General features: G+C 42.0%; 2 long non-coding RNA genes across 2 annotated transcripts; both read left to right on the top strand.

The window, feature by feature from the left end:
* Positions 1-230: 230 nt before the first annotated feature.
* Positions 231-7375, top strand: LOC117244214. Its single transcript, XR_004496840.1, has 3 exons — positions 231-806; positions 5077-5183; positions 6524-7375. It is a non-coding gene; the product is annotated as an uncharacterized LOC117244214 (long non-coding RNA).
* An 11410-nt stretch (positions 7376-18785) lies between these two features.
* Positions 18786-60537, top strand: LOC117244217. The gene is made up of 3 exons (XR_004496848.1): positions 18786-18860; positions 59867-59987; positions 60221-60537. It is a non-coding gene; the product is annotated as an uncharacterized LOC117244217 (long non-coding RNA).
* Positions 60538-72089: the final 11552 nt, after the last annotated feature.

The raw sequence follows: 72089 nt of genomic DNA on the forward strand, positions 1-72089 counted from the left end.
TTTTTTTTTTTTTTTGTAATGGACAGGTTTTAAAAAGAGCATTTAATCTTTTATGGTGTGGGGACAAAAATACTGATCAGTGTCTCTCCAGCAATTCTTAAATTTACTTTGAACAAACCTGAGCAATGATTGTGGCTTGACTTTCTTTCTAAGAGGTTTACAAACTCCTCATGGATGGAGAGAAAAATAAGGTCTGCATTTGTTTTGCTCTCTGGCAGATATAAGAGAGAGAGAGATACCTTTCTTTAGAATATTTACCAGACTTTCACTCCTATTGATTCATTTTGCATCAAGAATTATATGTCTGTGAGAGAGCACATGGAGAATTTATTATATGAACATGGGCTTTTTTATTGTTCAAAGCTTCCTCTAGAAAAGAGGGCCATTAACCTTGACTGCTCCTCCTTTTATAAATATCCTGTTTATAAATATAAATAGTCTGTTCACCAAAATTGCATTGCTTCCTGGAAGCTTGGTGAGGCATTGAACCCTAAAACAGTTTAACACGATCAAAACATGGCAAGAAGCAGAAACTTGGAGGATTTTAGTCATGTCTGATTGTCACTTGTAACGCCACAGTCATTGCTTTTGGCCGGGCTGGCAACACCTTGGAAGATGCCGAGGCAATTTCTGGCAGAGGAGTGCTGCTGAGGATCAGCCTGTCTGTTGGGTTCAATTTCAATAGGTCAGCAGAACAGATAATTTGGTTTTTTTTCTTTTCCTTCAACTTGAGTTTCCTACAGGCGTTTCAGCTTGAACGTGTAATGGGGTGTACTGTTGGAAAATGTGGTGCATGGCAGTTTTGGGTGAGTCTCACACTTTCCTTCAGGTGGTGGAGCCTTATGGGTTTAAAACTTCTTAAATCAAAACCATTAGTAATGTTTCCCAACTTCCCTTACATCCAAATCACAGGGGTGCTTTTCTGTGTTGCTGATTTTTAGAGAAAAGCCTTAAAAACTCATTTAAAGTGTTGTGCATGTAAAACGCCGTCTGATCATTTTTCACTGGCATGAATGGCTGCAAAAAAGTAGAGAAGCTTGTGCTGTTGGTCCATCTGGAGTGTTTTGCTTTTTTTACGTAGCCTTTTATTAACATTTGTCTGGAGCTTTGTATCTGCTTGGTAATGGCAGATAATTTATATAATGAGGAGTCTGCTGGACATCAGAGTGACGGGTCAGGGTGGGTTCTGCTGACAAATGAAGTGGACAACTCCCAGGAGAGCAGCCAGAGGAGATGGATGCCTAGGGGTGTTTCAGGGAGTACATGTAATGAGCTGATGAATATGGCTAATGTTTCTTTTGGAGAATATAGAAATGATGATGAGTAAGTGCTGAAAAGCAAAGCCCATGCACACGTCTTTAAAAACAGAGTACACAGTTTATACTCTTGCTTCATTGTAACTTTGTTTTGAGAGGCAAAACTTCATCCTTTGAAGGTTTCAGTCATCTCAAAACAATGCTGTGTCTCTGAGTGACATTTTATCCCTAGAAGAGGCCAACTGATGTTCTACTAAGCAGCACTCAGAAAGCTTAAGAGATGATTAGATTAGAAATCAGATCTCACCCACGCATGGAGGATCGCTTTCTGTTTAACGTTTCATTGTGATTTTGTCATTTGTGGGTACAAGAAGAGGCTGTAGATGTTTATTTCTTGTGAAGATTTCGCACATCCTGCAATGGTTTATTATAGCTGGCCTATCTGTATTTTCTGAGCAAATTAGAAAGGGCTGGAAAAATCATAAACCACCAAAACATTTGCTAGGGTAGGAGATGGAAATCTATAGCCTCTGAAAATGGAAAATTAAAAATTTCAGAGAGTGGAAAGCGTTTGTCACTTGAGATGGAGGACATAATTCAATTTCACATTGAGTTGATAAGAACTGCTTACTTGAGACACCTACTGGATCTTGTCTTTCCCCTCTGCTCCTAACTACTTCTGCTTTCATTAACTGGCTGGCTGCAATGGACTGGAGCTCCATTAGCTTTATATGGAAGAAGCTGAGGGTTTTCCTGTGTTAACAGGAAACATGGTCTTTTATTTATTTCAGTGCTAATCTTAGCACAGGTATGAAAAAGCATAGAAATTATGTGGATTTACCACAGATATTAATTTATGAGAAAAGTTTGCTTCTGTGGTTTTTTTTTAAGGCTCAACATTGGATGCAATTTCTTTTGCCTGACTTGTCCAAACATCTTTGGCTCAAGTTTCCAGACATTATTTTTTTAGAGAGTCAATGTGGAGGAGAGGAATCGTGGTTCTTGCATTGGACAGACCTTTGTGCTGCAGCTTCTAGATGTGGTGTGGGATAGTTTTAGTCTGAGGTAGGCTGTGACACTCAGACATATCTGCTCCATGGCCCTTATATAACCTTAGGTGTCCTGGTGGTAGCAATGATATGTTCAGAATTAATATTCTTCAGACAAAAGTGATCTGAAAACTTGTTGGTTCACTGCAAAGTAGGGGGATAGCCCATAGATTTGACATGCTCAGGAGCATGTTCAGTTCCTTCCACTGCCTTGGTCATAATTTTGGCTCTCCCTGCTGGATGCCTTGGCTCCCAGAGGTGGAGGCAGAAGCTCAGCCATCACTGGCCTCTAACTCCCACCTCTAAACAAAAATGTGTTGCAGAACAAATATTTTCCTCCTCTTCTTTATGACCCATTTCAACTCCATAGTAACCATGTTCCTCTGCCAAATACACTCAAATCTATAAAAATTTCTGGGAAATGGCATCATCTGCTACTCTAAGCGTGTCCTAGGGGGGCTTAACCAGTAATTAGGGTTTGTTTTTCAGACAAGCTCAATGAATGCAGTGTTGTACTGTGTGTGGCAGTCTCTGAACCGCCCCCAAAATGTTTGCCAAATTTTCCTCTGTGCAGGGCTGTCTCTTGACAGGATTACCAACCTGGGTCTCATATTCTCTGGTCTGGGTCTGTGTCTGATTGGCTTGAAGAGCAGCAGGCTGAAGTGGCTGTTCAATAAGTGCTAGGCACTTGTCAGCTTTTGCTGTGCTGAGTCTCAGTAAGCACTACATGTCCACCCCCATCCCCATGCCTTTTCTTCTCCCTAAAACAACAGGGCACCACACAATGTTCATACAGCTGGGAGGTTTCGTTCTCAAAAACAGCAGTGGGAACCCGAGTACTGCCCACACAGCAGAGCTGGCCTCTGCCACACTGGGAACCTGCTGCTGGCCCATGCTGCTGCACAGGCACACGCCTGCCATGGGCCTGCAACGGCGTTGTGACGTGCTGCTCCACTTCCAGAGTGGTGAAAGCTGGCTTCCTAGAGCTCTGTGTTTAGTGGTTTGCTGTGTTGGGGCTGGCACAGAGCAGGTTCCAGCTGAGGTGGCTCCTGCACCAGGGAGATGCTGGTCAGTGGTTTAGGGAGTAAGTCCTGTGAGGAGTGGCTGAGGGAGCTGGGGGTGTTTAGCCTGGAGAAAAGAAGGCTCGGGGAAGACCTTACTGGTCTCTACAGTCACCTGAAAGGAGGCTGTGGCCAGGTGGGGGGTCAGTCTAGTGACAGGATGAGAGGACAAGCTGCCATAGCTTCAAGCTATGCCACAAGAGTTTTGCGTTGGACATCAGGAAGAATTTCTTCATGGAAAGAGTTGTCAAACACTGGAATGTGGTGCCTAGGGAGGTGGTGGAGTTATCATCTTTGGAGGTGTTAAAGAAATGACTGGGTTGCCATGTGGGTTTCAGAGAGGGGAGATGTGCTAACCTCGTGGGTTGGCTCCTGCTCTGTGCTGCAGAAAGTGCCAGCATCCTACATCATGGCTACCTGTGTGTCAGGTGGATAGAGGGGGATGCAGCTTCTGGTGACCAGCTAGATAAATATACTGGCCTTGGGCAAACCCAAACCTTGCTCTGCCACTTCACAAAGTGCCCCAAAGCTGTTAAGTGGTCAAGCCTTTGAAGTTTCCTTGTTGCCCAGCCCTCAGTGTGCTTGTTTGATCATGTCGCTTTGTGTATATATAAAATTGTGTTTAGCCTGAAAGTGTTTCAAAAACAAACTACCTTCTGTTGGACAGAAAAGATGGCACTGAAAAGTCATCAGGGAGCCAGCCATGGTGTCCCCATGTACTGCTGGGAAGAGTCAGGGACACAGAAGAGGCCAGGCTTAGAGGGAGAAGTGGTTGCTCCAGACAGTTTGAGTTTTGCTTGCCTGTGTGTTCAACAAGCTGTCCTTCATTCAGACAAATGCCTGAATCTGTGTGTGGTTGCAAGCATTTATTTCCATAGTCATTATGCTGTTATTTATTGATCATTATTCATACTTTTCCTTTCAGAATGCCTCAGTCAGAGAGGCAGAAGTAATGCTGGCATTAAAAATCAATTTTAATAATTTGTAAACAGTTGAACAAAAGTGTTTTCAAACAACAGTAGGGCTCCAAGCAATTTCCACATCACTGTGGCAGAATAAACTGAATGACTGACACATTCTTGGAAATCAGCACTGCCCCACAAATGAACTACAGACAGCAAAATATTTGCAAAATAGCCCCTTTCAGTCTTTTCCATAATTAATTTCAAAAGTGTCTAGTGCATTGCTTTATACAACTGAACTGTGAGTTGAACTCCATTAGAACTTTTAAAGGATTTTCTTACTGATGCCAGTGGTTTGGGAGCCTGTCATGTTAATTTAGTAAAAGAACCAGAAGGTGTATTTCGTGTGCCTTGGTCACTCAGCATGGGTGTCTGGGGCTCATGCAATGGGGCCTTTACCAGCACACCAGCTGCAGTTTAACCATGTTAACCATATCAGTACTCTGACAGAAGTTACCTTCACCATAGGCTCTGCAGCACCATGTGGATTTTGCAGCTGGATGCAGTTCAGTAAAATGCTTTCAGCAAGGAAATGAAACTTTGCCTCTTTATTTCCTTGTTTTCAGAAAATATCCACAGGGCTATTCTCATTTCTTCTGTTAGGAAAGTTTTTGATAAAAAATACCTTTTGTTGTACCCCAGGTACATGAGCATGTTGCTGAGGGAGACAACTCACATGCTTTAATTCAAAGATTTTGCTTTTTTTTTTTTTGAATGACCAAGGCTGCATGCAATGTTATGTTAACAGGCTTTTCCCTGATGTGATGCCACTGGAAATCCTGCCTACCACCTTGTTCCAGCTACCAAAGCATCACCAGGGCTCAGAGCGCTGTCACCAGTTGTGGTCCATCTGTGGTGGGTATGAAACGTGTAAATTTTATGTGTCAAGAGTTACAAGTCATTTCACAGCATCATCTGATTGCAAACCTTTCTTGTCTTTTCCCTCTGGAAGGTGGTTGTCCTGGTTGTTGGGATGTATTACAAAGGCCCCCTTGTCCAGCATTCCCTTAATTAATGGAATTAGGACTGGTGTGGGGTGAAACACAACAGGATTGAACAAGGATAGTAGTTTGCTCTAAATGCATTTGTTTTTCTTACAAACCTGAAAAGGTTGAGGGAGCTGGGATCGCTAGCATTTCCTATTGGATTTGATTCCTTTGATGTACACAGAGTAGGACTAATCTAGCCAAGGATCAGACAAAGGGTCTTTCCCTAGTGGAACAATAACCCCATTAATTAACACCGCTGATGCTGAGGTTGTGGGCTCATCTAACCTCCTGTGAGATACCCAGTTCTATGAATAATCTCATTGTGGTTCTTTTCCCCCACCTCATTATCTTTTAACAGAGGATAATGACATAGGTCGCAGATACTTTTGTACAGGATTGCCAGTATGCACCATGAAGTTTGTATAGTGGTTGATTTGGTTTTTTAAGATTTGAATAATTCACATCTGTTTTATTTTCCTCATATGAGAGCTCAAGTGGGTATTGGCTGCAGCACAGCAAGAAAAATATTTGGGTATTACTTAGGAAAATGAATGACATTGCAAAACTCCAGAAATTATAGCTAGAATTAAATATTTTCCTTTTTCACGCTTCTGTCCCCTTTTAGAAAGAAACTCTGTGTTCTTTTTGTATTGTGGAGAACTGATGAACGAACTCCTCAGCATAAAACCACAAACGTTTTCCATGAAGAGGAGTAAAATCAGATGGTTTTAGGGAAAGCAGCTGAAAAAGCCTCTCAGACCAACTTTTTCCTTCCTTCTGATGAGAATCCAGGCCATAAGCCAAAAGTACTATTTGTTCTCAGGCTAAATATAAGTCCCAAGAGGGAAAGTGCTTTTGGACCTTATAACCACACACTCCTCTTGGGTAGCCTGCAGCATTTCTGCTTGGGGCTGAGGGCAGGAGATGTGCTGCCCTGGGCACTGTGGTGCCTCCATCATTGCAGGAGGAGCAGGCATGCTGGAAAGGCTGAGCCATGCTCTGTGCTTTCCTTGTTCCTCTCAGCAGAGAGAAAAGGGCAAATGTAGCAAAAAGGATGGATTTATCAATTTAGGATAAACAAGGTGCTGTGGGCTGAATCCCACTGGCTTGTAAAGAAAGAAGAAACAGAGGGGAAACGAGGATCTATTATAAATGTGCGTTTATTTAATTTGTCCCTACCTGTGCTAACTTTGTCCTTTTTCCTAGGGAAACATGGGAAGGAGTGAGAGAATGGAGCATGAGGTCCTGTCTGGGGATATAATGGCTGGAGCACTTGCTGCTGCCCCTGGCACTTCCTTGGCATCTACCTGGGGAGCTGAGAGAAGAGGATTGATTCAGCTATGGCCACATCTCTTTAGAGAGGGAAAACCAGGCTGGGAAATGGGGTTTGAAAGGAGACCAGGGCTGGCAGAGGGAGCTGTGCCTCTGGAGCTGAGAAGCTTGAGCCACCACTCCCAGCAGCTCATGTGGGCATCGCCTCCAGTGCCCAGCCTTGCCAGCCTTGAAGTCCCTTTTTGTCCCTGCTCTGCAATTAGTGCTCAGCATTGGCGCTGCTTTGGGTCCTGCTCTCCTGTCACAACAGCTGCTATTGTGAAGGGACATGAGGAAGAAAGAGGCTTGGGTTTGATGATCAGTGAGAAAATGCCATAACAACCACAGATTTTTTCGACTCAGAGACAATGATAAACTTTATTCCCAGGTTCTTTTCTGAATAGAGTCAGGGAAGTGTTGGTACATTTATACCGGCATTCTTCAGTGAATTATTTTTATAGGTTTGGTTACCTGTGGTCCAGAAGGATTAACTAATTACATGGTTACAGTAAGAAGAATGTCACATCTTCCTTTGCAAGAACCATGAAAAGAAGCTGGCTTCTGAAACTGGAGACATTAATGATGTCTCCTTATAAATATGTTTTTGGGAACAGGGAGAGAGGGAAAAATCACAGAGGGAAAAGGAGCATTTGAGTTAAGTGACACTACTGGCTCCAACCCATCTGGCTAGAAATTGGTCATGAGGGAGTTCAGGCTTGAAATTAATAAAATCATTCAAAGATTAAAGTTCTGGAGCAGTCTCTCAAGCAGTGTAATGGGGGCAAGGACCTAGATCCTTTCAAAAATGGAATGTACCAAATTATTGAAGTGACTGTGCAGCAGAGGAAGAAACTTCTTCATAATTACCAGGACATGTCCCAGATAACCCTGAAATAGCATGTCCAAAGGGATTGGAAAGGTGATTAGGTCACCATTCACATTTTCCTTATTACTAAAGCCATGTTTGGGTGTGACAGGGATGTAGGATCCATGGAGGAAGCCCTTTCTTCTCCCCATGACAGATGGGTAGATAGTGGCAGGACATATGGTGAAGTAAGAAACAGTTCAGTGCTCTGATGGAGGGATGGCACACCCCGTTTGTGTCCTCAGGTTTAATCTCTGGATTTAGAGCTGAACAGGAATTTTCCTACAAACCATGTGAGCAGTGCTTCCTTCCTGCACTCAGCCCATGGGGTAAGGCATGGTCCAGTTCCAAGGTCAGTGTGGGACCTCACTGTGGTAGCTTCCTTCTCCCATCAGCAGAGAGAAGCATGCATTTTGGGGGGGTTAATTCATCTGACCTATATTTACTTTGGGCTGAGACAAAGACTGCTCCAAACATGCATATCCCTTCTTGTTGCCCACACTGGGAATTGAGATGGGTAGTTACATGCCAGAGGAATCCTTTTGTCCTGAGGACAGGGTATGGCAAGGAGAAAAAAGGAGTTTTTCTCAGAACAGCTGCTCTGATGAGTTCCCAGGGAAACAAGCATTTGTTTAAGATGTGAGGAATTAAGTTCTTCGAATCATGGGTTTCCTTGGCTATTCAGAACTTTAATCAGCTCTCACCTCATCAGTCCCTCTCTTTGATGGATGTCAGAGAGAGCTTTACCACCAAGCTTTATGGAAGGAGAACTGAGCTCTAACATGAAAGTAGTTTGTTGTGTGTGTGTCTGCATGTGGTTAGCACAGCAAAACAAGACTACAAGGCCTGCAGCTTTTCTGAGATACGCTCATTTACATCAAGATGTGCTACCCAATTACTACAGGGTCCTTTTATGGCACTTTCTTTTTTAGATTGTGGTGGATCTTACACATGTGAGCGTTTGTGTGTGTGTACGTGATGTGCATGTACAAGCCTTTGCTGTGGTATGGGAAGAGGAAATGTATTGTTTGCCTGTTTAAAGAGGAGAATCTTGTTTTTTTTTTCTCATAGGAAATAATCATGCACCCCAAGGTGTGTGCTGCCTGGGAATATATGTGAGTGTATTTCTTGTAAGTAGGTATGATTGAAGTGTTTATATTTCACTTTCAAGAAGTAAACTACTCTGAATATAATATCAGCTATACAACACCTGCATGACTGCGTTATCATTCGAACTGATGTGGAAACTATTTTTAAAATCATCTTCGCTTTCTGGTGCAATAACTTTCTTTCTGATGTATCTGAGAGATACAAGACTCTGTTTTCACACTGGTGAAGCTGAAAGTAACTGAAGTGGAAACAAGGAGATTATTTATATCTCAATTACAGTACTGAGACAGAATTATGAGTTAAGGCAATCTGGAAGCCTCCAGAGGATATTTCATTGCCTCTTTGTGTTAGCCTCCTTTCTCTTCTGGAATAGCAGTAAGCTGTGTTTGGTGGAAGCTGGCAGGAAGTGGCCTCAGCCAACCATTAGGTTAGATGTGAATTTGTGAATCAGAGGCACAGACTGGAATTTTGCTCACTTCTGTTTGGAGACAAGGCAGTAAATGTAGAATAAACTCCTGAATGACACTGTATGGGCCCATATGGCCAGTTGTGGGTGATTGTGCATCTGTCCAGCTGTGTCCTTTACCAGAAAGCATTTTTTAATTTTAGCATGTTTCCTCTTTTCTGTGCAAAACAGCCTGCTAAGGTAGGAAGGAGTAACCTGCCTTTATAATCTATCAGCATCTGTGAATGAACTCTATCCTGAAGCTGCTGAGGTGCCAGTTGTTTCTCCAGAGAAATTACTCTCTTGGCTTTGCTAGCTGACAGCTCCATCCACAATGTCTGCATGCTTTTCAACTGGATCATTGTGGGTCAGCCTGATGAAAGGTGGGTCAAGGGGAGAAAAGCAAAGTTTTCACCCCAGTTCTACCGGTACATTACAACAAAAGCACAGCCTTGATTTATAGCCACAGTCACCACTGGTTACAACTGTTGTTAGCAGAAGAATTACATTCAGCCCCTGCAATTTGAAGTTAGAACCAGAACCATTTCTTCACCTGATTTTTGCTTGGAAGTAAGGTGGAAAACCATGCATGTCTCCAAGGAGCAGCTCTTTGTGTGAGCATGGCTGACCCATCCCACCTGGAGCACACATCAACAGTTCTCAAACTGTGTGGTTTTCACCTGCCAGGAAGCTTCACTTTCAGCCACCCTGAGCAGCAGTGGCAATGTCACACCTTGCCCAGGCTGTGGATGTTCTTCTGCCTGGGGTGAGCTTCTCATATCAGCTTGCCTTCAAAAACCCCCTCCCTCTTCCTTGAATTAGGATTCAGGATGAGAAAACTTGCCCCTTTCCTCCAGACTGATCTTTTCTAAGAAATTATTCTTTTTGTTATCTCAGTCTGTCTGGCCTTTCTCATAGTTGGTTTGGCCTGTGTTCCACCACTGTCATTCTGACAATAAAATGCAGCTATCAGGTTTAAGTTGCTTTATGCCTTTGCTGGAGTTTTACACTGCCAATCTGGAAGTTAAATCGCAAAGCAAACATTGCAGAGAAGGTTATAATAACACTCTGGGGATTTCAGTTTGACACAGACCTACTTCTGCTGCTCATCACAGGATCATCTAATCTCCCAACGTCCACCTCTAATCACATCAAATGGATTTCACTGTTTTGATTGCTTTTGAAACAACACAGCTGTTGTGTAACAATCTGGGTGTGTGTGAACTGACACTTCTTGAGCACTTGAAGCAGGGAGCAGAAAAAGAGAAGGTATCAAAAACTAGCTTGGTGAAGCCTTCTCTGGTTTAACCAGCAGGGAACAATGAGATACATTGTGAGTGCTGGAAAGCTCAGGGAAATCATGTTTAGCAAAATATTGCCACTGTCACTTCATGACCCATTAGCTCCTGTCCCACTGGTTCAAGAGGGCATAAAAGCCAAAGGTGTGCTCCCACCTGGGATATTTTTGGGCTGCTAGTCACCCATGTGGTGAGGGTGGGAGCAGGTTTGGTCCATGTGTGGGCTGCTCCTGAGGGCTGGGCTAAAGGCTGCTGCAGGAGATGGGACTGCAGCGAGCCCTCCCCTGCGCAGGCTGATTTACCCAAGTCAGCCTGCCTGCCTGGGTGCCCACTGTGATGTGAAGGGGAAATGAGAGAGCAGCCACCCTCTGCTGCCCTCAGAGGGAACCTCGGCACTAATCTGGTCAGGTTGTGACCTGCTGGCTCTCAATTTCACCTAATTCCAACTCCTGTAAAATGTTCAGCCTTTTTTTTTGCTTCCCACTGCTAACAGATGAAATAAGTTTCTATTTACAGCTGTTTTCATGGACTTGCCAAGGGTTTTCTACCTTTGTGGCAAACACAGACCGACCACGAGTATAAAAGTTATCCTTTTTTTGCTGTGGCTTATCACCTTTTTTTGGTAGAGACACTGTGCAATGCACTTTTTGCACTAAAGCATACATGGGTTGAGGTATTAATCAGCTCATCCTGTTGTCTCTGCTATCTGACAGAATGTTTTGGCTTGGAATAAACCTTAATGATCATCTAATTCCAGCCCCACTGCCATGGGCAGGGACAACTTCCACTAGGAGCAGGTTGCTCAAACCCCTATCCAGCCTGGCTTTGAACACTTCCAGGAATGGGGTATCCACAACCCCTCTGGGCAACCAGTTCTAGTGTCCCACCACCTACACAGAAAATAATGTCTTCCTGATATCTAATCTTAATCTACCCTCTTTTGGTTTGAAGCCATTCCCCCTTGTCCTACCATTAAATGAACCTTTAAAAGTCCCTTTCCAACTCTCTTCTAGGCCCCCTCAGGTACTGAAAGTTTGCATTAAAGTCACTCTGGAGTTCTCTCTTCTTCATGGTAAACAACCCCAGCTTTCTCAGCCTTTCAATCCCTATTCCCACCCTTTGCATGCCAGGTAAATGGCAATCTAGTTCAGTCAGAAAGATCTGCTTTTAAACCCAAATCCAGGTTTACCAGGAATTCATCTGGGGCACGTTGGTAGCAGGGGGTTAGGAACTGACTCCATGGATTTATGTATTGGCAGGGTGGAGGAGGCATGCTCTGCTCCCAGCTCAGCTGCAGCTGGAGCAGTGTGTCTCCTGCTCTTCTATCAGCCCTGACAGCTGGCCTGCAGCAAACCCTGCATGACATATGCTGAGGTAAGAGAGAGGAAAAGCTTGGATCAAAGCTGTGTTTGAATGTTCTGGTAGGCTTTGATTGTATCTGGTTGTCTGACAAGTCACTTTTACACTCCTTGGGTATGTTTCAGAGGGAAAAGGGAGAGCTGTGCTTTGTCACAGGCGTGTTCAGTGGTAACCCTGCCAGTGGTGTGAAAGGTGGTGAGATGAGACAATGTGCTTTGTTAAGGAAAACCCACCTGGCCATATGCCACTCCTTGAGGCACCACACTCCCAGTTACTGTGCCATTGGGGAGGATTGGACCCAGCCTTCCCAAAGCCACATGTGCCCTGTGTCCTGGCACAGCACCTCTGTTGGTGCTCCCACGCTGCTCTGCATGAGCCTTGCCCTCCAAACCTGTCCCATTTGGGGCTAACATCACCACCTGCTCCCAGAGAGGGTGAACAATGGCCACGTGCTGGCAAGTAGCAGCCCTGGTGCAATTTGGAAACCCTGCTGTCTAAGAGCCATGTATAACTTCAGGCACTTCCCTCCCAGCCTTCCAGCTTGCAGGGGTATCACCTCCTAACAGAGCAGCAGGTGCTTACTTCAACACCTGGTGGCCACTGGAATGTGTGACCTGGGGCTTTCACAGTGGGGGCAGTGGGTATTTTCCAGATGATGGTATCACTTTTCTTCCTCAGCCTGGCACTGTGATGAGGCAGAGGAGCTGTGGGCAGGTACTCGCACGTGCCCTCAGAGATCTGTGTCATTGCCCTGCAGGTTTTGGTGCCTCTGCAAAACTGGGTCATCTCCCAAGTCTGTGCCCAAACTGCAGCTCTGGAAACACCAACATGTGGACTTAGAACAGGCAGGCTGCCTACAGACTCCCAGTTTGGGATAGATTGCTACAGAGTCCACTTCCCCTGAGGTCTCCTAAATGGGACCTCCTGTTCCAGTTCAAGGGTCAGAGGAGCTGTTTCAATGGACAGGATCACTTTGGTTGGTTTGTTGGTTTCTGTGATACTTCCCTATGCAAAGCTGTAGTTTCCCCTTCGTCATGGTTCAGTGGGTAGCGTTTATGGTTCAACCAAGAACAAAAAGATGTTATTGCACTCAGGCATAAATAACAAAGAGCTTAACTAGGATATGATCAAGCCTGTGACTCTGAATAATGCAAGATAGAGTGTCATAGATATAGGTTAGAGCGATACACAAGGGAAACCAAAGGCTACTAAAGTATCTGACTAAATAAACAAACAGAAGGTCTCAGCCGGAATCTAGATAACATTGCTGAGTCCTAGAGTGTGCCTTTGGTTCCACATCCCTTTTTGCTTTTCTACTTTAGCTGCCAATGTGGTATGACCTAGTTCTGGGGGCAGAGGGAAGGAAGTAAGTGCTGTGCCCCCTCCCTTCACAGAGATTTAACCAGTCTGAGCCACAGGAAGATGACTGCTTCCATCTCCCACCACCTGCAGGGAACAGTGGCAGAAGGCAAGCACTCTGAGGTGCCTTCACCCCAGTGCCCCTCAGTGATTGCTTTTTCCCTAAAACTCTTCTCATCTGTCCTGTGGTAGGTGCATACACATCTTGCAAATCTGTTTCTCCTGGTCACTTCAGGATTTTGTACAATTTGTCCCCTTTGCAAAGAATTTTGAATGGCTGTGGGTGTGCAAATATTCTTTTTGTCTCTCAGCTAGTGCCTCTGTGGGCAGCAATTGTGTACAGCACAGCACAGCTGCAGTATTTAAAAAATAAACTGGCTCTCTGAAGGTTATGTTGGCACACAGAAAATATCAGCGAGGTCCTCATATACTGCAGGATAATCTGCCTTGCCCTGTTGTAAAGATATCTCCTTGTCTGTGCATGGATGAGTGTCCTGTACCCTGGTGGTGCCTCAGCAAGTTTATGAACACCTCTCATTCACGTGAGTGGCATTCCATGAGGAAACAGGAGCAATACTGGCAATTAACATAATCAGGTCACAATATGAAATATCATGGTGCCATTAAAAATGTATAAACAGCTCACAGGCTGTAAATATTTTTCACATTGATTAATTTTAATTTGTGTTTCTGACTCATTATGCAGTGAGACTATGAAAGATAACAAGTCAATAAGATCAGGATAAGGAAAATGGAAGAATGTGCAAAACTTTCTCATAATGGATCATAGAAATAGGTCTCAGTATCCTGTGTGGTGATTAGCATTGCCACATACAATAAATATAAGAAAGTGGTCTGTGGCATGGCCATACGATTTGGCCAATCCAGGACAAACTCAGGATAGTCCACACTGTCTGCCTTTGAGGAGGGAGACCAGGAAACAGAAAGTGGGAAATGAGGGCAATAATGATCATTAAATATTAACCCAAAAGTCATTTGGCTTTAGATTACAGTATTGGTATCAAATGTGCAAGATGATTAACTTAGACTTTTGCTTTCACAAAGTCTAGGTATGCCTTTAATTTTGAAGGTGGTGGTAGATTGTCAGCATACTGCTCCACCCGCAGTGAAAACCACAGTTCAAATGGCTCTGCAATTTGAAATAAACAGAGATCTGTCTGGATGACTGGTTGATCTTTACAAAAGTTATCCAGACCTCAATGTGATGATAATGTGACACAGATATTTATAAAATAACTGTTGTTGTGTTTGCCTCTGTAACTCCTTCTTTCTCTGATGTAGCACTTATTAAAATGTCAGAAACTATTTACTACCTGCTGTGAACCTATACAGTGTTTAAAATATTGGCTTAAAATAGTGGCTTAAAATATTGTTTCTTTAAATTCACCAAAACAGGGTGGAGTTATAGTCAGTACAGCAAGGATGAATGATATTAATTGTGAATTTCTCAGCCTGTGGATCTTAACCCATGATGTGTAAAGGAAACACTGCATCACAGAGCAACTGCAAGTGGTGTTTATTCATTACGGGGTGAGGGGGTGGGCGCTGGAAAATGTGACTGAGTCATAAAATCCCAAGCTTTCCCAAAATTTGGGTGTGTTCAGAAGCAGAGTTTTGTTCCCTGTGACTGTACATGAGACAACTAATACCATCTCATTTAACTCTGGAGAGACGCTTGAAAAACATCAATATTTTGAATCCAGTTTCTCACGAGGCAAGGTGATAAAATCTTTTCATAAACCCTATCTTACGAGCACAGTCCCTCTCCCTGGGCATTGTGCCTTTTATTAATGAGGCCCAGGGAGGCAATAATTGCCCCACACCTCTCTTAGCCTAGGATTTGCCAGTGTGGGATTTGCCAGGCAGGGTAATTGAGGCTGCTGCTCACTGCTAAAGTTTATTTCCAGTTCCTGCTGCATAAAACACATCTGCTGCTCTCCATGAGTGGACAAGTTCTGGCTGGGCATGGTCTTGGACACACCTGAGGATCACCTAAATCCAGCTAAGACCAGCTGGCAGTGCTATGCTGTTCATCCCTGTGGATGGAGAGGGACTGGCAGCACCCAGGGCAGGGCTGTGGGCTGCAGGTGCTGCTGCTCCTGGGCTGCACAGAGAGCTGCTTCCCTGTGTCAGGCCAGGGGCTGGGGATAGCTGGGCCCACTGGGAGGAGGTGCTGGATGCCACCTCCCCTCTGTGCCTGGCCAAGGAGGATGCTCAGTGCTGTTGCCTCACCAAATAAGTCATTGCTCCAGAGGAGACTCAGCTAGAGGCTCGGAAAACAGCCTCCCATTTTGGCATGACTTGTGTCTGTGCTGGGACTTCTCAGCATTATGGGGAAATGAAATGAACACAAACAACACAAACTCTGAACCTTGGCCACTGCCATCCAAAATAAACAGGGTGTGGGCATAGTGATCCCACTTGGCTTTTTTCTGCATCCTGCAGTCATGTCTGGGGGGGATGAATTAACCCCACTCCTGCTAAGCTGCCCTGCTGACCCTTCCAGGCAGGAGCTGGGTGCGATGCTGCTGGCATTGCTGCTGGTGTCCCTGCCAGCCCCGGGCACAAGGAAGGGAGGTGTCCCCTGGGGTTGGGTTCCCGTGCTGCCACCTCGCTGTGCCAGGTCCTGCTGGCGCTGGCTGCACCCTGCGGGGCTGAGCTCTCCCTGCTGTCTCTGAAGAGCGGGGAAGCTGCACCCCAAATCCTGCTCTGATCCTGAGAGAGCTGTGTGGGGTCCTCTTCTCCCTCTCTTTTGTGCTACCTGCAGGTGCTGTGTCCCCTGCAAGCCCCATCTCTCCCTTCAGCCCTCCCCTGTGTCACTGGCATAGAGTTGTTCTGTGGTAAGATGGTGGTAACAGGGCCCAGCAGTCTTTTCAGGTACAAGTGTGTAACTCTCATGGTGCCTTCTTTTTTTTATTTTTTTTCATTTTTTTATTTTTTAATTAATTTTTTTTGCCAAGGTTGGTTGCCATTCTAAACATAATGGGTTTAGGAGCTTCATCATCTGTATTTCTAACCTGAGTTATTGTACTTCCACAGGTCCCAGTAATGAAAAGTTGCTGATGGCAACATCTCTGTGCATTGACAAGAAAGAGAAATGTGTTTAGGAGCCTAGAAGATTACATATAAAGACAGGGAACCCTCAGTACTCCAAATAACAAAGTTTTAATTTAGGAAAGTGTTTATTGAAGACAGTCTGGAGGGCAAAGTCCTGGGGGAAGAGGCCCATTTTGTCAGGATTTTCATAGAAGACTGGACAAATGACTAGTGAAGGTATTAAGAGTGCCAGTCTGGCATTATGTGTTGATTGATTGAATCTCATTGAATTATTTTTAAAAAATTAATAAATAAATAATGGAAAGAAATAATAAATACAACAGCTGTTAAATGGACCATGCTGTTCTTCTCTGACCTGGCTTCCAGAACGGACAAGAAGACCCAAGATGGAGTTTCTGTTTCTGTGCTTTTAATGGCTGTATCAGTGTCTGAGCTGAACTGAAGAAATCCATGGAAGAAAAACTGGAGTCCTTGTTTTTTTTGCCAGACACCTCTCTGGCTGTCTGCTTCTCTGTTCCCAGAACTTTCCTGAATTTAAGGGTTACAGGCCCAGGCTGTGTGAGGGGAGATGTGCCAGGAGCCTGGTGTTGAGGAGCTGCTGAGGGGATGAAGACCTGCCCAGCTGGCACACGGGGCAGACACAGATGTCTGGCAGTGGCCAGGGAGCCCTTGTTTTCCACACCACCAGTGAGTCACTCTGCTGGGAGCAGAGAAACAGCATGGGCAGAGGTCCTGCTTCAGCAAACTGCGTGGCTGAAGTTTTAGAACAGTGAATAGACCGTATGTGAGGAGTTCTGGAAAATGCTTGTGCATGATGGCTTGTTCCAATTAATATTGGAGCTTTTTAGTATTGGGAAAGCATGAGCAGTCTGTAGCACCAAACCCAAGATCAGAGTGGATTTAGCTGTCCTGTGTTAGGGCTAATGCTTCTATGCATACACTGATTAACACCAATTTTCATGCTGGCTGACTCATGGCTCCTAAGAAATCATGCTGTAGGAATTTTTTCAGTATTCCTTTACCCATGCCTAGGATGTCCAACCAGTAGTATGGGAGCACATCTGGACTCTCAGTACGATGCTCCTTGGGGCACTTTTCTTGCAATTGGCCAATTCTTATGGGCTAGAGAAACTAACTCTGTAATGATTTAGGCCTTGGTGTTTGGCAGGGTTATTTTACAATGGTGGGGGTGAGGGACAGCTTGTCCTGAAAAGTGGTGGATGCCCCACCCCTAGGAACATTCAAGGGCTCTGAACGTCCTGTCCAGTGGAAGGTCTCCCTGTTTTTTGCAGGGGGCTTGGATGAGATGACAAGGTGTTTTCCAAATCAAGCTCTTCTATGATTCTATATCCACTTTCTCATTCATGTTTATGTTTAACTCCGAGCTTTATCAGTGGTGAGCATGAATCCCACTGTGCTTCCATAACCCGGTATTTCTAACACCAACACACACACACACACACAAATTAGCAGCTGAGCTTCTAAAACTGATCTGAACATACATGTTTTTACAAAGTCAGGTTTCACTTGCCTTTGGTTTTGATTCTTGAAAGATACCTGCTTTGAAGCACTTCTGAGCTCTGGGAATTTAATTTTGTTTTAATGAGAGTCCAGATTGTCTTAATTGCATGATACTTGGCACTGCTAAGAAAAACAGTAGCAATCATAAGACCTTTGATATTTGCCAGAGGTGCACCAGAACCTGTGGGTTATTTTTTATGTGTCTTATTCTCCAGCCCATTTTTCAGGTGTGGCTGACTATTACTTCTTTCCAGTTAGTGGACATGAACTTTAGTCATGAGTGACTTTGTTTTCTACATCTGATATGACACACAGTACCTGGAAGTTCTGTTTATTTTTTAAAGATAAAATGAAAAACTCCTTTGTCATAGCTGACTGCCTCAGTATTTTTCAGCGTGGTGCTACGCCACATCAGTTTATTTAATGTGTGTGAGCACGTGTGTTTGTGGGTTCACATCACTGCTAGCAGATTTCTCCTTCCCTACCCACGCTAATTACTCTGTCCATTAGTTCAAAGTCTGAGAGAAGGGGGAAGGCAGAGATGATAATTAATCATGAACTGGACAGCTTGTGCTGTTTGAATTATTATTGTATGTGTCAAGAAGAGGATAATTTTTGGTCATACTCCATTGGATCTGGATTCAGTGCCCACTGGAGTCAATGGACTTGGCTTTGTTGACTCCAGCAACACAGGATACAGCTTGTGGAGGCTGATCCACCTCCAGCTCACACAAAATGGCCCCATCTTTATTGCCATGAGATCTTTTCTGCAGGGCTGAGTATTTCCAGGCTCTCTCTCCCAATATTCCAGTGTAATTCCCCTTTGCTGGTAACTCACCAGTACTTCTTTAAAGGAACCAAGGGTGAATGATGTTGAGTGGCCCATCTGGGCATCACTGGGAGGGAGAGACAGCAGCAGGGCTGAGGAAATTGGAAGAGACTGTGGATAGTTATATCAATGTGCTGCAAAAGGGAGAATCACCTGTGAAGAAGAATTCAGTGGGCTCTGAGGTGCCTCCTTTGGGTTATAAAAGGTCTGGAAATGCACTATCATGTTTTTATTTTGTCATCTAGAGGGGTGGAATAGAGACAGAAAGATTTGAGGGGACCTGCCCACTATGGCTCTGGTCAAGAGCTTGTATGCTAATTCTCTTACTGGCTAGGAGAGTAGGTGGTGACAAAAACCTAACCCAAAAGGTATGATTATTCTTCATTTCTATATGTGTTCTCCAGGCTTTTTAAGTACTTTTTCTTGTGCTGATGCTGTGCAAAATTTTAGTGAGGCTTTATTTATTTTGTCCTGGTTTTTTTTATGTGAATCATTTGAGTCAGCTGCAGCTTCTTTAATGCCCTTGTTTTTCCTAACCCATCCATGAAGAGGTAAATAATTTATGCCAGTGTGACTTTTAAAGGGATATTTATTAATTAATTCAAGCTACCTCTATTGTTTGGCTGTACCCAATGAACTGGTAGTAGCTATGGATAGACACAATGGCCTTCCCTGTGCAATTATAGTTTTATTTCCTTCTGAGAAAAACAGCCCAGTTTAATAAGTGTTTGAGCCTGGGCCTTGGTTCTGCTACAAAAGAGGGGTACTCTTAATATGCCTTAGCACTTGGTGGGAGCCTAGGGAAGACAAAGCATTTTTGTAGCTTTGACTCTGGATAGTGAGCTGAGCTAGTCACCCTGTTAATTATGGACAGTAGCATGAATGGACTGATCCTCAAAACCATCTTGATTTTGCAGATTAGGTCCACAGATCTGTAAATAAATCTTTCAGGTCTAGACACCAAATACAGGTGTGAAATAACTTTTTATTTGCTGCTTAGCTGCAGTTGCAAAGAAGCCCTGTCCCTCTAAGTGTGAGCAGAATGGAGTTGATTTGGCTTTCCATTACTCCATCTCTTATCAAATGCATGTAGCCCTGGCATGTGGGACTTGCCATACATAGTTTAAGAGAACATTTTTCAGCATCTGCACTTATGAAGGTGGATATTCCTTCCCTTTTCCCAAGAGCTCTTCCTCCCTTCTTCAGTGTAATCTCTCCTGCTGCTGTTTGCTTGCCTAAGGCTTTCATTATCCTAGGAATATGATCTCAGCCTGAAATCCAAACCAAGATGTAAACAAGAGAGCAAGTGGCAGAACTGTTCGTTTGGGGTTGTTGTCTTTTGTTTGTTTGTTTCTGGAGAAGTAACCTTTGTGTTTAGCATCTTGTTTCAATTGCTGAGCTGTTCCCATGTCTTTGAAGGGTTACTCTGCGCTTGTTTGTGGCACGCTGTTCCTAATCACCTCCGATTATTGCTGACACATATTTGGCTCGTTTTATCTGTCTGTGATCTGGAGATGGGAGCAGGAGGAGGAATCGCCTTCTTAGCCTGCGATGGCAGTGCAGAGCCCGCACACGGCCCGGCAGGGTGAGACAGCGCTGGGGAAGGAGGGAAGATGCTGTTTGCTAATCCCGGTTCTCCTGCTAAAGGCGCTCCGGGCAGTAACAGCGCTGTGTGTCTGTCCCTGGCCAGCCGCGGGGACAGCAGCCTCATGCCAGCGCTGGAAGGGAGCTTGTTCCCCCTTCGCCATGCTCCTGACAGCGGTGCCAGCATGATCACGTCTGGGAGACCCCCGAGTCCCTTTTGTTGCTATCTCTTCCCTCCCCAGCTGTCCTTGGAGGCCAGGCTGGAAGCTGGGTGTGCCACCCCCGGCCGATACTCGAGTGGCCGCGGTGTGCGGGAGCGAGCCCGGGGCACTGCAATGCTCCGTGTTGAGACACCGCCTGTGTGCTGTGCCGCTTCCAGCCCCTGCCTCCTCCCCTCCCCGCTGACTAACACTGCGGGAATGCGCCGAGCCCACGTCTCTCGGGGTTCTGTTTAAATTTTCACTTTTATTTTGACTTCTTGATTAAAAGGAGCCGAAGAGACGCGCAGTTCTCTGGGCTTCTAAATAAGACAATGCTGTGCAGCTGGTGCGTCTTCAAAAATTAGCTATGGATTTTTAGGTCTTCCTAATTACTTCCTAATACTCCAGAGAGAGCTCCCTTCTCAGAGAGCAGGTACTCAGCTCCTACAACTTGTGTCCTGCTAAGATTCAATAAGAAGAGCAGCAAAATCATTACCTGCTCCCAAAAGCTTAGCCTAAGAATTTAAAATATGCTGTCCAAGAGAATATGAAGGTTTGAAAAACAGCAATATTGTGGCTCCTAGTGTGGTCTTCTAGGCAGTGCAGAAATGAAAACAGCCTAAGTTGAAGGTCTCCTGAAAAAGCAAGTGCAATTCATATGCTGTGCTCATGTTTCTGGTGAGACCTTCCATAATTATTTCAATATTAGCCTGACCAGTTAATAAGCTTTCAGAGTGGGAATGTGAATTGCTAATGAGGGTTTTCTTTCTGCCTTACAACTGGTCGATCAGTGATTTAAAATCAAGTGAAGGCTGGGATTTCAAAATCTGAAGGATATTTTGCACTTGGCAATGTTTTCAGCCATTACTTCTAACTTTTGCATACTTGTCTCCCATAACCTGGAATAATGTTTTCTTGCCTCAGTCAACACCATCATTGAAGTAATGATGCTAAATTAGTCATGATCCAGTAACTTAGAGTGTGGGATGGTTCATCAGCACAGAGCTCTGTATGTTTTAGATTGCAAGGTTGGAGCCCACTCACCCACTTTGTTTTTAATTTTAAAAAATAAATAGCACAAGTTGGGATGCATTCTAAAACTAACAAAAATAGAGAAAGAAAATATGATTATTTTCAAGGTTCCAGCTCAAGGGGGCAAAGGTGAAAAGCCTGTAATAGATTTAAGTTATTAATTAACATCTACTTACTGGATTTTTCCTAATTTATGACTTCATGTATTATAACTCCTTTGGTAAAACATGATAAACATGCCCAGTGAGTAATCATACAGTATGAACTGACAAATAAAAATATCTTAGAACATAGCAGCTACAAATTAGTAGAGCCTCTTCTTGACTGGAGCAGATCAGAATTCACTCAACAAAACAGTTCATTGAAAGAATGGCTTCTCAGTAGTTTTAATAAGGTAGAGGAATCCCCCTGGGTGCTGGAGAGGTGTTGGCTCTGCCAGGTGTGCTCCCCATGCCTGGAGCAGGACACAGCTGTAGTGCTGGGGGCTGAAGGGCAAGCCCCACAACTGGGCCAGAAATCAGCTGCTTCCTTATCAGGGACACTTTTTGGGTGTCTGTACTGTATTTTTGTCTGTGCCTGTACTCCAGGTGTGGGTGAGGGCTGTGGTGCCATCGCTGTGCTGAACTGACTAGGACGGACTCTGGAGGGTCAAGAAACTGCTGGGAAAGGTGGGAGCCCTCACTGGAGACCTCCAAGAGGCTTGTGATGATGGACATTTGTCTGTGCTTTTATTAAACAGGGCTGTGCAGTTTAAACAGAATATTAAACCTCCAAATGACCTGGATAGCATCTGCTTCCCCTCTAGTCTGCAGAATTTAATATAATAACCAGGGCATCATGAATGCTTGTATCTCATCTAGCAGGAGGGGAAATGAAGAGGAAGGCAGGCAAGTCTAAAAGCGTGGAGTCAAGAAGGTAAAGACCAAAGGGCTCAATGAGCCTCTCCCTGGAAGCTGGAGAGCTTTGTGTAGGGAGGAACACACAGTCCATCTTATTCTGATTAAGCCATATTTCAATAATAAATGCAATTTCAGTATGAGAGGCTGAAACATGACTGGAAATCAGTGTTAATTAGATCAGTGGCCATTTTTCTTGTAGGAGGTTTGATCTCATACAGAATCCCCAAGGGATCAGGATCCTGCAGGAGGTGGATCTCCATATCTGCCTGCCTGCTGCTCTGCCTCCCATCATCGTGGCTATTTGCAGTCACTAATAACCTTGTAACTTGCCTGTAAGGCATTGTCTTTGCCTTATGGATTAGAAGCTGAAGTGCTGTACAGACAAATGACTTGCTGGAGGTCATGCAGGAAATCTCTGTGAGCACCAAAACTTGTAAACCTGTATTTCTGAATCATGACTTTAACATCTCTGTACCAGCTTTGGCTTGGTTAAGGCTGTGTTCCCGCACAGAATGAAAGACCGGAAAAAACCCCAAAAAGCACAAAACACGTCAAACCCCATGCTTGCATTCTTTAGTGGGAAACACTGCCTGTAACTCAAGCTTTTCTCTTATCCTCTGACCCTACATATTTCCGCAGCTGTCAGTTACTCTAAAGAGCTTTTCCTAGTGTGGTTACTTGGTCAATGAGTGAACCTTCAGGGTCACAAAGCCTTCTTGCCTGCTGCCTCTTGGATTTTTCTTTGTTTTTTTTTTTCCTTTTGGTGGTGTTAGAGGGCAGGCAAGGGAGGGACCTCAGAGGCAGGCAGCCAAGGGTGTGAGCAGTGCCAGGTTTAGTAATGGCTGTGCTGACATGGATTCTCGTAACTGCTGCCTATTCCTGCCCTGCCAGGAACAGCCCATTGGGCAGCAAGTTTTGGAGGCCTAATCAGTCCAGACCAATAATCTGTTGACCTGTACAGGGCTGCAGGAGAAACTCTGCACAAATGTGTGTGTTTTCTAGGCAAACTTATTAATTAAACGTAATAATATTTAAGTATCTTGGTAGTAGGTGTCTGGGAGCTACACAGTCTGATGAAGCACATGTGAGAGGCTAGGGAGGTTGGTGTGATCATCGTGCAGGATAGAGGGCACAGGCTGAGCTCAGGAGGGATACAGGGCAGCTGCTCCCAGGAGTGCCTGACCCCAGGGGCAGGATGATGCTGATCCCTGGTAAGCAGTGCCTTGCTCTGCTCATATCTACTCAGGAGAGGGTATGATTCCCTCCCACTTTTTTGTCTACCTCCTCTTGTGTTTATTCCAGGTCTGTTGGAGATGGTCTGCAGGCATTTTGAAATGCCCAAGCAAATCCTCTGTGTTGGTTCAAGCTTTAAAGCCCTCTGAACAGGCTGGACACCACTTTCTGATGTCTATAGGATTGGAAACTATCTTATTTTCAGTAATTGCTTAAAATGGGATGCTAACCTAAATTTTCTTCATTAAGCACAGTCTAGCTCTTTAACTGACTGATGAAGCAAACCCTGATATCTCATTTCTACATGTTTTCCTGCCCACTTTGAGTTCATTAATTTTTCCATTCACAATGTCAGAGAAGCAGCTCAAAGCCTAGTGCTCTGAAGGTGACTGTTCAAAGGAACAGCTTGATGGACATACTGATGTTTAGATATATTTTGAGGTCTTCTACCAAAAAAAAAAAAAGACATTATGTTCTAAATGCCAAAATATCATTATGGAAATATTTTGGAGAAAACTAAGTTTGTTTGTGGACTTTTATTTTGAATTATCATATTTGTTGTGATTTGTAGTGGCCTATATCTGTGATAGAGTTGTAAATGATTTCCCTGACTGGGATTCTTTCACAAGTTTTAGCACTGAACACATCTGTGCACTATTTCATGTTATTCCTTGGTTTTAAGAAATTTGTGTTTTCAGCCTTTTGTCCATTAAATGTGGTCATTTCCATCAGGGTGATGTGAAGAGCAGGTGACCCATTTGTGGAGTGCTCTTGACTCGAGTTTTGCTGGGGCAAGGGCCTCAGCACAGAATCTGAAGTGGGGCTGGAAGGAACTGGGGGGCAGAGTTGGAGGCACTCAGTGAGACCCAGAGCCCCTTCCTCTGCTGGGGCAGACCTCAGCTGCCGTGTCACTGGGGAAGAGAAGGTTTCATCCGAACCTTTTGTGTTGACACAAAGGGGCTTTGCATTGCTTAACTGCCTTGCTTGAGACAATGCTTCACCTTGTGGGGGATATCTCTGACAAGACACCATGATTTGAAGCATCTGTTTTGCCTCTGTGGGCTGCATGTGTAGGGATGTTGTCCATTCCTCCATGGTGTGAAAGGGTGTGCAAGCTAGCCAGAATCCAGCCTTCTACAGACACCAAACACAGCTGCTGTGCAGCACTTGTGCAGAGTATCAGAAATCTTAATTTTTGCAGGCTGATGTGGACCAACTCACATGCATAAACCCAGCAAGAATAGATTGCTGTTTTTCAGAATTTTCATTTAATCAAATTAAAAAATCCCTAAACATCTGCTGCAATGAAGATTTTGATATTTCTCAGATAACGTGTAAATACTTGTGACAATAGGGACGAGTTATACTCTATCTCTAAACAGCAGCTGAAATTTGCTCTTGATGTAGTTTGTAGAAGGAGCTCCACTCACTGGTAAATTGCTAGGCTGTTATTTGTGATGACTCAATCCTGAACTGAAAAAAAAAGTCATTTGGAGCAACCACACCAAAAGAAAATGTGACTACCCTACTGGGAAATTCTGTATTCAATGCAAAATTACTTGTTTCATTATTTATTAAAATCAAAAATATTTGATGGTTTACTAATCTCATGCAGAGAAGCTACTGTACAGATTGGTTTAGAGAAAGTTTAATTATGGATGTAAGGGGAGTAGGACTGGAAGGTCTTTGAAAGAATTTGCTGTTTGTCTCTCTACATGTATGGCTGATATGGCTGATGCACACAGAATGCTTTGGTTTCACTATGACTTAAAAAAAAAAAAAGATCCATCTTTGTCCAAGACGTGACCAACATCAGTTTTGGTGCTTCTTTTTTTTTCCCTGACCAAATCAGCAATTCCACTTCCTCCTTTGCTCTCCACAAGGAGCAAATGCCACAGAATCAGAGAATGGTTTGGGTTGAAAGGAGCCATAAAGTTTGTCTCTTTCCAACCCCCTCTGCTATAGGCAGACACACCTTCCACTAGACAAGGTTGCTCAAGGCTTCATCCAGCCTGGCCCTGAACACTTCCAGGGTTGGGACATCCATAACTTCTCTGAGCAACCAGTTCCAAGCATCCATAATTTCTCTGGTCAAATCAATTCTCAGCACCCTCATAGTAAAGAGTTTTTTTCTAATATCTAATCTGAAACATCATCTTTCAATTTAAAATTGTTACTCTCCATCCTATCACTGCACTTCCTGACAAAGAGTCCTTTCCAGTCTTCTCTTTAGGCCCCCCCTTGGGGTACCAGAATGTTGCTATAAAGTCTCCCTGGAACATTCTCTTCCCTAAAAGCTAAATAACCCCAGCCATCTCCTATGGGAGATGTTCCAGCCCTTGCATCATCTTTGTGACCCTCTTCTGGGTCTGTCTTATGCTGGGGACCCCAGAGCTGGATGCAGCACTGCAGGGGAAGGGGGGGTCTCATGAGAGTGGAATAGAGGGCAGAGCCACCTGCTTTGACATGTTGGCTGCAATTTAGATGAAGCCCAGGACGTGGTTGACTTTCTAGGCTGCATTGGCAGGTCATGCCTGGTTTGAGATCCACCTGGTGCTGTGCAGATGGCTGTGTGCTGTTGGGGCTCTGCAGGGTTTGCTGTTCCTACAGGCACCAACTACCTCCTCAACAAAAAGTTCACCAGTGGTGGTCTGGAGACACTCCAAATTAAATATTGTAGACTTATCCATGACCATACCCTTTGGAAAAAGGTCATAGTTCATGAATTACTGTGTGATACATCTAAAGCAGGATGAGGCCTACCTACTTACAAGCAGGATGGGTCTGTGTGTGCAGAGATGCCTTGGCTGGTCTGCAGGAGTTGGTGCTGGCCCTGGAAGCATGCTGTTTCAGCAAAGCACTGCTGGGGGGCTTTCAGATTCCAGCCAGCCATGAGCCATGTGGATTCCTGGGACTCTTTTTTGCTCCTTTTGTCTCCTTTGGCTGCTCCAAACCAAGCAGAGCTGTTTCTAGAAACAACAAATGCTTTGCACCCACATGAAATGATTATAGTCTCATCCTTCTCACATCACCTGGACTATTCCACTGCCACTGACTGTGGGCAAAGTCCTGGCTGCCTTAGTCTGAGACTGGCCAGTCTGAGACTGAGCAGTTTTCCTGCTGCATGGCTGGTGGGTAGGAGGGTGTACAAGAAAGTGGTGTCCCTATATGATGCTGTGGTAGTATGGCCTCAGGGTATCTTGTTCTTTTTGGGGTCTCCTGCACCAGCAGCTCTGGCTACATGGCCATACCAGGAAGCACAGTCACAAAAATGGTAGAGATATAAATTACAGAAACAAATGCTATCTGAGCTTGAAATAACTGTGTCATGCTTCAGGGTATCCAAGTCACAATTTGGATCAGATTGGATTTACTGCCTGTCACAAGAATTGATTCTGGCAGGGATAATCAGTACTGCCTCTTGAATGGTGCCAACACATTCATGCCCAAGAGATACATTCCTTGTATTAACACATGACAATCAAAATACTTCAGTGGTGGATGAATGTACTGAGGGGCCTAAATACACAAATCTGTGTGCTTGCTCAACCATGATGATATTTTCTGATTTTAGTTTCTGAAGTGAAAACACACCCTTCTCTGTGGCAGATGATCTTGTCAGTCCAGGTTGCTCTAGGCAGAGCAGATGTACTGTGTGTGTGCTTGTGTTACCTAGCACATGGTAGGGGGGAGAAACTATGCTGGTACCTTGTGGCCTGGATACACCTAGGAGAGATGGAGCCCTTCTAAATGTGGAGCTTCATGTAGCTGTACTGTTTAAACCTGCCTTGTCCATGTGTTGTGTGCATGTTGGTCATAAGGAGTTCACTTGAAGGTCAGGATTGGAGACTGCTCTGGGCAAGTATCTCCAGCAGTGCCATGGTGAGCACACCTGGAGAGCTGCACCAGTTTGTCTGGACCCTGTCCTCTCTCCAGGAGTGGTCATGAAGACAGGGACTGTGGTGGAAGGCAGGGCAAAGCAGGTGTACGTGTTACTGCTCCCCTTGTGAGGTGGTGCTCACAGTAACTTCCTGAAAATAATCCAAGAATTTCTCTCGTGTACTTGTTCAGGGTTTTTACAGTATTATGTGATTGTGTGGTTTTACAGTCTTCTCTGCCTTCATGGGGAACTCCCCATGAGTCAAGGTTTCAAGCAGCAAATAACCTCTATGAAAAATGCAATGCTTCCCCATTCCCTTCTCCTCACTTTATGTTCCTGACCCTCAGGGCTGGTTTGGCAGTGCCTCAGCTCCTGGCTCTGATGCAGGCTGGTCATGGACTGTGCAGGTGGTTCAGTCAAGCCCACCACTGCAGATGATGCAGTGCCTTCAGGTGGGCTTTGGGACAGGTGAAGAGGAAACCTCTGCTCTTAGATGTTGCTGCTGCTCTGCACTATAGATCTGGGGCCTCGCTGTGCTAAGTGATGCACAAACAAATGTTCCAGCTCCTTCTGCACTGTGTTACAGCACACTGGAATCTAAAAGAATTCTGCCATGGACTCGGGTAGTAATCCAAACAGACATATCTACGTTCTCTGGCTTTGCTAGCAAGAATTTGCCAAGCCACTTAAGGAAGCGAAGTAGTTTCCAGAGACTCTGCAAAGCTGCTTTGGCAGATATTTTATTAGACATCTTTGCCAGGAAACTGAAGCAATACCATGATATGGTAAGGGACTCTTAACTCTCTTCCAGTGTCAACATAGTGTGAACAAATAGCCAGCTGCCCCAGAGCTGTATGAAAGGATACACATCAAATACATGCTTGTGTGTAAGGCATGACAGATACTTGTCATAACCTTAAGCATATGACAATATGTTGCTATCTGGACCAGAATAATTATTAGAAAAACACTCTACTGCATTCTGAGCATTCTCCATTTCAGTGCTGTTGAAAGCCATATTGTAGCCAAGATATGAATATTTTAAATGGTTTAACTTTACGGTTAAGAAAAAGATCTCAGTTGCGAAATGAAATTCTTGTTATTTTTCCCCTGTCTCTTCTTGAAGAGAAGAGTGAGCCCCTTAGTACTGATCAGCATTTTGTCAACTTATAAGTTGTATATAGCATTCAGGGCAGACTTGAAATTCTACTTGAAATTCCTTTTTTAAATGAACAGATTGATAAATTAAAAACAGAGCTGCAGAGCTCTATTTGCTTCAACAATTGATGTTAGTGGGAACAAAAAAATCACTGGAAGTTTCATGCACTACTTAGTTTGCATTTCTGGGATTTTTAGAATAACCAAATATGCATCTTTTAAGGAGTAACTGAATTCAGTTTATGCAAAGAATGCCAGTGTTAACATTTTTTTGTTTTATGACTTTCAAATTTGCTGTCTGACAGAAGCATATAGCTTTTCACATTAAGATAGGCTCTCTGCTCTCCTCACTGTCTGAATAAAAGGCAGAAACTGACACTTGTGCATTATGATATTTATACTGATGTACCTTTTGATGCAAAACCATTTTTTTTCCCCTACTTAATAGGCAGCTTCCTTTATGTGGTACTGAGTGCTAGACAATGAACCCCAAGTGATTGTAATACTCTCTAGACGCTTCAATTATGTCACTTTTTCAGAATTCTGGTGTGGAGCAGGATCATCCAGCCTGCTTGAGCAGCCATCCTCCTCCCTTTCACAATATTTAAAATGTTTTCCTAAAAGGTGAGGTTGTTTCAAGTGCTCTAAGTGTTGAGTCAAGACTGCCTGGGTAAATCAAATAGCAGAGATGCCTTATTTAGCATGAAGTGAAAAAAACTGTGATGGATTCTTATCTCATGAAAAACTGGTCATCTTCCCATCATCCTGGAAGTGCCCCAGTTGCACAGCATATACCACTGGGGCAGAAGGCATTCAGCATGTGAAAGCTGAAGGTGTTGAAAGTTCACTTGTGTTTTTAACTTTAAAAAAGATGTTTGTGGAAGAGCTGTAGGGCGTACTCTGATACGAAGGAATGATGAGCAATGGCCAAGAGTACAAAGGTCCTTTGGCTTTATTGCCTGGCTCTGGCATATTTGTGTATTGGGGCTCTCCAGGAGAGGTGGGATCTGCCTCCAGGGCAGATGTCATTCATCCATTGGAAAGTACACCTGCCTGTTGCAAAACTGTGGAAATGAGGCACGCTAGCTTGTTTGTTTTTCAGAAATGGTGGGGCTGCAGGGAAACGATGAGGCTTTTGAAAACACTGTGTAAAGTTGAAATCAATGGGCAGTCTGGCACTGTGGCAGCCAGAGCCTCCAAGGATTGTGATTCAGTCCTGGCTGCAAGCTGGCACCTGTGGGGTGGTGGTCAGGACAGGGACATCACTCCTGTTCTCATCAGTCTGGCCAAAAGAGACAGGAGCAGCTGTGCTGTTATGCCTCACCAGAAGTGGTGGGATACCTAGAAGAGGGTCCTGACAAGGAGCAGTACCCAGGCTTGGCCTTCTCCTGCCTGATGTCACTTGACCCAGCTCTTCTACCTCATCGTGTGCTCAACTTGTGGAGTAGACTCTTCACAAAAAGCTCCATCTGGATTGATATTGATCATCTTCTAATATGGGCTTATCCCACTGTGTAGAAAGAATAGAGGTTTTTAATTGAAGAAACAGAGAATAATGTGGTGGTTGCATTTTCAAACATGTAGGAAATGTAGATGTGGTACTAGGACAAAGAGTGTTGCAACAGGTCATTGTATTGTGGCAACCCTGAAGGAGATTCAGCTGGATTAAAGCTCTGGCTTTTCCACCAAAGCAGGTGCCTTTTGTCCTTGTATGATGGGCTAACAGGCTGGTAGTGCTGGAGGCTGATGTTGGTCAGCTCTCTTTAGCACTTTCCTCCTTGAGAGCACCTCTTTTGTTAATGCATTGGGGGATATAATGAGGAAATGAAACAGGTAAATACATCTTTTGTAGGTGTATACTCATCCTCCTGTTGTCGTAATGGGAATTTGCACTTTTAAAATCTGTATTGACACAATTCCTCAGAGTCTGAGGTAATAGGGATCAACTTCTGTTGTGCCAGGATGTGAGTCTTGAGATCAGCATGGCTGTGAGCCATTGGAAATATTTTACTTGGTATGAGGAGAGATGAATAGCAGGGTTGTATGTCAGGTCTAGCTGAATAAAGACTCCAGTTAATCTCTGCTGAGGATTTTCAAAGGGAAGTATTTATCCTTGTGCCAAATGTCTTTACCTGATATGTCTGACCTTGGGTGCTGTGTATTTCTCCTCTAAAGGATGTGAGATTTGGCATGCTGCTGATTTGCTAGTTTTTTCCCTGAGAAGGGCAGGTGTGGGTGTACTTCTGCTCTGTTCCAGTGCACCACTGCAGAAGTGGTGAGAAGTGAGGGCAAACAGAGCAAGGCCCTCTTGAGGGGTGAAGGTCAAGGTGTGTGCAACTGGCCTGCTAATCAATGTATCTCAAGTGCAATAAGAATTTAAGATAGAACTCCTCCACCTAGAAGTTATTCTTATAAAATTGTGGATTTATATACACAGGGAAATACAAAGCTCTGGGGGGAAAGTCGATATCTGCTGGATATCACTGTAAAAACCAAAAGTGCTTAGTCTCTTTCATTTTTATTTTAAAAAAATCGCCTCCATTTAACAGTGTAACAATGACTTCAGAATTCTTTAGGTTATGGTCTCAGAGCAGAGGGACCAAATTATTGAAAAACTTAACTTTGCTGAAGCAGAGAGTGTAGCTCAGCCAGTGGGCTACTGGAGACCTTATCTCTCACTGCAGCAACCTGAAAGGAAGGGGTAGCGAGGTGGAGGTTTGCCTCTTCTCCTAAGTAACAAATGATAGGGTGGCAGAGAATGGCCTAAATTTGCACCAGGAGATGTTTAGATTGGATATTAGGAAATATTTATTGATGAAGAGGGTTGTCAACCACTGGAACAGGCCGCCCAAGGAAGTGGTTGAATCATCATTCCTGGAGGTATTTAAAAGATGTGTAGATACGGCACCTGGGCACAAGGTGGGCTTGGAAGTGCTGGGCTGATGGTTGGACATCATGATGTTTAAAGTTCTTTTCCAACCTAGATGATTCTACAATTCTAGTTCTACGCTCTTTCTGATGGTTTTCAACATTTAAGGACAAATGATGAAAGTGTGTGTACGTGTCAAAGCTGAAAGCAAAGTCTCAAGGAAGGGAGCAAGAATATACTCTGGATGTTCTTGCAAGACAATTTTGAGCTGAGAAACAGTGGTGGGCAGGAGGGCTCTGCTTTGGAGGGAAAAACCCCCTCCTTATTCTCATTTTTCCTGCAATCCAGATCAAAATTTGTAATGATCTGAATGTTCAATCAGATTTATGCTAAAAGCAAACCCAAGTAGTGAGGTTGATGCATCATTCTGTGGGGTTTCCTTGTGTGTAAAAGCAGAAAGTTTGAGCTGATGTTTGGTATGCAAAGCAGAAAGGAGGAACAAGATGTGAAAGGTGTGAGTTATGGGATGGCTAAGCATAGGTTTGCTGAAACTCTGTAATACTGGAATAAAAAGTGGGGGTCTTCATGCTCTTCTTGGGGTGATTTAAGCAGGCTGTAAAGAGTGTTGATGAAAAAGTTGAAGCAAAAGGAGAAGTGAAGTGTGCACTCTAAAGGAAACTTAAAAAATCCCACAGTTAGAATGAAAAAGAAACTAATCCACATACTTTGATAAGGAATGGAATTTTCTGCTGTTTCCCGGACAATGCTGGCATCATGCGGCCACTTTATTTAGCTTGTTTTGTACTAAAATATTTCTGAAAAATCGTTTTCTCAACATCTTTCTGACTGGTATTCCTAAAAAAAAATAAAATAAAAAAAAAAGTTCATGAACACACACAATTCAATGCTCATGGTGTGACTCTTGGGGATGTCCTGTGCAGAGCTAAGAGCTGGATATCCCAACTCAGAATATCTTGTGACTCTGTGACTGCTAAACTCAGCTGCTTGCCTTGCCTGGATGTCCTGCAGCACCATCTCCATTTTCTGCAAGACACCAGGAGTCTTAAATTGGTCACTTGGGGTCTTTTACTTTCTGCCTACTGTTCATGTTTTTAAAGTGATCAGTCTGCCTCTTTTAACACAGAACAGTTTTTAGCTGTGTCTGGCTTTTGAATCTAAATGAAAGGAAGAAATTGCCATGTACATGGCAGGCTGTGGTGGGAGAGTTTTCCCACTGTGGGGACGTTTGTAAGGAGGGAGAGCAATGTTAGAGGACAGTAGATTTGCAGGGAGGGAAAGAAACTGAAACAGCAATTCTTCCCAAACTGGAAGAATGTGGGATGCAAGAGGAGAGGTGAAGCTTGTTTTTGAAAGACCAGGAGCAGGAGAGATGATGCAGGGGCCAGGACATACCCACACAAGGAAAAAGGGGTGAGAACAAGGAGGAAAGAGACCTGCAGTGATGCTTTTCATGCCTTTTCTGCAAAGGAGCAACATCCTGTTTAAGGATCTTAGAGGAGTCTTCTGGAGTCTGCTGGGAGAGGAAAACTGCATGTAATTCTGAGCTGAACTGATTAATTTAATAAATCTAGCTATGTGGGAGTATTTTTTACAGCAATACTACAGGTATTTTTGAAGAATGGAAACCTGAGTAGAATTACACCTAATACTACTTGAAGTAGAATCGTTTTACACTGACTGGGTTCAAAGAACTTTGCAGAAGTGCTCCTGAAGCTCAAGTAGATAATGCTGGGGTAGAGTAGTTTTAATCAATGATACTAGCAGTTTATTAACATGAATCTCAAATAATCTGGCAGGAACAGAATTTGTTAGAACTTTTAGAAATTCTGTACATCCAGATAAAATGGCAAACTTGGAAAAAAACATAAACAGTTGGAAAAGTATTTCTCCCAATTGTATTTCAGATCGTCTAAGAGATGATGTAGCAATATTACATTTATTATAAGACAGAGCAAATGTATAATTGCACACAAGTACAAATGCACAGGGTAGAGGTGTATGTTTGTATATATTTCAGTCTTTATAAACACTTGTGTATATATATATATATGCATAGACACATTCCTTTTTATGAAGTTTTTTTAAAGAAAACCTCATACAGGTAAAAAAGAAATGGAAGTATAAATGTAAAATGAATGATAGAGCTGTTCAGCTTTGTAAAACCAAACAAGTCTCAGTCACAAATAAGTGTTATGTGTCTGGATGCCTGATAGGGGGTAGTGAAAAGTGAGTTACTAAGAAACACATGCCTCACTCCAAAGTATGCAGTGCTTGCTCAATAAATGCAGGCATTTGTTTAAATAAATATTGACTATAATTATGGTATCTTAGTGGCTTTTATGAACTTTTTACTATGTGTTTAAGTGACAGGAAATCTTTAATCTGACTTGATTGAGATTTAATGTTTTATCTTGTTCAGATTTGTTTGCTCTTTGTAGCTTGGATTCTGACAAAACTTCAGCAGGGAGCAGGATACAAAATTCCACAATCCATGATAATAGACTTACTTGGGCATCTGCCTTGCATAGTATAAAACAGACAGTTAAATGTTTTTGCATCTAGGTGACAATTCAAAGCACATCACTAAATTTTTTCTCCTTTATCACTATCACAAATTTCTATCCTTTATCACAATAATTGCTGTTCCCTGGGAAAGCTTTCTTCATCTAGAGCAGACTCAGGAAAATCAGACTAATTGAATTTGGTTCTGTAGATCAATGAATGTAGGCTCTGCCTTTCTATGGTAGATACTTTTCTGTAGCTTCTGTCCAAAATGGGAAGATGCTTTTATTTCTTTGGCTGTACATGGTTAAATATAAAAACTAATGTATGCACATACCTATTCTGTGTTAGGTTTGCTAGATCATTTGTTCATAAAGACTGCTTTTTCAGCTCCTGTTCTTAGAAATTTGATAAAGAGACAGTAAAGGTCGTGTGTGTGCTGTTTTATGTGCTTTTTCAGTGCAATTTTAAGCAGGAGACTGTCTGCATTGTTAAAAGTTGTTGGGCTGGATACAAATTGAATTCATCAGCATGTAGAAGTTTTACTGTCAGAGTATGACTTACTGGAAGCTATTAAATAAATTTTCCTGAGTGTTTTGAAAGGGCATAAATGGCTGAAAAAGAAAAATTAGAAAGTAAGTGTGGCTGGGGAGAAAAAGAACAGGTTCTTCTGCTTAAATGTGGAGCTAGGGAAAAGGTGAACTTTATGATAGATTACGGTTTCTTTAATTGCAGCCCTGCCTTCCCAGTTCTGGTTTGAAGAATTAGAAATTCATTCCTTAATGTTCCATAGGCTTTTGCATAGCTCTATGGGTGAAAGGTGGGATGTGTCATTTACAATGACCTTAATCATTTTGGGCCACGATATTCCTGATGTCTGTGTAGCTTTACCAGAGCCATAGAGAGCAACCCCTGGCATGTGGAAGTGAAGTGCATCTTTACAAGGCAAACAGGCTTACACCTCTTTCTGCCACAGAAGGAAACTTTGGTTGTGAAAGAAAAATAATGAGCTGGTTGAGGGTTTTTCTAAGCTGTCACTTCCCCATTTCTCAGTGGGGGCAGAGCAAGTATCAGCTTAAGATAACATCAAACATGATAGCAGGGCATACTTTATATTCTCCAGAATATTGGCTATGAGTATGCCTTGCAGGAAGGACTGACACATCACATGCTATGTAAAAGGATGTGCCTTTGAAATGGACAGTATTAAAATGTTTGCTGTTGTTGATTTCAAATCGAAATCTATTTTCAGGAAAAAAAAGAAAACATGCTAAATATTTTCTTTATATTTTCTTTTCAAGGGGAGGAAGGAAGAGACCTTCTTAGCTAGTTCAGATCATGGTTTCCTACCTAGTTTGTTAAAGATTAAAAGCCTTAGGAGGGAGTGTGCCTTCAAGTATCTCTGGTGATAGAACTCAATATGGAGGTTTCAGCCCTAATTTGTGAATGAGAAACATCACAAGAAGTTGAATACAGACTGAGAAATCAGCTCAAATGCCCCATGGAAAATTTGACTGAACTGGAGATGATATCAAATTTCCCCATGAACCAAACTCATCTGTCCTTAAACTCCTAATGAGGTCAGTACCCTGGCAATGGTAGGAGAATGAAGTTGCTCTTAAAAAAAAGATAACAATAAAATTCCCAGGCCCAAAGAAATCAGGATTTTAAGACTGCATTGCTGCAGGAATTGTGGGGTTTACTTTTTGGGGAAGAGTGGAAAAAGTGGTAGATATTCAAGATCAAAGCATTATGTAAGGATAACTTTGTGGCTACTAAATTCAGGCTGAATACCCTGGCTTTCCTGGGTTGTACCTGTTGCTCCCCAGTTTGAGGACAGGCAGGGAGGAAAGTGCTGCTTAGTTAAGTGTCATGAGAATTTAACAGCCCTGAGGATCATGTGAGGAACATGTGAGGATCAGCAGGAAGGAGGATTGCACTTGACTCAGGTTGGCACTATGCTGGCAGAATGCTGCCTGCTCAAAAGGAGACAATGTATAGTGAGATACTCCCTCAGCTCTGGAATGTGGGAAAGAAAGGAGTATTGAGGGAGCTGTGTGACCTTAAGCAGCCATTTAGACAAGCTCTAGGTTTTAGATGTCATGTGGAAGGTAGAGAGTGGCAGAAACACGCTGTCTGTCCATTTGTTGCACTGCTTGGGCCAGCTACTTGCTGGTAGCCCTCCTGGTTGCCTTGCTCCTTGCCTTGCCTGGCCCCCCCAGGTGGATTTGGTCTGTGGGACTGGAGGCTGATGGAAAAGCTTGCAGGGCTGCTCTGTAAAATGCAAAATATGTACCAGCCTGAGGGAAAGAGTGTGGGAACTGCATCGCAGTGGTGAGGCTTGAGAATAAGTGAAAACAGGTAATATCACAAAGGGCATCAGGTCTCTTATGGATCCTGGGTGTGACTGACTTAGTGCTGTTGGAAAGTAATTGGAGGAAGAGTTTTCAGCATTAAAAACCCTCTACCCTGTTTTTTTGGTAGAGCCACACAGGATTTTGTCTGCTTAACACATAATTTTTCTTTTCCCTTCCTTAGCTGTGTTTCTATCTCATTCCCACCTTACCATATATTTAATATTTTTAAACTTTTCCTTTGTGTCCTTGCTATGGCATGTGCTCTTTTGAGCAAGTCACTGTGATCTTTGTAGGCTGTGTTGCTTGCTCCCCACACAATTGCTCTGCTGCAATGTGGTTCGTGAAAATGAATTTGTTTGCTGCTGCTGTTCTCTTTACCCAAATATTTATCATAACAGATATGAAGGCTGTCGTGGGATTTTTAAACTTAAGAGGTGGAGTGGGTAATTGAACATGTGAGACATGGAGCTCTTTTAACCATCCCTGAAGGAAATCTGGATATTTTGTGTCTCTAACGTTTTCCTTTGGTGTACTTGAGCTGTCTGTAATTTATAATCAATTCAACCCTTCCAACATTTTTAATGAGAAAAATAACCCTAATTTATAGCAATAGGTTCAATATATAGTGTATATTACCCTGGTAATAAAAACATTCTACAATATTTTAATCTAGTATTATGGAATATGCTTGGGGTTTTTTCTTAAATGAACATAAAGGCTGAATGCTGGAAGATGCTCCATGAAAACAAATTTTATTATTAATCAAACCAAACCACAGAATTATTCACATAGTGATTTTAAAGTGCCCAAGACAGTCTTTAATTGAAATGTTACAGAAAATAACAGAATGAGAAACTGTGTACTTGGTGTTTAATTAACTTTACAATGTATGTTCAGAAGCTTGTTAGATTGCTCAAAATGCAACTATAAGATGTAAGAGTGTGTTGGCAACATAAGTTCATTTATGTGTTGTCCAATAATAAATTTCAGCTTAGATTAATAAGCATCTTCTTAATTAAGGTCTTCCCTTGTTGCATGCTGAAATGGCTGATGCTAAGTGCCATTTCCATTCATTGTGTCCCATTAACTTCAGCACTTGCTCTTCCTTATAAGCTGCATCTGTCACACAAAGAAACCAGGTTTTAACAATGATTTTCTCTCAGCACCTGTCATGTAGTTGAATTTTTTTTTTTCATTCTCTTATCTAAATCCAGGCTGTATTTTAGCCTTCTGTGGCTGTGTAAAGGATGCAGGAGATTTAAAGAACTCCCTGGAGGTAGGTGTTGGAATGGCTTTGTCCACTCTGTGGTTTTGCTCTGGGTCTTTTTCAAAAAAGCTAAAGGAGGACATCTAGACTTTGTCAAAAGGTCCAGCTTGTGGTCTTGCAGTAGTGATGGATAGTGGAGGATTGGAGAGGAATACAAGGACAGGAGAAACCTACGGTGATGCATTCCTGTTGTGCTCTGTCTGAATCTCACTGCCGTGACCTTGTTCAAGCTGTGGATCTCCATGCTACCAAAAGCTGCTTCCATAACTGCTCAGGGCTTGGGCCCTCAGGGCTTTTACACCCGTGCCCCCTGTCCTCTTGGGTTAGCAGATGTGCTCTTCCATTCTACCACCACAGCAGCTCCAACTCTGTCCTGACACTGCTGCTTTGGCCTTGTCCTCACCACTTCAGCACTGGCCAGTGAAGCCTCTGGCTATGTCTGGTGTGGTGGGGGGTAAATCAAATATAAGTAGTTTCTCTGCACTTGACAAAAGCCTCTTCCCTCTTTTCTAACTGCATAACAAGTTGTGTGGGATGAATTGTAGTGCAGTGCCGGCACCCCTCTTGTTACCAAGGTAATATAGCGTGGCCTGGGTTAGAAGGGACCTTAAAGTTCATCTCCTTCCAACCCCCCTGCCATGGGCACAGACACCTTCCACTGGACCAGGTTTTCAAACCCCCGTCCAACCTGCCATTGAGCACTTCTAGGGATGGGGCTGTACAACTCCTCTGAGTAACCTGTTCCAGTGCCTCACCACCCTCATGGTAAAGAGTTTCTTCCTCACATCTAATCTAAACCTACCGTGTTCCAGTTTAAAGCCACTGTCCTATCACTACATGCCCTTGCAAGAAGTTCCTTGCAGGTGTCTTGTGGGTCCCCTCAGGTACTGAAAGGCCACAATAAGGTCACCTCAGAGTGTGTGTCTGTCAGCCTAGAACAAGGGGTGACTTGTAAACAAAGGAGGGTTGATTTAGAATAGATGTAAGGAGGAAGTTTTTAAAGTTTTTAAACCATTGGAACAGGTTGCCCAGGGAGGTGGTAGATGCCCCATTCCTGGAAACATCAATGGTCTGGTTGGACAGGGCTCTGAGCACCTGATCTAGCTGAAAAAGTCCCTGCTTCTCACTTCAGGTGGACTGGATTAGATAGTCTTTAAAGGCTCTTTTCAACTCAAACTATTCAATGATACACCCGAGAAAGCAAGGGAAGATGGTGAGCAATAATCTTGCTCCTATTCAAGTACCATTTGATATCTAAAGCTAATGTTTAGGACCACTTCCCTGCTGCTCTATTTCTAGCAGGCCTCCTCTCTAAAAGAAAAAGTGTCTTACCTACATCCCCTACAGAATTCAGGTCAGGGCTGTCCCAGAATCCCTGCTGTGGGCAGTGGGCTGCCATGGGGGAGGACAGGGTAGGGGAAGAATGGAAGTGCCCTCAGGACAGCAGGGTAGGCCAGGACCAGGGGTGGAATGATAACAGTGAGGGCAAGCAAAGGTTTTCCTCTTGCTCAGATCCCAGCCACCTGACCCAGGTGCATATCAGAGCTGCCTTGCAATATCCAGAGCTGCCTCTGCTTTGACTTCTATTAGTCATTAAGCCCTGTTTCTAATGGGAAGGGTCGAGTCTCTTGGTACAAAGGTGCCAAGTGAGCTGAGTGTGGCCTCTAGTGGTCTGTTAATATCAGACCGAGAGTCAGGGCTTTCTGAGCTGCTGATCTGTTGGTGCTTTGTGTTAATTATGGTCTGCAAATCTGTGAAAGAAAAGAAAGTGACCACCAGAGATCTGGGATAAAGAGGTTGTTTCCTATCAAGCATCTGCTCAGGTGAGGTCAAACAGCCCTGAGGGCATCCATACTGCACTAAAAGTGCTGCCACCGTGAGGCATGAACAAACTTTTTAAACTGATGCCAAAACTGGATCTCACTGCCAGAGCATTGGTACTTTTTAAAAATATACAGTAGAATATTTCAGTCTGAAAGCTGTAATAGATGACAACGTTTAGACAAGGACAAAGTAAATATTAGATGACAGAAATACTAATTAATATTTACTTCTCTAATTTGCCAAGCTCTGTTGTAGGGTCTTTGGCCCTCTGTGTGTCAGAGATATTTTCCTGTTATCTGCGCAGTAGCTTCTTTGCAGCAGACATCTGGTTTGTGTGTCAGAGGATGTCGTGTCAAAATCTCCAGCCCACCTCACCTGGTCTATAGCATGTTCTACTGTCCTCCACAAGAGAACTGCAGAAGCAAAGCTGCTCACTGTGAGTGTATTGGGCATGAAAACGAGCCCTAGCCCAACAGGATCCATTCCCTGAAGGACAGATTTAAATGATAAGCAATAACCATGCTACCAATCAGCTTATTTGTTTATCTGCTATCTTGCATTTTAATCCCAACAGTATAAGCATCTAGCAGATAAGGCAAATCAAGTGGCCTTTCTGTTTTGCTTCTAGTTTCTGGGGGTTTGTGCTTGGGGAATATGTTTCCCACCTTTCACAGCATCCTGCAACAGATGTGTTCACACCTGTGCTTGCCCACTACTTTGAGGTGCTTAGATGTCTTCAGACTGAAGAAAGTTATTAGTAGTGCTTGTTAAGTACAAAACATCCTTTGCAGTAGGGAACTTTCACAATTCTGTACTTCTGATCTGTGGTGCTGACTCACAAACATGAGTAAACTGTAAAATTGTGCTGGTGAAAAGTGAGCCTTCCCTGGACATCCATCATGCCCCTGACTCAGATGTTATTTCCCTCTGAGGTATCTGGCCCTGCTTCAGCAGTGACTCAACTGTTTGTGGCACTGAACAGCACAAATAACAGCCTGGCCTACTGAGGGAAGCTGAAACTGGCACTGATTATATATTAATATGCTGCAGCTAGGCAGCTACTTTGTGAGAAGCTGAGTCATGCCTGCAGCTGGCACAGAAAAGTCAGAGGTAATTGGGAATCAGTCATGTTGCAACTCACGCTCCTTTCTTCCACCAGGGACCTGTGTCATTTCAGTACCTCAGCAGCCAGGTAAAGTCTTCCTCACCCTGCAAAAGACCTGAGAAATAAAAAAGAGCTTAATTCCCCTTTTGTCTGCTGCAACTTGACCTGCTTGCAGTGGTCTCCGTGATTTATGCTGAACAACACATGCCTGCTAGAGCACTGTCAGCATCATGAGGATGCGCTTGAGTTTTCAGAAGTGTGTAACACAGAACCCACAACAGTGTTTCTAAGTACTGGCTCTTGATGTATCTTGAAGTATCAAGGCTTTCTAACTGTGCCAGTTGACTTTTTTTTCTTCATATAGAAAAGGTTTGATTTTTTTTTTAATTACTTTTTTGCACTTGTCTAATAGGGATGTGGATGGTCTCATGGTGAGATTAGTCACCCTTGGATAAAGGTGATGTGAGGATGCTCTGAAAAAGCATACCCTTTGCCTTTTTGGTTTTTTTTTTTTTTTCTGTTTGAGGGCACAGTAAAGGCTTCAACAGCTGCTTTCTCTTTAGACAGAATCTCCCTCATCTCTGCATTTTAAAGCTGTGCCAAGAAAAAGAACTTTTGGGCGTTTGCCTGAAAAATACAGTAGAAACTATCTTAATATTAACATCTGCAGACTGTTATTTTTCTTTGTAATGAGACTGGGAAATGGTGATGTCTCAGATAACCCTAAATAGATATGGCTGGCAAAAGCTGGCTTGGTTGAAATTGCTAAACTCTATTTCAGACACAAAAATCTTCCCTAACTGATTCCTATAGAGCTTAGGAGGTTGGCTGTAAAGAATCATGTTTTCTTCATATGTGGAAAGAGCAACAACATTTGGAATAAAAAAAGTATTCAAATGGCTGACTAAAAAGTGTCAGTAACTGGCAAACTGGAAAAACTGCCTCCCTGTCTAGCCTTCCTGATGGAGCTGCTTTTCCTGGTGAATAGGTTGTGCTCTCACCACCTTCTGTGAGCACATGCACTCAGGATGGAGTCAGCTTTATCCTGCATGGATAACTCCGATCAGTCTGGGGCTGGGAAAAGGACAGGGAAATAGGATACAGGACAGGAAAGTAGACCTTTATTTGAGCAGTGTTCTAGCCTGTCTCTTCCTCATAGGCCTAAGCTTGATATACAACTTATTTTATAGCAAGAAGGTATCTTTGAAGTTCTTTAACTGAAGAAAATTTTGCTACATTTGCCTTTTCTCTCCTAGCTCAGATCTTGTTTGTTCTCATCTGGTATTTTAATTTCTATATGAGTGGATGCTTCAGGGAAAGGCAAAAAAAATAAAATGAACACCTTAAAATGTAGTACAAGTGTATGAAGTGTGGAGAGCTATGTGTGAGAAATGCTGCCTTGTCTGCAAGGGTGATCTGCCTGTGCAGTGAAGCATGAAATTTGGTTATCATATTATTCCAAACTTTATTGTAGGTTGTGGAGCTGCAAGCATTATTAATGTAAATAAAATGATTCAGCCTTTCCTATGTAACATAGTACTCTTTAATTTTCAGAGAGTCCTGCAGATTTGTTCTGTGCATCCAAGCTGGCAATTGTTTATTTGCCCCACAACTTTCTTCCACAGTAGCTGTGGGATTAGGGACCCACAGAAGGTCCTTGTGTTCTGACCCAGGGCATGTAAAACTGAATGCTTTTAAATACGGTGTTTTTGTTGTTGTTGTGTGCTGGTCTCTTTAAAAACAAAATGCTTTACGTGTCTGGTCCGAAGCATCCTTTTTATCTTGGCAGATGAGAAATACGTGGTGGGGCTGTCAGAGTATTTGGCAGATGCCCCAAGGCCAGGCTGGTCTGTACCCTGGGCTGGCTCTGCTGAGTGCCGGGGGAGCGAGAGCAGAGCTGCAGCTGAGACCCTGCAGATGGCAGCAGAAGAGCACCGAAGGCAGAAGCCCTGTCTGTTCAGAGCAGCAGCATCCCCAGCTCTGCCTCAGATGGAAAACTTCAGGCTTCCCCCACTGAATCCTTCTGCGAGGTTGAAGAGTGAGGGCAGTGAATTCAGATATTCAAACATGCACCAAGTGTGTTGGAGTTCAGTGCTTTGCTGAGAAAAAATAACACTTTGGAAGAAAGTGAATTGTAAAAAAATCCTTAAACACGAAGTGCATACTAATAATCTATTATAAAGTGATGTCTTCTCAGTGTGTCCTGTTATTGTCCTGAGTAAATAAATACTGACAAAGGAACTCGAAGGTGCTGTTTCCCATCATGGGGTTCTTAACTGTGGTTATGATGAATACTCTTGTTCCCAGACTGAGCTCAGGGATGCCTTTGGCAAAGAGAAACAGGGTACCAATACAGGCTGGGAGAGACCTACTTCCAGAGTAGCCCTAACTTCATATTTAACAATCTCTCCTTTGACACATGAGACCAGAAGCCCTCAGACAGAAAAAGATGTGAAGTAATATCATGAATGGTCCTTTGACTGTTGTGTAGCAGGGGCTGTTGCTGCTGCAGCTAAAGGGTGAATTGCAAAAGCTGTAGGACTCTCAATATACCTTGTCCTCATCGCTGTTCTCCCATATGTATTACAAAATGGGAGGCAGGCTTTAGCTCTGACTTTCCATCAGTTCCAGGGTGAAGCTTATTCTGGGAAAATCTTCAGCCAGCAGCTGAAGCTAGTTATGAGCCTGTTTTGCATGGTTAGCTTATGTGCCAGGATCTAGCTCTGGGTGTCTGTTATGATTATTTATTATTGTGGGTGAATGTAATCATTGTAGCAGGCTGAAGAGGCCATTTACTGTATATAATAGCAGCTGATTTTATTTGTTGGTGTGTTTTACTGTTATTAAAAGGCCTCCCAGCAATGCATCTAGTGTTCTGATATCCATCAAAATAAGACTGCTATGAGAAAAGGCTATTGCCCATGCAACACAGCTCTTCTTCAGCAGCATTTTTATTATGTATTTTTATACACATGCAGGTGGTAGTACATAACCTCTGGAAAATGTGCATTTAAACAGTGTGCTTGCACTCCTTTCAGAAATCATGCCAATATACTGATTTTGTCTGCAGTCATGTTCCTGATGGTGGTTTCTCACAGTCACCGGAATAATTGAAAGAAAGGGCAGTGTTCTATATAATGGGGTTTATTAGGCATATTGAGCAGTAATACACAGCTCAGTGAACCTGTGTGTAGCCAAATAACTCTAAGTTGTGGAGATAGTACTTGCTGGCTTAAAAATGAGCTCAAAATGGAGTTTGCTTTTAGCATAAGGGTCGGCAGGATGGGTGTTTTGTTTTGTGTTTACCATCTGCCCTGCTGACCTCTAGAGCATCAGACAGGCAGCTGGGAGGGTATATTTCCCCCCCATATATTTGTTTTAAATAACAGAAAGCTTCAGCTGGCTCCTGATATTTTGCACTATCAAGTCAAAATAGTCAAGCACTTCTAGCTGAATGAAATATGGCGAGTCTAAGTAATGCTATCATGTTACTGTTTTCCTGATCCAAATTGGTTTAATACTTAAGGCTGTCACAGTACCAATGTGTAGGAGCAAACAAAGTGGATCCCAATAAAAAAAATTCACCTGTGGTATGAGAAATGTAATGTGTAAAGATGTAGGTTTGGCTTGGATAGTGAGTGGAAAAAAGCACAGTGTCAGAATAGTACCTGTTGCCTAAAGGATGTCACCAGATGTCACCTGCAGTCTTTCATGGTTGATCTTGATCTGTTTTGCTTAAAATACTTATGATTTTGAGAGAATGACATCTGCAGTGGTGACAGGACTTCTTGGCACAAGAAATATCTGGATTAGAATTTTAGCTCTGAAAAAGGATTCCAAAATTTTGTGCTTAGGGTAGCAGGTCAGCAGGAAGGGCAGAAGGCAGGTCCTGCTGTATATTAGCTGGCAATTAGACACTTCTCTTGGAAGTTGGTCACAAGGATCCATACAACCAGAGGTGCTTGGCTGTGTTTTGAATTCAGGAACTGTTTCAAACACTGGGACACCCTTGGTTGTGCAAGTGAAATCACACTGAAACCATTGCTTTGTCACAAAGAAATCTCAAGATTTTAATTCTTTGAGCTCAGCTTTTTGCCTCTGTTAAAAGTGGCCATCAGCTGGGGAGGAGGGGGGAGTGGCTGACTTGCTGTGGATTGAATGGAATATTAAGTGAGTGACCTTTGAAAGATTCTTTTTTGACATATTTCTGGAGAAATATTCCAATCTTTGTTCCCCTCATTTTAGACCCTGGCCTTGAAATATATTCTTTGAATGCTCTCAGAAGCTTAGCTGGTTTTCCTGTTGAAGCTCATGGAAGCTGGGCTCTGTCCATGTGGTCTGTTATGATTATTCATTATTGTGGGTGAATGTGATCATTGTAGCAGTGAGAGCTGTTTGCCTGTGTTGAGCTCCTTGTCATCCAAAATCCATTTTCCATGTTAGCTTGGCTTGAGACAGCAAGCTGCTGTGGCACCTTGCAGAGATGTCAGCGTACCACAGGACAGAACAATGATGTCTGTCCCTGCAGCCTGGCATAAAATGCAAGAACTCTGTCTTAAGTGGGATTTTGTTTGCGAGGTGTGTCTGTAAATTCAGACACTGTTGTCTGGAAAAAACAATACTGGCAAATTCTAGCAAAGTACAGATTGCTGACAGAGGTTGGCACTGAGGCAAGGAGCATCGGATTTTCTGTCAATAAAGTTTTTAAGACAATGGGATTTCCCTGAGTATTCATTGTTTCTAGAAGACCTTAGGGTGACTCCTTTGTTCTACCTCTCCCTGCACAGCATCTCTGTGCAACACCAGTGTAGGAGTGGAGGTTACAAAAGGTGGAGAAGGACCTTCAGATCGTGTGGGCCATCTTGTGAAGACAGAACAAACTCTCTGAGCCAGAGAAGTGTGTTTTAGATGAAGACAGCAACACAACAGGTGAAGAGATGAATGGAAATGAAATTCACACTATTTTCAGTAGTTTGCCACCAAAATGGGAGAACTAAGTAAGCCTGGAAAGTGTGTTCTGGGGCTTACATTGCTGAGAAGTTACAGAAGATGGTCATTGAGTGTACTGGTGCTGCATGTGATATTTTCTGGGCTCAAAAGAACTGCAGGTAGCTTGGAAATGACAAATAGCTTGAGAAACCAGGAAAATTGTGTGTAATAGAGAGAAATAGCATGGAATAGAAGGAAAGAAGAAAAATATAACTCAGCAGAACAAGTATGAGATACTTCTCTTAAGCAGGAGCAATGAATTGCACAGAAGCAGGATGGGGGAGTAACTCAGTGTGTATAACTCAGGGAGGGGGAGTAAATCTGGTGTCTCCTACAGAAGGAGAGGTAGGGAATGGTAATTTATCACAAGTAGCATATGCATCAGTAGTGTTATGATGCTAAGGAAAGAGGCAAATATGTTACTAAAGTGTACAGTAGACAGGATTACAGTCAATCAGATGTGCTGAGCAGACGTACTGCTTCACATTGCTGTCCTGGCAGTGCTGGAGTTCTGTGAGCTGTTCTGTACGGAGTGCTCAGGAAAGATGTGATCGCCTGGGGAGGCCCCAGCAGAGAGCACCATGAGAGAGCTCAGCCATCTGGCAAGCACAGCCTGTGACAGGTTGGAGCAGACCGATGGTGCTTGGCTCAGAAGATGGTATTCCTCTGTAGTGTAGTAGAGGAGGGCAATGAGCTGTTCCCTGTCTCTGAGGTGGGTACAGAGAGACCTGACGGACCTGAATTGCTGCCTTTGGTTTAGGCAAAGTGTTGGGGGAAAGCTGTGGTGATTAGGATGGAACGGATGGAAGAGGGACTCGGAGAGCACACTCAGCAGTTGGAGGTCTTCAGGAACAGAGCAAGCACCTGTCAAGAGTGACACCAGAAACCTACCATCCCCCTGTTATTTGGGCTGCCTCTATCATTTTTTCATTTGAACGCTGTCTCCATCTTTCATGATTTTTAAAACTTGTTGGACGTTCCCTCCAACTGGAAGTACACCTTCCCACTGTGCAATCCATCCCTTTCCCACACGGTTTCCTCCCGCCGCTCGCTGCCCTTCCTCAGCTCGCCGCTCTTGGGGGACTCCAGGCCGGCTGTGGGAGCCGGGGGGGCCCGGCTGCGGCTCCTGCCCGAGCCCTGGCGGGGTGAGGGGGTCGGGGTGAGGGGTCGGGGCCCTGCCGGAGCCGCTCCCGGAGCGGGCCGGGCGCCAGGGGCCGCTGCCGGACCGGGAACGGGAGAGAAGAGACAGCGGGGCTGGTGTGTGAGGCCCTCGGGCAGGAAACCCCAGCTGCTGCCCACAGGGAGAAGGTTCCCGAGGCGGGGATGGGATGGGCTCTGAGTTGACACACAGATCAGTAAGAGAAGGTTTGCTGATTTCTATCAGTTATTGTTCACTTTCCAAGCCTTGGAAAGCAGGAGTGTGTTCTTCTGGTGGTCTTTCCCAGCTCTACCTTTTTTTCCCTTTTTCTTGAAGATCCATTATGAATGCTAGTCCCGTTTTTCCAATTAGCTGTCCAGGCCTCTGAGTATTACATAGCTGTCACTTTAAATACTCGAACACCTTTTCACACCTTTATGTTTTAGACTTTTCCTGTCCTCTTTAGCACGAAATTTGAAGCATCCCTTAAGTGAATTTGGGATTTTAGTCATTGACAGACTAAACTTGCCCCATTTACTGGCCACCTCTGCTCTGAATTCTTAATCCTGAGCGCTTGAGTAGCTCAGCATGTGGCAATATCAAGTGCAATGTGACAAGGTTAACTCTTATTGCTCAATATTATGAGAAGATGCAATTTTGTATGAGCACCTTCTCAGGGGCTGGGAGCAAATCCTCCAGATTTATGTTGTTTTGCTTTGTTAGGTGTTTTTTTCTTAGGAAGAAATGTCTGGGATGTACTCCGGGTCTCTGAGAGCAGGATTCAGCATGGCTGAAAGACCTTTTGGTTTGACTGGTCCCTCACTGCAAAGCTATCTGCAAACTCTGTCATCCCTCTTGTTCCCTGCAAATGAAAGGCAGCATTTTGCAATTAATTCACTTTCAACTATACTTAATATGAATAATAACGATCTCATTAAGGGCTGACAAACCTGTCTATTTTAGAAACTTTATTTTAACATGGGATGATTTGAATTTCCATAGATAAATTAGGTGCTAGCCTTGAGTAAGTACAAATTTGTAGATAATTAAAATCAGGATTAGTGAGAGAAGAGGTGAAAAATGGGGGTCAGATGCAAACCATCACGGGTCAGGCCCTGTCAGTTTTGCTCTTGCATTTTTGTGCTGTTCAAAAAAAGTTTTTGATTCTGATGGTTAGAACAAGCTTCTAATAGTTTGGTGAACTGAGCTATTCATTTCTAAGCAGGGCCTTATCTCAGCGACAGTGATAAATTCTCTCACTTAACGAAAAGTTGCAGACTAAAAAGTTTAAATATATACTGAATGTCCTTCCAGCTTTATGGGAATGCTCCATGGACACCTAAAATACGTGCAAGAAGTTCAATTTAGTTTAGAGAAAAAAAATAAAATGAATATATATATATATATAAATAGGGGATATATGCTTTGAAATTAATTTGAGATTTCCTTATGGATGATGCTATAAATATTAATATCTGTTTTTTGTGCTCACTGACTATCTTATCTTTTGGCAGCCATTTTGTATGGGTGATAAAATGGGGATTCAGCTTAACGTGCTTTGAAATGGAACTGTTATTCTTGGAATAAAGTAAAGTGCTTGAGGTAACATGCAAAATTCATGCAGCTTCATTGTTCAAGGAATGAGATAATCATTTATGAGAAGTGCAGGATTTAGAAGTTGTTTCAACCTCTGGCAGATTGCAGTGGTGCCCAGCTTGAGACCTTTCTGTGATATAGTTAAGGGTGAATGCTGGAAAATGTAAGTTTGCACACCTCTGATTTGAGCAATAAAGGGCTTTATTTCTCTTTATATCTCACTGCTGGTGGATCACCATTCACACAAATCTATACCTTTTTAATGCACCATTATAATGTTACTGCCAACCTATAGGTATTAAAATTTTTAACAGACCTAATCCTTCTTATGGATTTTTTTTTTTGTTACATCAAAAACACCATGCAGAAGGGAAGTCTGGTGTAGGAGACTCTCCTGTAGCTTGATGTAGGGGGTTTGCAGGAGACATCAGAGCTTAGAAAAACTGTGTCTTGTGCTTTGAGTAAATTGAGCCTAATGTATTACGCTCTGCTGCTGAAACAGCACTAACATAACCTGGAAGTAGCCTTTTAGCAGAGGTGGTACTGGTAGAAGTTGAACCAGGTTACAAAATTTCCTAGAAGGTAAAACAGAGGGAGGGTGATGACAAGCAACCTGGTTGTATTTGCTGTGTAGAAGTGAGGAATGCCTTCATTCCTTGGGGAGTCCTATGGACTAACACAGGCTTCAACTCTTAGGGTCGGCTTAGGTGCATGGCTTTGGGACCTTGACTCTAGACCAACTTGATATTCATTGAATTTTCTACAATTACAGAGTCCACACACTACCAGTGACTCTTCTGGTAACAAGAGGTCAGTGAACTGGAGAGCCATCTTAAATTTTCATTTTTACTGTTTCCCTTTGTGTTAGGTATTCCAGAAGTGCAGGAAGGGGTTTGTTTTAAAGGCATGGTCTTGTTCCTCTGAAGACCTCAAACAGAGCTGGAATTTGGCTGTTTGCTGAGGTTTCTTTGGTTATTTTTAGAAATAGGACATCCATCTTCTGAGATACCGAGGCTTCATCCTGTAGCTTGAAGGGAGTGGGGGGCACAAAAGGTTCCAACAGAGGGTTCATGAACCCCTACAGGAGTGAAAAAATGTAACTGCTATCTTTCTTTGTTTCTGATATCCACAATTTTTATAGTAAAAAGGTAAGTTCTGTTCTGTTTGAAGAGCTGAACCTTTGCTTTTGTTGTCACTTTAGAAACCCAAACAGTAAACCAACCAAAAAAACACCCAACCAAGCTGCTGCATCTCCATTACTGCCCCCCCAATACCAAAACCTTAAAAATGGTAATGCATTTTGCCACTGTGGTAATTTGCAGATTGAAGATAATTGGAATGGAATGGAAAGTGTAGGGGGGAAACCCCATCACCTGTAGAGCTTCTACAATGGCAATCAATTCATTTTCTTGTAGGAGAAAGTGAAAAGTTTCTCCCAAGATATAGGGGTGGTAAGGAAAAGTCAGTGCTCTACTGAATGTTTCCTAGATGTATCAGTGGCCTGGTTCCTGCCTCCTGCAATACTTCTAGATTTTAGGTGGGTGAGAATCTTCCCCTACTGTCCTTCAGTTCCCAGTCCAGCAGAGTAATGTCTTCTGTAGCTGCCAAGCTTTCTGCCCCTCATCATTACTTGGCTGTTCAAAAGGAGGGAACTGTGGAGTGTTACTGAGTGGTAGTTGTGTGGATGTGAGCTGAATTCCACTCCTTCTATGCAAAATTCAGGAGCAGAAGCTGGTGAGTAGTAGCTGGCATATACTGAGGGACCTGCTGCTTGTCAGAGGCCCTTGAGAGGGGCACCTGGTCAGGGAAGAACAAGACAAGCAGTTGAAGGTGGGCAGTTGCCATTATCACAGTGCTGTGTTTGAGGGTAACTTGTTCCATGTGTTTTTCCCCCCTGAGGATGAGAAAGCTGCAGGGCTGTCAGGAAAGAGTGGAAGAACTGCTCTTGTGGAAATGGTGATTCAAAGAGGACATGTTTTTTAGAATGTACACTAATTCCCTCTGCTTCCCACTGATGCTTTGTAGAGGTACTCTCCAGAAGCTGGATTACTTCTGGATTAGCTATGCATTTATGCCCTTGTGGTGACTTCCGTATTTACAACGTAGGCGGAAAATAACTAATTATGAATAGCTGTTTTATGTCATTAGAGTTACTGGAATCATATGTGGATATTGGCCTTTTAAGATGTAGCTGAAATGAAGCCAGGGTACAATCCCAGTAAATTAGGATACTTACTTTTCATCACTTGTCTGGAGTTTCCATGTATTGTGCTGTTTGCAGCAGTGTGAGAAAATGAGAGTTAGAAATGAAATATATTTCTCTGTGATGGTACAGTTTGCAGTAATTTCAGCACAGCCAAAGTTTCCTGCAAATAAAGAAGAAGTTGAGTCTTATGAATTTACTTATTTTATTTTAAAATTGCTCCTGTGGTTGTTCTAAGTGCTTGGAAAGCAAGATTAGAATATTATTAGAAACTTCTCCCTTGGGGCACATCTTTTATAGCATTACCACTGGGAAAAAGGTGATTGGGAGGGAAGCATTAATACTGAAACAGCAAGGTCAAGACATACTTTTCTAGATAATACACCATTGAATGTACAACCTGGTGCCCCTTCATTGTCACAAAGAAATCCTTTGCTAGGCAGAGTGCCATTTATTTCCTAAGTGCCCTCTCACCTTCCTTACTTGTGCACTGGCAGTATTTTTTCCCCCCTCTAATTTTTCTTAAGGTGTTAGGCATAAGAGTCTCCAGCTGAACCTATTCAAACATGGGTGTTCTGGTGAACTGGGATCTACTTTTTGGCTTTTCAGCATTCTCTGAATGTGAGATTTCAGCTGTGAAAGTCTCTAATAGTCTGTAGGATTGAAGAGGAAAGCAGGAAGAGTAGGCTGTGGGGAGGAAAGGAGGTGGTGAGACCTATCCTTTGGTTTCTATGATTCTTTCTTCACTGGGTTTGGTCTTGTAACTTTTTTTGACTGTTGGTGTTTTATTAAATCTGCAGAAAAGGTAACTGGGGTTCCACAGAGCTACTGTCATTTCCTATCCATGGATATAAGGATTGGAATCTGTCTTCTCGCTCCAAGTAGTATTTGTTCTGCATCCAAGGAAAATCTTCTGTGGGATATGTGCTGGCTTGCAGTAGACAGTGTGATCCTCATTCTTTGTTTTCCCATAAAGCAGTACTTTTTGGGATGAAAACCTTCCCTGCCAACCTATTTTGATTTAAATCTGTTTCTACATACTATCTTATTTTCTTTCATGAGGGTTGAAAACTCTTTTTAAAGAAATTTTTGATTACTTTGCTCATTTAGTTTACTGACCCTCTGGCCCCAGTCTAGGTGCTGTACAGAATGTGGTATGCCCTCATCAGGTTCTTTCAGGTTTTCTATCTGTGAAGGAGTGTTTTTGCATGCCCTTTCCCTTGAAACTTCCTTGATACTGAGGTGGTAGAACAGATCAACACCCCAGAAATCTCAAAATAGATGCAGAGTAGCTGGGAGAGCTCTGTGTTTTTTCCTTCCTCTCTTCAGTGAAAATGTTTGCCAGTTTTAATAACGAGCCCTGGATGTGCATCTTGAGATTTGCAGCATCTGGAGTACAGTGCAATGATTTCTGCTCTGTGAGAGGCATGCAAATAAACAGCAGCTTAAAGTTGCTCCCTATCCCTGCTGGTATCTGTGTCGCTTCTGCATGCAGGCTGCCTTGTCAGCCTGTACAAATATCTGCCTCCTTGTGTCGGCCTGAGAGACACATTTTCACATTCCCTCAGCTTCCAAGGCAGAGGGATGGATTCTCTGAGGGAAAGCCTTACATGGCTTCAGTGGTTGACTTCTTGAATTAAATGAGTATTTTCTAATTGGATAAACTCAAGTGAGTCACGAAGCTACATATGATAGGGGAGGGAAGATTGGCACTGAAATGGTTTGTTTATTGCTCAAACCCATGGATAATATTCTTCATGGTACCAAGTTTTCACTCCCACTTCCCTGTCCTGTCCATCACTTTGTATATTGCCTAGGATGGCTCTAAATGGAACAGCTGTGCCATCTGCCTCCAAGATTATTTCAGTCCTCACTGTTTTGGGATACATTTCATAAAGTGTATTGCACATGCAAACATTTAATTGAACAAATGGGAAGCCTCTCCAGTTAAGAAAGCTTTGCAAATGACAAGTAGTGTCCAATTTCCATTCTAATGGTTACTCTGGGGCTTTAAAATATGTGTGAATTCATCTAGCAGGGGCTGATGGTATATTGGAGGCAGATGGCTTGGTTCTGCAAAGAAGAAATGTAAGTGGCTTTTACTATAAATCTTTTTTTTTTTTGGCAAAGGGTTGACACAATAAAGATGTGACTATTACTGAGAGTGCTCTTTAATAATCATACTACCTTATGTTTTCCCTCAAGAATATGCTTAACTGACTAGAAAAATCTATTCTGAATTTTTATGTTTAGCTACAACAAACAGTTTAGGAACACCCTTTTCTTTCTCTAAGAAAAAGACTGAAGAGTGGGCAGGTGATTAAATGAAAGGCAAACACCAGGCCTTACAGAAACACTGCAGACTCTGGAAAGGCGTTGGAGCTTGTGAGAAATGCAGCCCAACCACACTCAATGTCCTTGCCTACCCAAGGACCTTAAGACCAAGCATAGACCCAACCTTCCCTGTAGATTGTCAGATTTTTAAGGTAGTTAGGAGGTGGGAAATCAGAAAATAATTGAAATTTTTTCTCTTAGGGCTGTGCTGGTGACTTTTGCTTTAAGCTTCAATGTCTTTTATGTCTTAATGCTCACGAAAGCTCAGCTGTGAAGCCGAGGATTTCTCAGTGGTTTGGCTGAGTGGGCAGAGACAAGAGTTGCTGAATGCAATGCAGATGAACATGCCTATGGTATGAGTAAAGGGGGAAGGCCTTGGGAATATTGATAGTGCTTGTCCAAAGTTGCATTTAATGAATGTATGGAAGTAGGATGTCTGATTTAGGTTTAGCTGTTGTCTATGGCTTTGAGACACTTCTGATACCTTAAGGGGATAAAACATAAGCAAGTATAAATTTGTCAGTAGATTTAGCTGCACAATAAGGGCAGATCTTGCTAGCAGGAGCAGGAAGGGTGGACACTCCAGGTTTGCATAACTGAGAATATCTGCATGTTTGCCACAAATTTGGTCAAAGCTGTAAAGTCATCACACCTTTTCTTCTCCAGATTTACTGAGATACACTTCTCTGATATTTTCCCTCCAAAATAATCTCTTGTCATTTTGTTTCCTCCTACCTCAGGATCTGGATGTATGTGTGGATTTTTGTTCTGGATTCTGGTGTTAGGATTATAAAGATGTTACTTGGATGGTTTTCTGAGCTCTCTATCTGGAAAATTGTGAACAACTGAGCTCTGGAGTTGATTTTAAATCTATCATAAAAATAAAATTAAATGGGAAGAAAGAACTAAATGTGCTACCTACCTAGGGGACCACCACTTGACATTAAATACAAAAAAGGCTTGAATAAATCCTAAAAGTTGAAGTAACTGTTGAAAAACCCACAACAACTACACACAGCCTCCGAATAATAATTATCTGGTGTAAAGTCTGGGTTTATGTATTTGAATTTGTATACTAATGAATACTTTCATATGTCTTAAATATTAAAATATGGTTCTTATGGCTCCTTTTATAAGAACAGACTGGATTATTGAGTCTTCAAGTGGCATTTTTTCATTGTTACTTGAGACAAGTTTTACTAGAAAAGAAGACAGACACAATGAAACCTTGACAGACTCCTTAAGTAGAGTAGTTTTGGCAGACACCAAACTAGTGCTCATAAGCCTTCTCAGTGATTCTTATTCTAACTGTAATAAGCAGGTATTGACTTTGTTGTAATCAGCATCAAGACTCATTGACCAGAGAGGTAAATAGTGGTGAGAGCAAAGCCAGGGTCAATACAATCCTCAAGGGTCTGTTAATCTCTGTAGACTGAAAAGAAAGTCAGTATTGGTGGTATTACGTGATTCCAGTGTAAAAATTTCTTTTATATGCATACAAAAAGGAAAAGAGGAAGGATAATCCAAAAATGTAATGTAGCTATTTCAATGGACCCTGTGTGTAGTGTTCAGGTCATAAAAGTTGATCATTTTACTAATAATATTCTACATGTAATTTTTTTGTGTGATGCAGCCTGAATTTGGATCAAAAGCACAGAATGGTTCTGAGACAGAGTGACAACCAGATAACACTAAGTTTTTTTTCTACCTGGTGTGCACAACCCTGCCAAGAGCTAAATATTGTCCTGTTAATGCAGCAGACTGTTGGAGTTGCTGTCATTGCTCACTGCAGAATAACAAAGTGCTTGCTGCTTCTCAGGCTCAAGAGGCACAGTTCTTACAGCAAGGCAGCACCTACCTCAAAGCTGGCTGGTAAACTGATCTGTGCAGATCAGGTCTGCTGGTCAGTCTTCCTAAACAATTACCTGACTTTTAACTGAGCCATGGTTTTGAGCAGTGCATGGTTTTTTTGTGTCATCTGGCTCTCCCTGCTTGTCCCTCCCATGGTCTCTGTTCAGTTCTTCTTCTCTGGTCCATCTCTATCTCAGCTGGGGTAGAAATCTTAGAAACTAACTTACTTGATGACTAGTCTGTAGTTTTGAATGCCATGCTGTTTGAAAACAGTGGCGAGCTTTCAGAGAACTTAATTTGGACTCAATTTGTGATTGGTACAGTACAGCATTAATTCGGCACAAATGAGCTATGGGGTCACAGTGATGTCAAATAAACGCTTATGAATGTCTGCAAAATGTGAAGTCTTGCCATTGTCCTAGGGAGGTCAGTGGTCTAAAGAGTGCTTCTGGGTTTCAGAAACAAAAGCAAAGCCGTTTTGAGAGGTTCCTGTAGCATTTTCCTTGCTGCCTGTGTCTGAAATGGGATTTGCCACCCTGCCAGCCCTGCTGCTGTGGTTCACGAGTCACACTTCCTGATGTGCTTTTTGAGAGAATACTGTCAGCTCCTAGACAGCTAGGTAAAGATGCCTTCTCACTAAAACAAAATTGGATGTTCCTGATTCGTGATTTGTTATTCCTTTTGTATGGCTATAGCAGCTTAAAGTTTCACTCATTCACTTGGGGAGTAGAAATGAAGTTGTGTGACTTGGGAACCTGCTCAAATACACCGAATAATAGGCAGGGAAGAGTAAAAGTGAACAAGCTTGTAGGCAAACCCTTAGGGTGAATTTCCTTCATATAAATTATTCAGTGAGTAATTTGCAAAAAGCAAAGGCATTTGAAGAGAATGGATTTGGTTTGTGAATGACTCAACAAAGTGAAAATAGATTTGGAAACACTGGTCACAAAAAGTAACTGGGCTGACTCTTGTCTCTCTTAGGATAGTCTGCAAGTTTAAAAATTCACATGTTTTTAGAAATACATAAAACTCCTGTTTTTGCAGTTAGTTACATCTACTTATCTACCCATCAGTCTACAGACACAAGCTCTTTTTGCATAAAAAAATTTAATTCAATTCTTAAATAGGAAAAAACTATTAAATAGGAATATAATTTAAGTGATGGAGATATAAATGCTTTGCATATGCTGTATGCAGATATATGCATATGTACAGCAAAAAATATTGACTTTTTTCTATATAATATACTTATAAACATATTCTATAAAATACATTTTTAAAAGTACCTGTCAATAATAAGAAAGGAAATACTATCTTTTCCATTGTTAATAATCCTGGCAGTTCAAATAGACTTTCTGGTGGTATAACATCCTAGAAAAGCATGTTTTGAAAAGTGAAATTAGCTTCAAATGTGGCTCTTATTTGGTGTTATTTCAGGTTTATCATGGTACAGGATGGAATTTGATCAATAAAACTAGTTTAATATGGTAGTCCTGTGGTTCTAGCTATTGTAAGCTTTGGTAGCTCCTGCTGTCCTTTTTATTCCACCTCATTGTGTCTCCAGCTACCCGTTTTACTTCAAGAGAGAATTTCTATCTAGAAAAACTTGTTTTGTTTGCTCTTTAAATGTTAAAGCAATATTTTTGTGCAAGAGCTTACAAATTTCACAAAATGTGAGCCAGACTACTGAGAGGTAGTTTTTCTTGATTGTCTACAAGTTAATTTCCTTCTCTGAATGGTCATCTCTGAACTTCAAGGTAGTTTTCCTGCTTGGGTGATTATTTTCAATCCAGCCTTCTTATCAGAAGTTGGGTAGATTTCAGACTCTTTTGTCTCTTCAGTGCTGTCCCAACCCAGAGATTTTCCTAAAATGAAATGTTGCATCCAATATTGAGAAGTACAAAGAAGGAGGACACTACTATTTATCTAGATGTATGTTAGAAACAACTGTAGGTAGGAAAAAAACATGAAACAATTGAGCATTTTCTGCCTGGAATTAATAGAGCTGAAAAACTGGAGCTGCATAATTGTGACTAACTGTATTAAACCTTGGGTTTCAAACAGTTTTGTTGAAAAGAGGAAGAGAAGGAATGATGTTTCTGCAAAATATTGAGGGCTTTTTTTTGTTTGGTTTGGGTTTTTTTTTGTTTGTTTTATTTTTTTTAAAGAAAGGGGATTTCTTGTTTTCATGTAGCTCATTAAAGTAGTTTCCTGACACCCTGTAGTCATTGGAATTATATCCCAAAATGAGGAGAAAAAATGGAAAATCTGACACATTGTGTCTACTATCATGTTAGGGTTTCTATTGTCTGACATCTCTATTTAATAATAATGATAACCTCTGTTACAATTTCTACAGAAATTTGGCAATTCCTCTTTCCTGACCTAGAACTGTATTTTAGGCAAGGAAAACTTTAGCAAAATAGTGATCTGCTGAAACACCCACTTTAAGAGAATTCCAACATCAGGAGGTAGATAAATTACTGACAAGAAAATATTTAAATAGAAAATGTTTAAAAGAATTTGATAGAAAATATTTAAAAAGCCTTATGCTATTAACACTGAATGGATGTTCAATTTCCAGGCTCACAGCAATGGAGCTAAAGAATGTTGTACCAGCATGACTGTGTGTGTTGGACATGTGGCACTGGACTAACAAATTCATGTGCTGAGCTCAGTGTTAGTCAGCTTAGTCCTGTGGATTCCTCACATTTGCTTTTAAAGTATGTGCTATCCATTTTATCTAAAAAGCACTTGTGCACTTCCAATGTATGGCACAATCAGAGGACAGTAGAATAAATGTTGCCCTTATTTTATTAGGGTTTGCAGTTTACTGATAGCACATAGAATAACTCTCTCAACTCTTCTGTCTGTTGCTTTGGAATGCCCATATCTTTTCTTTCAAATTACAGCTAGAAGTTGGTAACAGTTTCTCATTACTTCCTTTTGCTGGAAACTCACCTACTTCTGTTCTTTGTGATACTAATTCAGCAGCTGTAGATATCTCCCTGCCTGTCTCTGGTCCCTTGTTTTAACTTTTGAAACAATGTAAGAACTTTTTTTTTTTTTTTTCTTTCCTGTATGAAAGCCAGAAATAACTTTATTCTGTTAAGGTCTCTTGGAAGAGTGGATTTCCCTCACTTTCAAGTTTCCTTAAGGGACTGAGGGCAGGCTAAGGGTATTGTAAGTCTTGTAAGAGCCCTGTTGTCTGAATTCAGCTTTGTTGTACTTTGGTGCAGCAGGCAGTACCAAAGTGGGTAAGATGTGTTGCCTACATTGCAGTCTGTGTTTATAGTGTGTTAAATCTAATTCTGCATCCTTTAGCCATATAAACCTCCTGTTCTGCCTGTAGGCTAAAATATTATCCAAGTCTTTATTTTTTTTTTAGGTTATCCACATCAGAGGCTGATCAGAATTTTGCCCTTGCTAGCTTGTCTTTGAGGCTTCCTCCTGTGCCCTTCACAGTGAGAAAAGCAGTGTAAATTTGTGCTTGTCCTGAGGCAGCATTCACCTGGGTATCCCTCTCTGCTCCTGATCTTACTCCAAGACTTTCAACTTACTTCTTACTCCAAGATTTTGGAGTAAGAAATCTTCATTAGGACTTGGAGGTTGGAGAAGGTTTTTCACTGCAGAACTCTTGCATTGTTCAATCAAACAAAGTGGCCAGAAGAAAAAAAAAAAGCTTAGTTAAGGTTGAAAGGTAATCCTTGTTTCTATGGAGTTTTGATTATACCTCGTGTCTGTTCTTCACAGATACTGAGCACTCCAAATACTGTTGGCAAATGATGTAACTTCCAATGCTGTCTGATCAGAAAGCTTCTGAATATTGGCCCGGTAAACACATGGAAACTCAGTAAAAAGATAGTTTGCACAGTCTCACATGTGGTCATTGCCAAATGTTGGGGCTAAATTAAAATAACTGGCAGCTGCATGCAGGGCTGTTTCCTCATTGTAAACATATGGACAATGTTCCCAGAGGAGAGTAGAACAGAGTTTGTCTGGGTTTGAGACGACCTTGCTGGTTTCCACTTGGGAAAATGGATCTGGTTGGGCTTCTCTGCCCCTCTTCTACTTTGTTCCCACTTGCCTCAGAGGGTTAAGCTGAGGGGATCAGAGAAGTGGTGTTGTGAAAAATGAGGTTCACATAATTTTTATAGAATTTAAAAGTTTAATAACTTTTAATAACTTTTAATAACTCCTTTAAATAGGAGAAAAAATAAAGTATACAGATATGGCCAGGTGTCTCTGCATTCAGCCAAGAGAGCACACCTTACTGACAAAGGATTGTCCCTTAAAAACAGAATCCTACTACATAACCATAAATTCTCATACATATTCATACATTCTTCTTAGGATCTTTGGTGTTCTTCTGTTTAGTTTTCTCTTGCCCCCTTCCCAATAGATCAATCCTCTTGGTGCCATTGAGATTTACATTCTCTGATACCAGAAATGCAATAAATTCCTCCCCCAGAGTTCTGGTCACTTCTGTCTTCATCTGGATAAGATAGTTTACAAATGCAAGAGTTCTCTAGCTATTTTTTTTCCTCAGTCTTTGGGTTATACAAACAAAAGCAGTTTTTATTTTAATACTATGCTATAGCCTAACATATACGTACTATACTACTATTTCTAAATTTCATCAATAACAGAAATAAAGAAAACTATATTAACACAACAAAATTTCCCATTCTTATACACATAACATTCATTTTAATATTTGCGAAAAGCCAACAATATAAAATGTATCTATAACAGTGTGTTGCTGTCTTGGTGTGACTGTAGGAGGTGAAGGAGATAAGATCCCCTGCAAAGCTCCTTCTGCAATTCCTGTGCACTGCTGTCCGCTCTCTGTGTCTCTCCGCACTTGGCTCTTGCAAGCACTAAATCTTTGTGACAGACTGGTGAACAGCCACAAGAGTAACCTGTGGCCAGAGGCTGGAAACTGAACTCCTGCTCTGGGGCTTCTGCTCATAGAAGATTGGAACTGGAGGAATAATAGCAGAGACTCCAGGCTCTTGTGTGTCCCCCACCCCTCAACTTATGCATTGTCTCTAAAACACTGCAAAGGGATTTCTGGGGCCTTGTCTGAAACATGATTTCCCTCCTGTCCATTACCCAGGTACTGCTATTATAAGTGTATCAATTTTCATCTTTCTTTCTTTTTTTGTAAACCCTCTTTTATCATTGGGCATTTCTGCCTTTCTCATCTTATAGGTGTGTGGTGGGAACCAGCTAGCCTTTTGTTTTCTGCAGATGGAAGGAATATGACACCAATGTACTTTTCTGGTATGTTACCAAAATTAACGTATTTCCTTCTCTGCCTCTTCCACAGCATTAGAAGAGTGATGGGAGTGATTTGCCTTGGTTCTTTAAATCTGTGACAGGAAGCATCAGGGAGAAGTATATAACTGCATGTTCTGGAATGGCACAAAGCTGAGAGAAAAGCTGCAAGGGTAATGTTCTGTCCTTAATCTAATAATGTTCCTTGTTCAGTATTAGTAGAAAATGACTCTTTCTGCATTCCTTCATATTGCTCTGTAATAAACGACAGCCTAATACTGAAAATATGAAGTAATTTAGTAAGTTCAGGTTTTGTTGCAGATAATGGATAACTATGCACAGGAGTATAGTAAGTCTTGAATGACAGTTGTATTTGATTACCAAGCCTGAATGCAATGTTCCACAGCACTGCTTTGCCGTAACGCCGTGTCATGATGTAGGAAGTCTGATTGCCCTCGGATCTGCTTGAGCAGTTCTCATTCTGTGGCCTCCTGTCTCATCAAATCTGACAGACTGTGCCCCAGCAGTGCTTGGGTGGAACCTCTGGAGAAGATTTATATGCAATAGGGAGAAGTTCTGGTGACTCAAACCCATCATCCCCGCCTAGCCCAAACTGAAACAAAATTTCTGAGATAGTGCTAAGGAAGTTAAGATTTGACGCAGTTTCCATTTTCAGCTGTGATGTACTGCTCAGACATGCCAAATATTGAGCCATTAAAATGTGTTCTGTGGTTTCACTTATTTTTATTTTTTTTTTAATAAATGGAGTTTTTTTTCAGGTATCCTTGCATTGTCCCTTGGCTTCATTTTAATGATCAGTGAAATGGTTTAAAATGGAGCATTGTCCCTTGGCTTCATTTTAATGATCAGTGAAATGGTTTATAATGGAGTGGAAAGATGACAAAGTACTTTGCTGCATTAAATAGAATGTATCTTTCTCTTAGAAAGTCACAATTATTAAATAATTATTTCTCAGACACTGATAGGAAGATGGATTATGTTCCCTCCTTCTCTTGTGCCCATTTTTTCCATTCAGCCTCTTACCACTGTGCTGCCTTGGCAGGGTGACTTTGAGGAAAACAGGAAGACATCTGCCAGCGTTCTAACGAAACACTGACACTGTCCTTTAATCCTGCCCTAAGAGAAGTCATGGTATTTTGCTTTTGCTTGATAGGAGGCAGCCAAATGTTGTGACATTTTGTGATGAGCTGGGAATGAGGTTTTGTCCTTAGGCACTGAATTAGTTAACTGCTACATTTATTTTGCAGTCAATAAAGTTCAGTCTGGGTTTACTGAACATCCTGTGGGTGTGGAAGGGGTTGCACTTCAGGTAGTTTGCTCTTTCCTTTGTGGAGATTGCCAGTTTTAAGAAAGATTGTGTTGCACATGAATACTTTGTTTGCTTTGTTCACAATTTGCTAGTTTCAATTTTCAGGTTTTTTGGTAAGAATTATTTTTTTTTTTTTTTTTTTTGATTCCTGCATTTACACATATTTTAAGGAGGTATAAAGTTAAATGGGTTTCCAATTATATTTTTTTGATTTGTTTTTTCCTTGTTGTACCTCTTTGATAGAGATCCCAGGACAGGAGGACCTATTTCTCAATTAAAAGACAAATTGCTGGAATGCTCTATGCTAAAAAGATTGAAGCTATATAATACTACTTTGCTGGGACACCACAAGGACATGGAACTTGCTCTTTGCCAGAGAGAAATATTTGAGACTGGAGAGGTCATTTGGATATGCTCCTAACACCACTGTCAAGTCATAAGACTACAGTAAAAACAGTGTTGCATCAGGATCAAGTTTTTCAAAGTGTGCTGTAAATGGTCAAAATAGGGGCTTCTCTGTGTACCAACCAGTGGATATAATTTATTTTGACTTTCAAAAGGCTTTTGTTATACACATTCATAGAAGATGGCTGAGAATTCTTGAGTAAAGTGGGAGAGGAAGGGGCCCTTTGAAAGAAGGAACAAAGGCTGAGAATAAATAGCTAATTCTCAGTGTGGAGGGAGGTTAATAGTGGGGCAGACCAGCTGAGATCTTGAAAGGAGTACTGGGAGATCAGAGAAGCTGTTTCAGAGAGTCCATCACCTACTCTTTAACATCTTATTCACCACTGAAGCTAACTTACACATCTAAGGAAACTTCTTTTGTCTTCTTAATTAGACTGGATGTTAAAAAGCAGCTGGAACTTCTGCAGCTAAACTGAGGCCAAGTAGATGAATCTTGAGGTTTCAGGGTCCTATGAAGGCAGTATAAATACAGAGCACTTGTGATGAGGGTACTTGTAAGGCAGAGCTCCTGCCTTCTCTCAACACTTTTGAAGAGGATGCAAGTTTGCAATATTTGATTCATGTTTTATAATTCTAGACAAGGCACTTAATAGGGAAACCAGTTCAACTTTTTATTTCTCTTTGAAGAAGGAGTTTCTATAGTCTTAGGCCCAATAACATCTCTTGACAGACACCAGCTGTTATATTGTGTGTTTTACTAGTTGATTTGTTTAGATCACATCAGTGCATTGAGCAGCCAGTGAGGGGACCAGAGATATGCATTCTGTGCGTGATACAGAACTCAGATGAGAATTTTGCTCTAAGGAGCTGTAAGTCAACATGAAAAAAGGATGAGCATCATCTTTTTTTTATCCACTTCTGTATATTTCTCTAATGTGGCTTTTTTTATATGTAATGAGGCTCATTTTTGTAGAATGCCATGTTTGGATTTTGCATGTTGTGTTTTGGGGAGAGAAGATAAGAGAGACTGGAATGAAGTAAGGAATGGAACCTGATTTACTTCAGGTCCCTTTAGATTTGAATAATACTTATTAAGTCAAGTATTTGGCCCCAATTCACTTGGCAGAATGAGCTCTCTATACTGAGGCTCTGTGCTATATATACCTCAATGTCCTTATTTGCAACCAGCTATTAATGTACTACAGCTGAGTAAGTAACACACAATCAGTGATTTATTCTGCAAATAGAATCTTGTTTTTCTCCTTTGGAAAATCCATAAGCAGTAGAGTCATCTTGGCACCAAGATCTGTTGAAGTGTAACATTTGCTATTTGCAAACAAGCACCTTAAATTCTTTTTTTCAACCATATCTGCTAGCATGACTCAGTGGCCTAAACATATTGGAAAGGGAATGCAAAAGAGGTCCATGTGGTCAAAGGAAGTCTTCTGTCTATCTTGAGACTTATATATATGTATTAAAATTTTGTATGTAGTATTCGCTCAGATCTTAACTCATTGTTCTTTTACTCAGGGGAGTTGCTGAAGTTATCACATGTCTGCAAGGTGTTTGGTAATATGCTGCCTAACTTAAAACATACTTTGGAAATGGCATATTTTTTGTCTAATCTGTATATTTTTGATCAGAAACTGTACCCAGAATGCAGCAAATTAGAGATTGCCTTGATGATGTAATGGCCATTGGTTGCCTGGAGAGAAAGTGGGTTGAGGTGATAGAGCACTGCAGGTACTCCGCTCTATTGCCTTCATTTCATCACAGCTTTTAATCAACTCTCACTCCCCCCCTTTTCTCTCAGAACATCAAACTGGTTTTAGAAAAAAGTGCTAAGCCAAGAAGAGAAATCCATTCTTTGCTCTTGAAAAGGTGACAGTGAGTGCAGACATGATCCCCTCTGCAAGTTCAGGTAGAATTTCTCTGACACGGCCAGACTTGTCTATAGTTAATGATATGATGGGGGTAGGTCATGGCTAAACCATGTCCACGTCACTTCAAGAGATTAAATTGTGCCCACTGAAACAAAGTGCACAGCTTGCCCAGAGGAGGCAAGATATGGACCTGAGTGATGGAGGAGCTGGTGTTACATGTGAGAATGTCAGGCAGAAAGCCACTGGAGCTTTACATGTTGATTTTTTCCAGCTGGATTTAATGATTTAAGTCCTGTGTCTAGGACCTGCATAATGAACTCCTTTTCCTCCTTTGGGTGATGGGTGTGTAAGGGGGATGTATGATAGATACAAACAGCACTCACACAGAGGTAAAGACAGCAGGTTTTTCTTTAGTTAGGTCCATCCTTAAGCAAAGGATGAAAGCATCCATAAGCATGGAGAGCAAAATTAGGATATTCAACCACTATCCTCTTTGCAATTAAACAACAGACTGAGTTGTAGCTTCATCGTTCAATTTCCTTATGACTGTGGCTCTGAGTCCCCTTCTGTTACTTTCCCTTGGTTCTGTTGCATATAGATACAGTGTCTTATGCTAGAATGGCTGAGAGGAGTCTGCAAAGACAGTCTGATCTGTATTATAGAGAGCTGATACACATCAGAATACTAAGCTGTGTCTTTGGTGCCAGTAATCTACACAACCCAACGGGCTGTGACTGCATTAGATTGCTATGATTTTTGACAGAAGAGACCTTGTTTGCATAAATCCCTTGAATACCGATGGGAGTGTGATTACAGCTTTAACAAAGGGAGAGGTTGAATACAAATTTGGGAGGGCCAGAAAGTGTTTAGTATCTCTTATTGTTTTCATCAGAATTCTAAATCTTATTCATGCTGGTGACTCTGATCTTTATATCAATGCACAAAAAGAGAAGAACAGAGGAGCAGAAAGACTCTTCTCTTTTGACTGAAACACTGATTTTGTTATCGTGTTACCAATGAGGGTCCATTTGGGATATTATTCAAGCACAGAGATCAGTGCTGGCCTTTTGTAAGAGCCCTTAAATGTTTGGAATACATTTGCCCTTGAGGGAGAGAACCTACTGCAAAAAAGTTAGATTTCAAAAGAGGAGGTAGAGGAGGTGGGATTTTGCTTTGCACATTGATGCTTGCTGGCAGAGCAGTTCTGCCTTAAGCTTAAAGCTACCTGCAGTATTTTGTAGCCTTCTGTGCTTAATAGCTGGGTTCTGTTTTTCATGTCAGGTTTTGTTCATGAAACAAATTGGCAATTAGCCACTGGCTGAGGCAACAAAGTGTATTTGTTTGGGATAAATGTGGTGATCGGGATGTATCTTGCTATTTGGTTTCTTTTGAGATCAAAAATACCAGGCATGTGGGGTTTTTAACCAAGTAAGTTAGGCTGTTTATTATACTTAGAATGACAATTGAGTTTTTTTTTCTGTGCCACTTGTTGCTTCAGGGATGATGGGGTGCTTTCCAGACAGAGCTGGACAAACCTGAGAAGTGGGCCCACAAGAGCCTCATGAGGTTCAACAAGACCAAGAACCAGGTTGTTCTGGGTTGGGGCAATCTCAGCCATGAGCACAGGCTGGTGAGAGAATTGTGAGCAGCCTTCACAGGGTGCTTTAATGGATAAAATGCTGGACATGAGCCAACACTGTGTTCACAGCCTAGAAAAGACAGGAGCTGCATCCTGGACAGCATCAAAGGCCAGCAGGTGCTGCTCCCCATCTGCTCTGTCATTGTGAGAACTGCATCCAGCTCTGGGGTCCTCAGCACAAGAAAGATTGGAGTGAGTCCAGAGGAGGGCTGGGTGATCAGAGTGTGGAGCACCTCTCCTGTGAAGAGACAGAGCTGGGGTTGCTCAGTCTGGAGAAGAGGTGGTTCCAAGGAAATACCATTGTGACCTTCCAGTACCTAGAGGGGGCTTTATATAAAAGAGAGAGAGCAGCTTTTTACATATGTGTATAGTGAGAGGGCAAGGGGAAATGGTTTTAAACTACAAGAGGAGAAATTTAGACTAGATGTTTGGGAGAAGTTTTTTAATCTGATTGTCATGAGGCACTGGCACAAGTTGCCCAAAGAACTTTTCCATGTTCCATACTAGGATTTAGATGCCCTTTTCTAGTTCTGATCATAATTTACTTCAAGTTGTTTAAAAACTGTCCTGACTGACTGGAATGTTCTGTATGCAAAAATCCTCTCCATATAGGCAATGTAATGGTATACTTAATTGTAAGTACATGAACCTACTGACACAGGTTTTTCCCATGGACTTCCACAAATGGACTAGGTTTATTTCTGTCTTTTTTCCCTGCTTATCTTCCTTCTCCACCTTTCCAAACTAGAAGAACTGCCAACAAAGGACATTTCTTCTTAAAGGAATAAGATCTGAGTAATTAAAATAACCTTTTTAAGGATTACCATGGGTCATTAAATAGCACTGTAGAGAAAACAGAAATATAAATAGCATTATTGGTTTATGCTTTTATCAATACATACTGCCTCAGAAGTGAGCATTTTACTTTAGGTCATCAGTTCTGACAATCCCAAAGAAGCAGTTGTTAAACCAACGCTCCAAATCAATAATGCAGAGTTTCTAAGTATACTTATTTATTTTAGTTACTTTTTTTTGGTGCCAAGTGGATGGACTGCCATAGGTAGCAGCTCATGTACTGCAAAGGATATACAAATATTATTGATCTTATCCAGTTCTTCCAGTGAATGCACTGCTCTGTCCCTTCATGTTCTCTCCAGTCCTGTCAGTCCCATAAATGCTACCAGGGAATTAGAAGCACAGAAACAAGAACACTTGCCATGCTAATTGTCAGTCTAACAGCAGGGTGCAGTTGTGTAGCAGTGTCCAGCGTTATTTTTGTCATAGCACTGACAAAGATGGATGCTTCAGCAGTGCTCCTGTGGGTTCCAGCTGATGCAGTGGTGCCTCAGTGAGTATGGCCAATGTAAAGTGTGATGCATATGTGCAGTAGTGACAGAAGGTCATAGGAGTGGGGGGAGCTGAGGAGAATAGCCCTGCATTTACCTGTCTTGCCAGTTCCTTAGTACCAAACTCCTGTTGTCTCTAGGTGTCCTTGCAGCTGTGGAAGAAAGAAGCTGGGCTGCAGTGCTGTGCTGTGACCACTCTTTGTGGTTGCATAGGTTGCATGACAGCAGTTTGACACAACAGCAGTTGCCCTCACTGGTCACAGGAAAATGACAGATTGCTGTCCAAATATTTCACTATATTAGTCCAAGACTACTGTAAGAGTTGTTCTGTGTGATAATTCAAATCAGAATGATCTTTAAAACTATTCTTATTCTTCTTTCTTGTTTTCCAAACAGAATGATGTTTTTAACTAAGGAAGTGTTGGTGTCCTCTGTTATATTTTAAAAAAAGAAGTTAAAAAAGATTAGATATATTGAAGTAATTCAATATCTTGCTGCTCAGTTAGTGCTGTCTTTCCTGAGATTACTTCAGAATTAAGATGTTGCTGTTTTTAAATTACTTCCAACTTTACTGGAGTTTTGGAGACATTTAAGCTGAATATCAAATATTTGCAAGTTCCTAATTTTGACTTCCTTGCCATACAGTGACATGGCTGAAATGGAAATATCTGGGGTTCATTCTAATTCCCAGTAGACCACTTATGCCCTAACATGCTGTCACATCTCTCACCTGTTCCATATCTTGGCTCTTATCTGGGGCTCTCTAAGCAATTAATCAGGAAAGGAAGTCAGTTAAAACTTGCCACACTCCTTTAGCACCATATGTTGGCTTGAGTAACACTCATTTGTGAAGGGAATTCTCCCCTTCACATTTTATTTGCTTTCATAGGAATTAGAGCCATGCATAACATGTAAAGCCTAAATCCTAACACAAAGAAAGAAAAGGAGGTCCCATGGCCAGCATTCATTCCTCTCTCATCTTATTCCATCTTCATGGTTTGCAACATAACACCTTCCATGTACCTCATTAATACTTAGATTAATAGATTTTGAAAGTTGAATGTTGCAGATTTTCAGCTCTTTATTCAACCAAAAAAACCCCAAAACCAACCAAACAAAAAGCCACCAAAAAACCCAAACAAACAAAAAGCTCAACAGAACACCAAATGAAGCATTGTGAAATTCTAAAACACTGCTTTTGGTAGCCAAATGTGGCCAAATGATGGGCATCAGTGTTTAGCTTGCTAGGGAAGACTGGTGTTGTCTGTAGGCAGAATGTAATCAATGATTTATGAATTTTTCTTGTGTGCAGAGACTGGGACTGCCCGAACATATGGAGGTTAATCATGGGAGATGTTGAAATAAATAAATAAAAGATAGGGTACAGTCATCACCAGTGTTTCAGGGAATGAATGGGACAAATTATGTGCTGGATTTTTTCAAATTCTAAGAGGTTGATTGTCACATTTAATGCCATGCTTGTTTCATCTTTTTACCAGGTTTTATGAAGCAATACTTTTCATAGGGAATAAGTATATAGCAAACATTCTGTAACTTGAATTTGTCTAGTTTTGATTTCAAATGTTGCTTGTATGAACCCCTGTTGACAGGCCTGAAAGCAGATATTTATTTTCCAAATGTTTGAAATCAATGGACTTGAGGAATGTGCTTCTGGCCAAAACTTGACCATCATGTCCAAGCCAAGTGTGAAGCATGGATATGGTTTGAAAGTCAGCAGTGCAGAGAAAACATGATTGGGGGTTTGCCTTGCAGGGTCCCTGCTGCATTTGAGATAGTGTTTCACACTTAGCTGCTTTTTGTTTTCCATGTGAGTGCTTGCAGAGGGGCCCATCTTGCCAACTTCTTGACAGGGTTTTGCTTGGTCCCTCTATGGGTTGAAGGTATGCATCTGGCCCAATTCCCATTAGCTGATGGGAAAAATAGATGTGCTGGCTGTGGGTCTCAGCCCTCATAATTCAGGTTCTGAGTGCCTGTCTGAACTCAGTAGCTACCTTCCCAGTTCTGGTTCTCTGGGATTAGAATCTCCCTATGGAAGCAATCATCTGTTTTGGCTTGCACTCAACTTGCGCTGAATTGCATGAGACCAGCAGGGAGAGTGGGAGAGCTGTGAAAACCTGCTTACAGAGGAGGTAATATTTCCTTCCTCCTCTCCTTGTGGAATGCCTTCTCTTTGCAAGCATCTTGAAAAGCCTTGGGAACAACCTTGCAAATGCTGGCTTTGTCTTCTATGTTTAGGAGCAGGAAAAAGGAGGGGAAGGAAGCTGTCTTTTGCTGAGACTGTTGGAGGGGAAACACAGCATATAAATAATGAAGCACTGGGCACTTACGTGAGGTGTGACATAAACACCTTTCTCTGCCTATCTTGCAGCTGAGCAGCATTGTGGACTTTTGTTTTACTCCTGAGGAAAAACAGGGGAAAATACCTGTAGAGGTGCCAATACTATAGTAGTATAGCCTTCAGTCCTTGCAGCAAATAGTTACGGCTATAGACACTTCAGGTTACAAAAAGGCTGTCTCATTTCTTGCTGGCATGTGGCACAGCTATCATTTCTTTGCTTGGGCAGGGCTGTCTCATCAATCAGTGCTTGTGCTGCTTGTCCAGGCTGGGAAAAACATACTGTAATAATGACAATAATAATAGCAATCAAAATAATAGGGCTGCTAGAAGAGCATGATGGTCTCTCCCGCTGAGAATACATTGTAAACATATTGAGAAATAGAAATGTACTTCAGTCCATTTAGTGCTCTGTTTCCTTGAATACATTTTGATGATATAGGATTGCCATGTCTTGTGTGGGTGGAGAGTTGCTTCATGCTTTGTTCTATTTATGTGTGCTGTAATTATGAAGTGGGAATGGAATTTCAAGTTGTCTCTCACCTGGGGTATGAATCTTCTACTCAGTGCAGCTGAGTGCACACATGCTTGTACTCAAGGCACCAACAAACAACTACATTAAAAGAGTGTTAAGGCTGTGAAATAAGTGTGGAGAGTATGAGATAAGGAGTGAATCTCCAGCCCAGTGATGTGGAGTTTAAAGGAAAATCAGGCTACTGAACCACACTCGTCTGCTACTCAGCAGAAGTTTAATGCTTGGGGGTATGTGTCTGTGCTTGTTTCATTACTTGAATGGATTTTCCCTGGTATTTAAAGTCCTGTGTCTCTTGGTACTGGTGGGCTCATGGTTCTCTGGAAATTCTGTGCTTTCTTATTTTTTGAAATAACAGAAAACAAATACCCTTATGAAATGACAAGGGTGTGTGAGCAGTGGCTGCCATGCATAAGAAACAAGTATAAATTTATCCATATAAGCTTGTACTTGATATGTATTTACGTTGTATATTTATATACAGCTAATCAATTTATGTAATTGGCGATTTTCAACCATATATTTGTATGTAAGGAAAGAAATGCTCTTTACTGACTACAGTTTAGTTTTTTTTCAATAGATTGTATTGTGAAAGGAATCTGAATATGAAGAACTTGGCCTTCAAAAAAACTGCTTGAAAATATGGTGATTTTTATCCAAGAAATTTAAATTTAAAGTAACCTTTAAAGTACCTTTTTAGTTAAAGCCGTTGTCAGAATTCTGTCTGGAGTTGTTGCTGTTCATCACATGTGTGGTATTGTGTGGACAACTCCAATGGTGTTTGGAAGATCCTGTTTTAAGTAAATTAAATTAAGTATCTGCCTTCTCGTGAGGCTACTAGTGCAAATTGCTGTTTTTGTATCATATAGAAGTCTTTCAAGTCCAGCTCTACAAATGGAAAAATAGTATAGCATTGTAAATTAGACATGTTTTGACAAACGCTTTTGGGTTTTCCAAATTAATTTTGAGGCTTGGCAGGGCTCTTCTTTGCATTTTGGATGCTTATCTTTTTCATGTATTCTGCCTGCTTGAGAGCACAGTTGTTCATAGAAGTTAGTGGAATTCAAACAAGAACAAATGCAATAAGATTCTTCTAGTTATTTTTCCTAATTCTACTTCTAGATAAAGTGTATCAAAATTCAGGATATTTGTTCATAATATATTTAAGTTATCTGAGCCTCAAATACCTTGTTATTTCATAATGAAGTACAATTTTTTTAATTAGGTTTTTTCATCTTGTCTTTTTGATCTCTAAGAAGATGAATTTTACTTTCCTTTTGTAATTATTTCCTTTTTTGTGTGTGTCTGAACTCTTATCTCTTCCATAGATCTGAAGCACTTAATAGCTGGTGCCTGTAAAAGATTGGGAATAAGTGCTGCTAGATCCAGCAGAAAATATCCTTTTGCTGTAAAGACCAATCAGTTTTATGACCACTTTGTCAGCTGTTGAAAATGTGATGCTGTGGTTTGCAGAGTAAATTTAAATAAGACTATACATTAAATTCTCCTATAATGCTTCTGAATTAGTCAGAATTCTCAGATTCTAGGGGCAGAAGCAAAAACTGTAGGGAGACATTCCTGGTTTAGCCTCTCCCATTCACAAAGAAAAGCTGTTCCATACAGAAGTTGTACTTATTACTAAAGTCTGAACTTTATTAGACTAACTTTTGCCTGAAATAAAAAAAAAATCTCTCCTTTACACAGCATGTTCCTGTCTCCATCTTAATTGATGCCAACTGATTTGATTAATTTTGTTTCTTTGGGGTCCAGTGTCACATTCAATCCCTTCAAAACAGAGAGATTTCCTCTGATCAAATGTGCTGTGTTCTACCATTTGTATCTTTGGCCACACTCGGCTTCTCTGTTGATTTGGAACTTAAACCAGAGATATAATTAACCACTAATGAGGTATGACTAAGTGTTGTGTGCCTTACCCCAATAATAATGCATGAGTAAGCATTGTATGTTTGTTAGTGTTGATCTAATTACAAATTTGATATTGGTCACTGGAGTATTTGATGAATATTGTACTGTTTGGGATAGCAATTTAAGGAGACTGTTCTCAAAGCTGATTGTGAAAGGTTGTATGAAATTAAGGACATTTGCTTCTGTACTTGTGCCATTTATATAAGGTGAATAAATTCCTGAATGCTAAAGGGAATGCATAGATCAATCCCACTTTCTGGCCATTGATCCAAAACTCTGATTACCATTTAATATTTTTCTGCCAGCCTTAAGATTACAAAACAGAATAAAATAAACCAAACAACTGTTCAAGCCGGAGTTAGAACCTGAAATGGAAAGAACAGGGGAGGTATTCTGTTGTGCAAAAGCTCAGACTAGAACATTACAGGGGTTCCTCTGGTCTTCAATACAGATTTGAAGACAGAAGTCAGGTTCATGCTGGCCTGAGACTGAATTGCAGCCTACATACAAATGTTTCTGATTGTGGAGGTACCAGTAACTGAATTCATGCTGTGGAGCACGATGCAGAGAAGTCAGAACTTTGGTTTTGACATATGTAGAATATGATGCTGGTTGTTTTTCTGCCTCCCACTGCCCTGATGGTACTACACTTTTGTACTTTGCAGGGTTTGGAACAATAACAGTTTTCATATGTGATATTTTTGTTGGTGATGTTTTCCCTCTATTGGGGCTTTGCTTCATTGGTATTTGTATTTCCTGAAGGAGTTTAGTGACAGCTCCAGCAAGGAGACTTCTCAGCAAGAACACTTGACTCAGACATGGTACAGTGTCCCTGTTTAACTGGTTCCTGTGAGTGCA

This window comes from Parus major, chromosome 1, assembly GCF_001522545.3.
Source record: "Parus major isolate Abel chromosome 1, Parus_major1.1, whole genome shotgun sequence".
Lineage (NCBI taxonomy): Eukaryota > Metazoa > Chordata > Aves > Passeriformes > Paridae > Parus > Parus major.